Consider the following 71114-nt stretch of genomic DNA (forward strand, 5'->3'; position numbering starts at 1 on the left):
CTCTTCCTCTGTAAAAAGTGGATGATAGGAGTGCTAGCCTCAGAAGGTTGTGGGTTGGACAAGCAGAGTTGGAGTAAGGGCAGTAATAAGCCTGGAGAATAGAAGAAAGGAGACCAGTTAGGAGGCTATGGCCTCCTCCTCGAAGTCAGTAAAGTAGAGAGAAGCGAAGCCCTTTTGAGAGTGAAGCAAATTTAAACCGTTTTTGAAGATTAAAACAAAACAGTCTGGAGAGTCCAAATATAATATAAGGAAGGAAAACTGGTAAGATAAAGGAATATTACTCTCATTTTCTTTCTCCTCACAGGTCAACCAAAAGAAAAAGCAAAAAAAAGGGAAAAGATATAAAAAAAGCAAGAAAGTTTTAAAAGTTAAAAAATCTCAACATCCTCGTCAAAAGAGGACCACATAAACAACCACTTTACCAGCAAGTGTTTTGTGTGAAAATGTTCTTTTTAGTTATACTGAAATAATTCTAAAAGGGGATGGCAACTTAATACATAAGCTTTTTTTTTTTCTAGAGAAGTTTAAGCATTGTTGTGAAATTGTAATTAAAGCTAGAAAGTTGCTTTTAAAATCCAAATGTAAAGAGTTGTTACAGGCTATAGTTGGACTTTGTTCTTCTACCACCAACCAACTGACTTTCATCATGCTGAAGATCACAGTCTTAACACCCACATCTGGACAAACGCACACACAATCACATCCTGTACACGGTCCCATCCCACACGCAGCAGCTTCCTGGAAGAGCAGCCCTGTGCTTCCCAGGCCACAGATTCCAGCCTCCAGAGGATATTCTGAGGCTCATGTCCGCAAGCCCCAGCCTGTCCACATGTTAGGAAGCCAAGGAGTTTGGAACCGAGCTGGACCTCACCAAGCTGCCAGGCCATTTAGCATCTGTACTTGAACCCGCCTACAGGTCTCACCATGTTTCTGAGAGACCCATGCTGGTTGTTTCTGGGGACCACCACCGAAGAACACTAGCACTGGGCTTTCAGAAGCTTATGTCCAGCTTCTGAGGACATGGGACCCCATCTTAGCTGCCCAAGCTCACACTGTATGTCTTACCGTTTATCTTTGCTTCCATCAAGCCTGTTCTCACTGTCTCAGCTACACAGGTCATTCACCTGGCTCGACTCCTCATCGAGCTCTTTCCCCAGCACTCCACAAGAACGCTGCCTTCTCCCTACTGATCCTACTTGGACCAGTCTTTGGCTCGGTTTAATCCTGCCTCTTAAACAAAACCTTCTGGACATTTGAATTCTCTTAAAGCTCTCCTTTCACTTGTGTTCAGTACCATACAGTTGAGCACTTGACTGTTCTCTAATTAATTTTTGCATGTTTATTCTATTTCTCCAGCCAGATTGCCAGCTCCTTGAGGGCAGCAAACCATAGTTTATTTCCTTGAATCTGTCGCCATGCCTAGTAGACTGTGAACTAGGTTTTGAATAATTTGTCAGTTGCGGTTTTGACAGGTAGGAGGGCAACCAGGCCATCTCAGAGCAGGAACGGTCTATACTGGCTACTCCGTATTGTCTAACCTTGGTAACCTCTTTTATTCCTTATCTTCGAGCCATTGTCACTGCGGGAATGGGGGTGATACAGCAGTCTTGCCTTAGGACAGGATCTTAACGTGGCCTCTTCAGCAAATAGGAAGACAATGTTTAATCACCGGATATTCTGAACTGTTTTCATGAAATAGTACAGGATACTTAGAATCATAGAATTTACAGTAGGAAGGAGCTTTGTGCAACCTTTCCCCACCCAGTACAAAAATTCCTCCAGTACCGTTCCTGACCTGCCTGTTTTCTATGTCTGACAAGAAGGCCACCAAGTGCCTTTTGAAAACTCATTTTAGGTAGCTATAAATGTCATTGTCCGTTTCAGAGTTTGTAGAGGATTGTGATTACCAATTACCATACCAGGTCTCAGAGGAAGGGTGAGAATTAAGACACCAAGAGCTAGAGGGAGCAGGAGATCCTGTTGGCGGAGGCATGGCTGGTGCTCATTTAGCTCCAACAGGTCTTAGAAACCCTCTTGAAGAGCAGGTTCAGTGAATTGTGTAGGAGAGAACATCTCTGGCCAGAATTTAAACTTACACCTACTCTGCCAGACTCTGTCACTTGGAACACTGCAGGAGATTCCTAGTGCTGCCTAGAGGTGATCCCATCCAAACAGCATCATATCTAATCGTGAAACTCTTCAGCTCCTTCAATATGTAACCCCCGAAAACTCTGAACATTCCATAGTTTGAGAGTTTGGACCCAGGTACCATGTGTCTCACAGGTAAAGTGGGTAGTGCAGGGTGCATGGGTGGCTTGGTTGGGTAAGTCACTGCCTTCAGCTCAGGTCATGATCCTGGAGTCCCAGGATCGAGCCCCACATCAGGCTCCCTGCTCATCCGGGAGTCTGCTTCTCCCTCTGACCCTCCTCCATCTCATGCTCTCTCTCTCTCTCATTCTCCCTCAAATAAATAAAATCTTTTAAAAAATGGATCGTGCATAACAAATAACCAGAGACCACATCTTTAACTAAGTACCTATGACATGTATGACATGATATTCATTACTTATATATACACGTATACTCTCTAAGCAATAATTAAGTTCAAATCAGTTTTGACATATATAACTTGTACTTTCAAATACATTCTTTGTTAAAAGACAATAGCATCAATAAAAAGACCATTGATCAGAAAATAAATACAGATTTTATTTTTTTTAGTGTCTTGAACATGTACCTCAACTGTTAACACGTTTAACGGTAATTCTCATGTGTCCTTATTCATTTTCTTCCACATCAGATAGGGTATAATTGAGATAAAGACATGGACTTCTTTGGGGACAGAAAAAACTTCAACTGAGAATATGACGACAATGCCTTAAAGCAGCATTGACTTTGAAGAGTTATGTAGAAGGCAGTTTATTTCCTAATCCTGAAAGATAAAGCTATTTCAGTGAGATATACACCTAGGAAACAAAAGATGCCCTCTTTTCCATATCCTGAAAGTATATATATTTAAATACCATAAAGCCTCATTTAGTTTTAGTGGAGATCTAAACATTGGAGAAGTTCTTTAAGGGTCCAGGAAACGAAGTTGGAGATGTTACGCAGTGTGGACTAAGAAAGTTGAGAATGTACAAAGACTGTCAGCCTTGTCCATTTGATGTCCTTGTGAGAGGCGGCCAGAAGGTGTGATGTTTGGACAGGAAGCAGCCGCTGACAATGGACATGACTCCACACAAGGGCTTTAAGCTGAGAGACTGCAGGAGGCTGTGGAAGGAGCTATGATTCTGGATTCTGAGATACCTAGGTTAAGATCAGAAGCCCACCACTTACTATCTACATGAGCTTGTTCAAGTATACTATTTAACCTGCCTGTGCACCAGTTTGCTCATTCAGGATTGTTGTGAGGAATGGGCCTGGCATAGATCTGATGCATAGTCCCAACCTTCAGTAACCTCTCACCTCTGGTGTACCTCCCTTGCAACAGAGGGTTCCACATCTCATACACAGAGAGATGTTCCCAGGACTGAAAAAAAATACATTGGAAAAGGCCAAAAGCTCATCTGACAAGTTCTCTGTATCTACATTTTTATACTCATAGTCCAGGCCACTATTGTCCCTTTCCTAGACTGTAATAGCCTCCTATTTTCTCACCTGTCTCTCTCTCTCTCTCTTTTTTTTAAGATTTTATTTATTTATTTTACACACAGAGAGAGATCACAAGTAGGCAGAGAGGCAGGCAAGGGGGGCGGGAGGCAGGCTCCCTGCTGAGCAGAGAGCCTGATGCGGGACTCGATCCCACGACCCTGAGATCACAACCCGAGCCGAAGGCAGAGGTTTCACCCACTGAGCCACCCAGGCACCCTCTCCTGTCTCTTTTGATCAAATTTTCTCTTCCTTACCATTCTGACGGCCAGAATAATCCTTTCAAAGTACAACTCATAGGATATCACCGCTTTGCTTAAAATACTATAATTTATAATTAAATCGAACATACCAGGACCTACCAAACACTTTGAGTTTAGGCTCTGCCGGCTTTTCTGACCATGCTCCCTCCATCCTCCCCTTCACTAACTGGGCCTCAGCCTCATCTTTCTGTCTCTCAATCACACTGAGTTCATTTCCTTCTCATGGCCTTGGCACATGCTGTTCCCTGTCGTGCTGGGTTGTGCTATACCAACTTGGTTAACCTGGGAACTCTGTTTCCCAGAATCTCCTTCCCTGTGTGGTTCTAAGTCAGAATTAACCCAAGAGGCACTTCTGTGAGATTTGGAAGCCAGGAGGGAGGGAGTGGCTATTACTCTTGATTAGATAAAATGACAGACTTGTCATTGTGATTAACAACCGGCCAACAGCCTCCACTGGATACTTGGAAGTGCACCCACAGAGGCCGTAGTCACACGGAAGCAACCGCTCCCCATAGGCCACTAGCCGTCACTGTGGCACTGGATGGGTTAAGGCCTCTTGGATTTTCGTACAAGATCGGATTTGTCCAGCTGTCCTAGTGCTTCTGAAGGGTTGATCGGTGAACCTTTCTCCAATTCCCTGAATATGCTCCCAGACTTTTACTTCCAAAGGTCCTTCCTCATTGCATAAGATCTGATTCCTACAGTAAACCCTTTATTCCCATAATACTCAGATAGCCTCTGCTTCCCTGATACGCCTGTGCCTTCTTCTTTGAATGATTGTTCCTGCCTCATCATTTGAGTATCAGCTCAAATATCACGTCCCAGAGTCTCTGTCCCTTCTCAAGCTTAATGAAATAGCCATCATGTCCCCAAACCCTCTCTACTGTCGTGCTTTCCAAAGTCAGGCATGTGCACCCTCTAGAACAGATGAAATGAGAATATTTATAACATTTTTCCTTAAAAATTTTTTTATAAAGAAAAAGCTGAGGATTTTCTCTAAATCTGATCACAGCTTCACTCAATGCATTTGTCAGGTGGTCATATCTTGTCGAGCTTTCCTGAGCAAAAAGTGAGACACCCACAACTGGAAGACATTGACACACGCCCCCATCCGGTCACTTCCAGACATTGCAACGATGGATTGCCACTTACATGGGCATAGCCTTCTCTGGCTACCTCTAAACGAGAACTGGGATTACAAGGATTATAAAATAGAGTGCTAACAGAGCCATCCTTCACAAAACGGGCCAGCAGCTTTAAAAGATTCCTACTAAGAAATTCATATGGGAGATAATATTAAGAATGCCAACATAAACTAACCATAGAATAAGACACACATGCAGAGGATGCCTATTATAATTTTATCTAGAAGGACACACAATTTTGAAGATCTGGAAACTATAATGTTTCATTCTCCTTTATCACAATCTGATAAATCAATCAAACTTCATCACAATCTGAAATTTTAAATACATTTATATATTTTATATATTTTAAATATTTTAAGAATACTTTTGTGATAATTGCCAGTCTCCCACCCCACCACAAACGCTAATTTAAGTTTCCTGATGCAGAAAACGTCATCCTCTTCATCCCTGCATCCACAGTGCCTAGACCAGAGCCTGGCAATTTGGAAGGACTTAATATGTATTTTTTTACTTAAATGACGTATGCTTCACCACAAATTTTCTTCTAGGCCTTTCCCAAATCACTCGCAACTACTCTCACCGCTATTATTTAAACTTTCCACGCTCACTTCTGCCTTCAGCTTTGCTAATTCTCTTTTATTCATTTGTTCCCCTCACCCCTCATCCCAATCTGACGACCACCCAATTCATGATTCAAATCTGGCTTTCCCATCTCACCCAGGACTCCATCCCAGAATGCTCCTGGAAACACTGAAATCCTCCCCCTATGACTACCCTGTCATAAACTTTAAGAATCGTTCCCTGATTTAAAATTTAAATTATTTTGCTCTACCAGAAAGCAGTTTGTATCTGAACAAAGTTTTTGTATTAGAACAGCTGGTAAAGAAATCAGTAAAATATTTAGTCAGTAAACTGTGCTTGTGACTTTAAACGTCAGTGATCTCTAGGTCAGTTCATTGGGAAAGCTATTTGAGATATCTTTATCCGTCCTGGGAAAACAGAAAGTTGCTTTCTCCAAATAAAGGAGGATACAGGGGGAGGTTGCAATTACAGATGCTTTCTTTTTTGGCCTGTATAGAGAGAAGATGAAATTAAGTGATGGGGGGGGGAAAGCAACCTTCCCTGCTGATAAGGAGTTAATGAGGTTCTTGGTAGTCACTAAGCCAAGATCACTTGAGGCATTTTGATACGAAGTTATTTAAAAGTTCCTAGGAGGATTTTTGACTCTACATTTTAAGGAAGTAATTAAATTACAAAGAGCCTTAAATCTAAGTCTGTGAATAACATTATGAACTGGACCAAACTGATACAAGATTAGAGGGAAAGATGTCAAATTCTCCATAACTATTTGCTCTCTTTAAAAGCTTGCTATATGAGGGGCGCCTGGGTGGCCCAGTGAGTTAAGCCTCAGGCTCTTGATTTTAGTTCAGGATGGTGGGATTGTGGGATCGAGCCCTGTGTCAGGCTCCGCACTCAGAGGGGAGTGTGGAGAGCAGGGAGTGCTTCTCTCTCTCTCCCTCTCTCTCTCTCTCTCTCTCTCTCTCTCCTTCTCCCTCTGCTCCTCCCCCTACTCATGCTCTCTCTCTCTCTCTAAAATAAATAAATCTTTTTTAAAAAGCTTGCTATATGAATAAAGAAATTTCATTCTTTAAATATAGTATTTTATTATACTGTTTCAAGTTGACTGTTTTCATAAAGAATTCACTTTGCTTTAGAAAGGATGGGGGTTGCTGGTATTTCCATCTAGAGGGGACAAAGCCTGGCCTCTGCCTTCTGTGTAGAGCTCAGGACAGATTGGGCTCAGCCTTTCTTAACCATCACACACACTGAAATTCCTCCAGAGGAGGAACTGAACACCAAAATCTGTAATTATGAGAGAAATGTCAAAAATAAACCATATAACAGGAAATAAGTTTTGTTACTTAAAATTGTGATCAATCATTTCTATAAATTACTAGCAGCAGAATTGACCTCAAGGCAGATCGATATCTCTGGCCTGGAGCCTTAGATTAGGACCAGATTGCCAGAGGAGTTTTGGGGAATGGAAATTAAAGCAAGAGTGAGCTCAATTTCTCTGAAAAATAAAGAAACAGGAATTCTCTCTGGCAGCTGGGGAGGGTTTTGGGGATCCTGGAACAGCTAAAAGAGAGGCAGGAGGGGGAGATGGGAAGGGCACAGCAAGCTGGAGTAAAGGTAGAGAGGGGCGGCGGGAGATTCCCTGGGTCGCGATGACCTGCTCTAAAACATCGCTGTGCAACGTTCCATTTTGAATGTGAGCCTTCCTGGGACTCTGGAAATACCGGGAAAGCTTTTGGATTTCCCATTGGTGGATAGAGGCTTTCATCACCCTACGTGGATGCTGAAGGTGACTCCAGAAGGCTAGAGCACTTTGGGGCCACTTGGGTTATGTGGCGGCCACGGAGGCGTGCCGCTCAGAGCAACAAAGACCCTGCCATTCAGCGGCCCGCAGGCGCGTTAGCCGCAGCCTGGCTCCCGACCGGTTTCGGGCCGTGTTCTCACTGGGCAGCTTCCAGCCAACGACTGAGTACAGAAAGAGCACTAGGGCCTGGCCGTGTTTGCCAAATGCAGGATTCCCCTTCTGGGCCGTCTTTACCGGGGAGCTCCCCACCGGGTCAACTAAGACTGTGTTAGATCGGCCTCACAGTCTGAGGCTATCTCTGCCCAGTTCTGCTGCCTCCCTGTTTCATTTTTGTGAGGGTTACCTCCCGTAAACCTCTGGTACGTCCGATTCTATCTCCATGCCTGCTTCCCAGAGAACCCAAATGACACAGGTTACACACACTTTTCATTTTGATCACTAAGTGTTAGCTGCATTATCTTTATTATTCTCTCCTACATCCCCAAACACAGACTTTTAACACTGGGAAGAAGCTTACAGATGAAAGTACAATGAAGATTCTGGAAATGAAGTGATATTACCTGTCTGCCACACACCGGCCAAGCAGTTCTGGCAAGTCTCCTGGCCTCTCTGAGTAGCAGTTTAATCATCTGTGAACTAAAGCATGAGGGACTAGGACCTCTAAAGTGTCTTGCAAAGCATTCAGTGTTCACTCTTCTTTCCAGTACACCATGGTTTTGACTTAATGGCTACCTGATGGCTTCAGCTGGCCACATTTTACAATGATGCTCCCAGTGCTCTTTAACTATGTTTATATTCAAAAATAAACTGCTGTAGGGAACTAATCTAGGACTGCCAAAATGCGAGAAGACTACTTCTCTGGTCTTAGGTTATTTTAGGTTATTTTGACAGCAATGAGATAGAAATTAGAAAAGAATTTCTAAGAATTTCATTATTTCTTAATTTCCTATCAAATACAATGCTAAGTAATGTCCAGGTTCTTTCTACATTGTTCCATTCCTCTGCCTGAAAGTGAGAGTTTCCAACCGTCCAGTGACTTTCTGTGGGTCTCTTGGGTCGAGGAGGGGGTCAGACAACAGAGGGGATGCTATTCCTTTTGTAACTAAGAAGAACATTCTGCGGAAGGTATAGGTTCACAGCTCTCCCTAGAGCATCCTTGGTGTAATCTGAGACCAGCCCCCTGAGACCAGCCCCCTTCACGCAGAAGTCAGGGAGAGACCAATGCATGAGGCAGGCTACTGCAGGTTGGTAGGTAGCAGTTTCAGTAAATAAAGGGAACTTACACACTAGGTTTGTCTTGGGCAGCAGCAGGATGAATGGATCCCCACTAGCCCACCAAATCCTAAAAGTTTATAAAGAGGCCTTGACTGAGTTCAGTCCCATATACTGTGCCGGTGTTCTCAACATCACACCATTATCTCAAGGCTACGTCCTTGGAGCAGCCTCTGGGAGCTGGAAAAGCAAGCGAAACCCACATCGGAATGTGGAGAGGGGGTGAGGAGCCTCCGATCTCCCAGGTCCAGCTCCCAGGTCCACTGGCAGTCTCATCTTACAATGACCTTCCTCAATAGGAAAGGAGAAAAGTGTTCTCATCACTTTGATTTATTTCCTAAAATAAATGTGATCCTTGAGGTTGCAGATCCTTGAGAATATCTCACCACAACCTTCATATCATTTGGGCCACAGAGAGATTTGTTTTTTCCTAATATTGAGAGAAAGAAAAAAAAAAAAAAAAGCAAGGATAATTTATCAGCAAAGGAAGAGAATTTATACGTAGGACATCTTCTCTCCCCTTCTAGCAACTTGTCTTCTTGAATGGGACCCCAAAATGTTTGTATACTTTGCTAAAACAAAACAAACAAAAAATTAGCCATAGTCTATTTTATTTCTCATGTTGCACTCACTTGGGCAGCACATATATTTTATTTCTCATGCGATAGAAGAATTATATAGTGGTATTAGAATATCTTGGGTCCAAGATGGGAATTTTCCTAATGGGTTCCTCTGACAGTGAAAAGACTCAACCACATTAATAGTATTTACATTTTCCAAATTAATCCAGCAGTAACAGCAGATCTTACAGAATAAGGCAATGAACCGCACTGGTTTTATCTGGCACACCCAAGATATCTGGCCAAAGGATAAGAGCCAGCTTCTGCTTCTGTACCCTTTATGAGATTAAATATTGATATAATGCGCTGCAGTTTTATCTTCAAAGGAGCTATTCCCCACTATCACAAAATCACTATCTTCCAAATCCAACTAAAATGTTATCACCCTTTGAAGTCTGAAGTATAAAGACATAAAAAGGAAAGTCACTAGACCGATCTTGAGGAATATTTTGACATGAGAACTTGGCTGTGGTTGTTTCAGAGAAAAAAAATTATATTAACCTTGAAAAGAAATTTGCCGTCACCACATTTGCCTGTGGTCATTTGGCAAATGATAAAATTTTCCTGTTTAAAAAAAAGCATGAGCTCCCTCCAGTGGCTAATCTAATAGTTCTTAAAAACAAGATATTTTCATTAGAAAAGGACTAAATACATGCCTGGCTTTTCTAAACATGATCGCTATTACTGGTTTCTAAAAGAGAGACAATAATTAGAATTCACGGTTTAGGGACGCCTGGGTGGCTCAGTTGGTTAAGCAGCTGCCTTCGGCTCAGGTCATGATCCCAGCGTCCTGGGATCGAGTCCCACATCGGGCTCCTTGCTCGGCAGGGAGCCTGCTTCTCCCTCTCCCTCTGCCTGCCACTCTGTCTGCCTGTGCTCGCTCTCTCTCCCTCTCTCTCTCTGACAAATAAATAAATAAATAAATAAATCTAAAAAAAAAAAAAAAAAGAAGAATTCACGGTTTAGTCACTTACTGATCTTGAAGTAAATTTTGCCTGCGGATGTCTAAGATATTTTAAGTTGTTACTTTAGTAAATCAAATCACTCAACTAAAGAGGCGGAAGACACAAGAGACCATGTATTTTTTCATTCAACAAATATTAAGTGATGACCTACTACGTGCCACATATTGCCCTGAGTGTGGAGGATCGAACAGTGAACAAAACAAAGTCACCGTCATCATAGTCTAGTGGCAGACAGTGAGACAACAACGGAGCTAGTGAATACACACTAGGCCAGGGGCTTACAAGAGCGATGGAGAACAACAGAGCAGAAGAAGGAAGTGTGGAGTGGCAGGCAGGGTAGAAAATCAGGGAAGGCCTTGCCAACAAGGTGTCTCTTGAGCAGACATGAGAGGAAACCGAGGGAGCAAGGGTTGGGGTGCTTATGTCAGAGGAGGCACTTGTGATGAGCACTGGGTGTGAGACTAAGTGAGGAATCACTGAATTCTATACCTGAGACCAGTATTACACTATATATTACCTAACTAGAATTTAAATAAAAACTTGAAATTATAAATTAATTAATTAATTAAATAAAGCAAATGTATTTCTAACAGAATTTTTTAAAAATCTCTTTAAAAATAAATTTAAAGAATCTTTTTAAAAAGCTGGGGGGTGCGCCTGGATGGCTCAGTTGGTTGAACATCTGACTCTTGATTTCTTGGTTTCAGCTCAGGTCATGATCTCAGGGTCATTAAGCCCTGTGTTGGGCTCCACGCTCAGCAGGGAGTCTGCTTGAAATTCTCTCTCTCTCTCCCTACCTATGCCCCACCCATCATGTGCTCACTCTCTCTCTCTCTCTCTCAAAATAAATAAATCTTCAAGAAAAAAAAAAAAAGGAAACAGCAAGTAGAAAGGCCCTGAGGCTTGACGCATTGAAGACAGGAAGCTATTATGTCTGGACAGAGTGGGCAAAGGGGAGTGTGATGGGAGAGAAGAGAGGAAGTGTGGGGTCAGATTATGTATGCCTTTCTATGCCACTCAGGACATTAGCTTTAAATCTGAGTGAGGGGGCACCTGGGTGGCTCAGTGGGTTAAGCCTCTGCCTTCAGCTCAGGTCATGATCTCAGGGTCTTAGGATCGAGCCCTGCATCGGGCTCTCTGCTCAGCAGGGAGCCTGCTTCCCCCTCTCTCTGCCTGCCTCTCTGCCTACTTGTGATCTCTCTCTCTCAAATAAACAAATAAAATCTTAAAAAAAAAAAAATCTGAGTGAGAACAGAAGTTGGAGGGGTAAAAGGGTCCCTCCGACCACCGCTATAAGGACACATATAATGGGGGGCAAAGGAAGAAGCAGAGAGACCAGTTAAAGGCCAGTTACCAAACATGTTTCCAGGAGGGAGAGACCAACTGTATCCAATGCTGCAGATAAGATAAAAGGATGAAAATTGACCATTGAATTTAGCAACATCAGGGTGACTGGTGATCTTGATGAAAACAGTTTTAGTGGAATGGTGGAAGCAAAGGACTGGTTCGCAGTTTCTTAAAAAGTTAAATAAAACCTATCATATGATCCAACCATCCACTCCTAGGCATTCACCAAGAGAAATGCAAATGTACGCCTGCATAAAGACTTTAACACAAGTATTGATTGCCAGAATCTGGGAATAATTCAGTCAACAGGTAAATGGGCAAACAAATTGCATTATACACATATGATAGAATATTACTAAAGAATTAAAGGAATGACTATTGATATACATACACAGCACAGATGCATTTCAAAATTATTATGCTAGGCTCACCTGAGTGGCTCAGTCGGTTAAGGGTCTGCCTTCAGCTCTGGTCATGATCCCAGGGTCTTGAGATTGAGCACCATGTCCAACTCCCTGCTCAGCAGGGAGTCTGCTTCTCAGTCTCCCTCTGTCTGCCACTCCCCCTACTTGTGCTCATTGTCTCTCTCAAGTAAATAAATAAAATCTAAAAAAAAACCCCCAAAAACCTCTCATTAAAAAAAATTATCATACTAAATGAAAGAAGTCCAACACACAAGAATAATGTATGGGGAGCCTTGGTGGCTCAGTCAGTTAAGCATCTGCCTTTGGCTTAGGTCGTGATCCCAGAGAGCCCCGTGTAGGGCTCCCTGCTCAGTGGGGAGTCCACTTCTCACTCTGCTCCTCTCCCCCGCTCCTTTTCGCTCTCTCTTTCTCTCCCTGTCTCAAATAAATAAATAAAATCTTAAAAAAAAGAGAGAGAAATGTATGATTCCATTCATATAACATTTCTACAAATGCAATCTTTTTTTTTTTTTTTTTTTTTTTTTTTAAAGATTTCATTTATTCATTTGTCAGAGAGAGAGAGGGAGAGAGAGCAAGCACAGGCAGACAGAATGGCAGGCACAGGCAGAGGAAGAAGCAGGCTCCCTGATGAGCAAGGAGCCCAATGTGGGACTCGATCCCAGGACGCCGGGATCATGACCTGAGCCGAAGGCAGCTGCTTAACCAACTGAGCCACCCAGGCGTCCCTACAAATGCAATCTTATCTGTGGTGACAGAAAGCAAATTGCATGTTTGGGGACAATGGAGCACAAGGAAACTTGGGGATAATGGATATATTCATTATCTTGATGGTGATAATGATTTTTTTAAAAGATTTTATTTATTTATTTGAAGGAGAGAGAGATCACAAGTAGGCAGAGAGGCAGACAGAGAGAGAGGGGGAAGCAGGCTCCCCGCTGAGCAGGGAGCCTGATGCGGGGGCGATCCCAGGACCCTGAGATCATGACCTGAGCTGAAGGCAGAGGCTTTAACCCACTGAACCACCCAGGCACCCTGGTGATAATGATTTTGTGGGTGCATACACATATCAAAACTCATCAAGTTGTACACTTTATGGCCAATATCTCACGCACTAATTACCTCTTAATAAATCTGTAAAACAAATACATGTTCATAAAAAAACAAAGGGTAGGATCCCCTGTGGAAGCAGAGGTGTTGGCCTTAGATGGGCTCAAAAAATACCACATCAAAACAATAGCACATCAAACCCATCATTCCCAGGTATTATTGTTTTATGTAAGGTTGAATAAGTAAAGAGAATATATTTAGCATCAGTTTAATGGAAAATTTCCATGGATCATCATATAGATCGTACCTCCAGTTATGAAGTTGGCATGAGAACTGGGTTTGTTCAACATTCTCCTTTTACAAAGAAGGAAATATTCCCTAAGGAGCCTCATGAAGTTCTCTTACACAGATGATGCTAATAAACTCTCGGGAGGTTACTGCCTGTCTCAATCAAGTTATTATTTGTCATCTATGTATCCCTCCCCCATAACAAAACTACACGCTTTCAAGACCCAACTGTATACCCATCTTCATGAAACCTTTCCTTATCCTTCAAAACAAACACAATCTCTCCTTCCTTTAGCCAAAGCTTCATTGTACCGGGCCAAAACACCCCTTGGTAGGACTATCCGTCTCGCAAAGTTCTGACCAAGGAGATAAATGCATTAGTGTTGCATTGTTCGGAACTCTTTTATAAGGCTAGTTCAGCTGGGAGCTGCACCCTTTCGCCTTCCCACATCTTCCTTCTTCCTACTGCTTGTAAGAAAGATTTAATGGCTCAAGGCTGGCATTCAAGGTGCTGTCTGGAATATATTCCTGCAAAAGGCACCCCAAATAAAGATATGAGAAGAGGGTACTTCTTATGCAATCAAAATTTAAACTAGCCCCTAGGCTGGGCACCTGTAATACTGAGATTTTTACTCCAGTTGAACCCAGATGATTGGATCCATATTATAATTATTATAGGGTCTCTTTTGCAAAGGTAGAAAGGGGATTTTCTTTCCTAGAATAACTCATTTCAGGTCAAAGTTATTTAGGGATCAGGAAAAGATGGAAAGTTCCTTTGCCAATTCAATATATATATTTCTATAGGTATTTCTAAATATAGAAATGAATATGGAGTTCTCTTGGTGTTGATCTGGCTCATATACTTAAACATGGGGGCGCCTGGGTGGCTCAGTCAAGCAGCTGCTCGGCTCTTGATCCGGGGTCCTGGGATGGAGCCCCTCATCGGGCTCCCTGCTGAGTGGGAAGCCTGCTTTTCCCTCTCCTGCTCCCCCTGCTTGTGCACACTCTCTCTTTCTCTCTCTTTTTCTCTCTGTCAAATAAATTTTTTTAAAAATATGTATTCAGTTAGTCACTCTCAGCCTTCGTTTTCTCTTGAGCAGACTTATACGCCCTCCTTTTTTTTTTTTTTTTTAAGATTTTTATTTATTTATTTGACAGAGAGAGATCACAAGTAGACAGTGAGGCAGGCAGAGAGAGAGAGAGGGAAGCAGGTTCCCCGCTGAACAGAGAGCCCGATGTGGGACTCGATCCCAGGACCCTGAGATCATGACCTGAGCCGAAGGCAGCGGCTTAACCCACTGAGCCACCCAGGCGCCCCTTATATGCCCTCCTTAGATGAGCACAAAAACCCTCCCATCAGTAAGACTCCATAACCTCCCCTGACTCATTTTTCTCAGCTCCTTCCAGACTGCACATCCCCCTCCCAACATTTAGTCACACCAAACCTCTGGCCATCCCTTAAATCCACCAGACTTTTTCAAGCCTTTGTACCTCTATACAGGCTTTTTTCTTTGTGTGGAAAGCCTTTCTTCCCCTCCTCCAGAAAAGCTCCTCTTCTTTCAGGATTTCAATCAAGTAGTACCATAACTACCGGACATTCTGGTTCCTCTAGGCTGCGTTGTTCTTTCCATGGCTTCCACTGCTCTACTGTAAGAACATTTTTATTCATTTTAAAAGTGCTTTTCTGTTTGTCTCCCTTTTCAGTCTGTGAGTTCCCCAAGGGCAAATGCCCATGCCTCATTTATTTTTAGATTCCTAGCACCTACCCTAGTTCCTGACATACAGGTGGCAAATAAAAGTTTGTGATATGGCCTGAGTGTTTTATTCATGTCATAGTTTTGCGATGGAAGAGTCATAGTACATAAGCTTGTGATTTTGACAGGAATTCTATTAAATAATTTCAAAAAGTTTTTTAATATATTTCATTTTGAGGATACTTTTTTCCTAATACAACCTATAAACTTATTTTTAATTTAAATCTATGAGTTGGGTTTTTTTTATTTTTTTAAAAATTTATTTACTCATGTAAATAATATCTACACCTAGCTTGGGCCTTGAACTCATGACCCGGAGACCAAGAATCGCAGGCTCTACAGACTGAGCCAGCGAGATGCCCTTCTGAATAGGCTTTAAAAAATATATATATTTACTGCCTACATTTACTTCTTAATAACATCACAAGAACCTGACTCAACAATTAATAAACAGAACAGCCATTTTCCAAACCTAGTTGAGAAATTAATGGTGGTTTGCACACAGTCTTGATTTTGTCTGTGCTCAGGTGTGATTACAGTTATCTTGTTTTGGGCTCATTCTATCCAGTTCTGTGATGACCTGAAGTGAAATGAAGTTGCTGTTTTGTGAAATTGATGTTGTTGTTGTTGTTTTAATTTATTTATTTTAGTAATCTCTACCGAAAACGTGGGGCTTGAACTGACAACCCTGAGATCAAGTGTGGCATGCTCTGGCCTACTAAGGCAGCCGGGTGCACCTGAAATTGTTTCCTTAAGCAAGAGGATACCACTGTCCCTCTACTAACGCCGGATCGGTTACTAGGTGACGGCTGTGAGGCTCCTTTTTTCTTTCTCATCTAGTTCCAGCCGAAACTGGACTGAAATCTTCAGCTCCCACACCAGTATGTATGACTTTGGGCAGTCAGTTTGACCGAGCCTGCTTCCTCCTCTGTGCAGCGCAGATAATTACAGAACCTAATTTAGAGGGCTTTTCCGAGGATTAAATGAGTAATGCAAGCGAAGTGCCTGAACGTTGCCTGGCACAGAGTGAGCGATCACGCGTATTTTTGCATGAACAATACCCTAAGTCGTTAATGGATTCATTCATCACACTTGTTTTTGCACACCGTGAAACTGCAGAAACGTATTCTCTCCGAATTACCAGCAACCTATGCCCGAAGAGTCCCTATAAAGCTTATAACAAAGGCGGTCCTTTACATACAAATTAATTTGCATTTTTAAAATCAATCAGCACGACTACATTTTATCCAGGCCACACCCCTTTTCCCTTGGGTGACCTCCGGTGGGTTGAAACAACCAAAAACTAAACAAAAACGATTTAAAGTTACAGCAAAAGAGCATCACGCAACTCATCGCTCTTCCCGCCTCCCCCCCAAAATGGGATAGATAGTGCTCTCTACTCCCAGAGGAAAAAGCTTCTGTCCTTAGGCTGTGGGATTTAAAAAACGATTAATTCTTATCTATTTGTTTCATAGGAGTGTCAGAATGGCGATATAAACTAATGTTTCTGGGGGGGGGAATCAAAACCTCGTGTAAACCCCTAATAAGCAGTTCGGCCGTGGGAGTAAATTTGACACTCCGAGGCTCCCGTAGGCTCTCCGGTTTCTGCCTTTTTTTTTGTTTTTTTTTTTCGGAGAGTATTAAGAGCCAATATGGCGCCGCCTACCGGGCGTCCCTTGTGCTGTTTCCGGTCATTCTCGGAAGCAGGAGTCCCCCACGCGGCAGACACTGTTAGCGGTTGCCGGCGTTGTGGAGTTTCTTGAAACTATTCGTTTCGGAGCCGGTCAGCAGCCGACATGTCTAGCAGAAACAATAACAAGCTGCCCAGCAACCTGCCGCAGCTGCAGAATCTGATAAAGCGGGATCCGCCAGCCTACGTGGAGGAGGTGGGGGTGCGGCGCAGCGCCTGGGCCTGGGCAGGGGGGAAGGCGTGGAAGGGAGCTGGGTCCTGGCTCGCCCCAACTTCTTCGGTTAGGTCCAGGGATCCCCCGGGAGAAGACAGGAGGTTGAGGAGGGGACATGTCTCTGGTTTCATTCCCCACGTCGTGGAAATTGCTGCCCGTCACTATTCTGTAGTCCCTGCTGCCAAGGGAACACCCTTAGAGATGATGATGATGATGATGATGATGATGATTATTTTGCTTTAAGGTTTCTCTCCCGATCTCATAGAGATGGAGGAACAAATGCCCCCTCCCCATCTCCAACTTCCACGTAGGTTTTCAGCCTTTTGCTTTCAGAGACCCCTAAGTTGAGTATGTCGGTGCCCCGGGATGAGCCGTGTGTCGCAAAGCCTGCCAGCGGACGTCTGTGCACCTCCAGACGCAAGATTCAAAGCTGGCCGTGGGGACAGTTAAGGAGCAGGAAGGGGTCCCAGTCTGGAGGGATGTCACTGCTCTAGAAGCAGCACCGACGAACAAAGAGGACACTTGCTGAGCGGAAGAAAACGGGGCCGCAGTGTGTCCCCCGGAGAGAAGCAGTTTTCCATGGAGCGCGGGAATGGCTGGGATGCTTTAAAAAGTATTATGTCCCGGCCGCTCCCAAGAGTCCTTAACTCCTCTGGTCTGGGGATTAGAGAGAGGGGAATAAGGGATGGCCTGGGAGTCCTGGACCTTTGTGGTGACCGATGAACGTTAAGGGGCGTGATGATACCAGTTCTTAACAATCTCAAGGCAGAGAGTGGCGGCTGGACTATGGCTACGAGGGGGGAAAAGTGAGATAAGGATCTTGCCGGGAGCACATGGACTTCTGGGGCCCTCTCCTCACTCCTGTCAGTGGTGATGCGGAGTCAGGAGAGCACAGTCCTATCTGAAGCATGTAGGGGCTGTAGGTCTTTTTCTTGACTCCTGGTCTTGGAGAAAGCGGAGGCCTAAGAGTTTTGTTGGGGGAAATCAGGAGTTTTGTTTTTTGACCATGCTAGTTTAAGATGGCTATTAACACAGATGCCAGCCAATTGGAGATAATGAATACGGAGTGCACGGGGGCCCCTTGGGGCTGCTAATACAAGTAGTCATTCTCAGGGTACCTGGGTGTCTTAGTTAGCACCTGACTCTTGATTTGGGCTCAGGTCATGATCTCGGTGTCCTGGGATAGAGCTCTGTCATGGGCTCCCGTCTCAGTAGGGAGTCGGCCACTCCCCCCACTCATGCTCTCTGTCTTTTTTTTTTTTTTTTTTAATAAGATTTTATTTATTTGACAGAGTGAGATCACAAGCAGAGAGGCAGGCAGAGAAGGGGGTGAGGGAGCAGACTCCCTGCTGAGCAGAGAGCCCAGATGCGGGGCTAGATCCCAGGACTCTGAGATCATGACCTGAGCCGGAGGCAGAGGCTTTAACCCACTAAGCCACCCAGGCGCCCCATCTCTGTCTCTTTCTAAAAATAAATAAATAAATAAATCTTTAAAAAAAATACTCATTCTCACAGTGTCTCTCATACACTCACACAATTTAAAACTGTGCTCTGGGGCTGGAGAGTAGATATAGGGCATGAAACTGAGGCCTGGTGAGTTCCAACATTAGATTGCTGGGTTGTTAGAATTAAATATAATTAAATGAGATAATGTACATAATGACTTGGCATATAGCAAGTGTTGAATAAGTGGAAGCTGTTATTATTTTTGTGTATTGCTTTTGCTGTTGACACATCCTATCTAGAACTCCAGGATAAAATCTTAATCATTATTTGAAGGAAGATGGGGATTTTGACTGGAGAATTTTATATAATTGCGATAAAATTTACTTTTTCTGACCTATATTTTTCTGCTGCTGTGAGTGTTCTACATATTGAATATGAGTTTTTGATTCTTGCTTTAATGTGCTTTACACCACATCACCTACGTTTCTAATGATAAAGGAAAGGGTCTTTAGATTACCTATGATGTGCTCACATTTTTCAAAACTTATTTTGAAGAATGCGGGTAAGGAAAAGATGTTCCTGCACACTTTTGCCATACCTTTTTCTCCATGCCACTGTCAGAGATGTCTACTAAGTAATTTCTCATTCTTTTCTGAGAAAGCCATATAATAGAAGGTGACCAACTTAAATTTTATTTTCCTACAGTTTCTACAGCAGTATAATCACTACAAATCCAATGTGGAGATTTTCAAATTACAACCAAATAAACCTAGCAAAGAACTGGCAGAGCTGGTGATGTTTATGGCACAGGTAAGATAATTTCTGAGTAAAACAGAGACCAGTTGTTTTATACAGTTTGCAGAACATTTTTCCAGTAATACCCAACCTTATTCCAGTCAAGAATGGAAATTTAATTAAAAATTTTTTTTTTTAAGTTTCCCTTTTTGCAAATTTTATTTTCTCCCTAAGCTGAATTAGAAGATTTTGCTGGAGCGTTTCGCAGAACCAACCAAAGCAAAACTTTGAGGCTGTTTGGTTTTTTTTTTTGTCAAATTCATCATAAGAGCAGATTCTAATTCGTGTCACACATGTTTTACTAAGATTAGAAGAAATATGAAAGAAGTCAGGAAATTGGCATGTAGAATAGAAAAATGATTTGAAACCATCTACTTCTGTGAAACAGCCTTTTACTCTCCTTTTGCAGAGCATCATGTGTATGTGCATATGAATTATAGGAGAGAAAGAAACTTCAGAAGAACCTTTGCTTTGTTACAGATTGGTCACTGCTATCCAGAACATTTAAGTAATTTTCCTCAAGAGCTGAAAGATCTTCTCTCCTACAATCACACTGTCTTGGACCCAGATCTTCGAATGGTAGGTCCAGTATTTGGATTGATCTATTGTGCTGTGTTTACGTGTGCAAATAATATGTGTTTAAATGAGGACAGCCTCAGCTAAACATCTTCTTAAAATGTAAATCAGAATGTGTCCCCTGTTCCTTAAAATCTTTCTGTGGCTTCTCATCTATACTCAGAGTAAAACTCAAAATTACTAACATTGCCTGTAAGTCCCTATATGATCTGCTTCTTGCCAATGTTTTGGTTTTGTTTGTTTGTTTGTTTTTTGGTTTTTTTTTTTTCTTTTAAGATTTTATTTATGTATTTGACAGAGATCACAAGTAGGCAGAGAGGCAGGCAGAGAGAGAGGGGGAAGCAGGCTCCCCGCTGAGCAGAGAGTCCGATGTGGGGCTCGATCCCAGGACCCTGGGATCATGACGTGGGCAGAAGGCAGAGGCTTTAACCCACTGAGCCACCCAGGTGCCCTTTGGGGTTTTTTTAAAAAAGATTTTATTTTTCATCTTTAAAGATTTTATTTATTATCAGAGAGAGAGAGCACGCGCGCACAAGCAGGCAGAGGCGGAGAGAGAAGCAGGCTCCGTGCTGAGCAAGGAGCCTGATGCGGGACTCAATCCCAGGACCGTGGGATCATGACCTGAGCCCAAAGGCAGCAAGCAGCTTAACCGACTGAGTCACCCAGGCGTCCCAAGATTTTATTTTTAAGTAATCTCTGTACCCGGTGTGGGGTCCAAACTCACAGCCCTGAGATCAAGAGTTGGATGCTCTACTGACTGAGCCAGCCAGGGGCGCCTACTGGTATTTTTGAGCTCATCTCCTTTTTTGCTACACTCCTCTCTGTCTGATCTTTCTGTTCTTCCAGCATGCTAACCCTGCCAGGATGTTCCTTTGAATACGTGATTCCTTCTAGTCACTCAAATCTCTTGTGCGTTAAGAACCCTAATTATAATTTACAGTGCTTTATGTATTCATTTATTTTTAAATTTTAAGAGTTTGGGGGTGCCTGGGTGGCTCAGTGGGTTAAAGCCTCTGCCTTTGGCTCAGGTCGTGTTCCCAGGGTCCTGGGATCGAGCCCTGCATCGGGCTCTCTGCTCTGCAAGGAGGCTGCTTCCTCCTCTCTCTCTGCCTGCCTCTCTGCCTACTTGTGATCTCTGTGTGTCAAATAAATATAGAAATAAATCTTTAAAATATAAATAAATAAATAAATTTTAAGAGTTTGAATAAAATTCAGTTCAAATTGGGCAGTGCCAAACGAGAATTGATTAGGAGTACTCCTATAATGCTTGATTTTGTAAATTTCTTCATTAACTGGCCAGTTTGAGCATTTAAATATTGTCGCTTTAGTGGTTGATATTTAGTCCTGGCTGAGATCCCCTTTACCAGCCTCGTGCTCCTGTCTCCCTCACCTGTGGTGAATGTTGGCTGTTACTGGCCCCCAGCTATCCTTTCTCCTGTGCCTTGTCTCTGGCTAAGTGACAGCTCTAGCATCTGAGAGATTGCCCTCTCAGCCTGTCGCTGGTACCTGGCTATCCCAGAGGTACAAAAGCCCAGCCTCTTCTCTCAGTGTGGGTCCAACTTTGTGTTACAGTTTGTGCTCCAAGGCTTCTGTGTGACTGGACTAAAGCTGGTCTCCAGCCGAGGACGTATCCTTGCTCGGCTTTTCTTTGGTCTGCCCTACCCTGCTTCCTTTACTTCTCTTCTAGAAGAGACCACCCCTCCACAAATCACTGTAATGAATCGGCCTCTGCTTCTTGGGAACGCAGCCTAAGGCATTTTCAGATTTCATACATCTGCTTTTCAGACACCCTTACAGCAGGTAGAACGGACACAAATACTATGATCACAAACATGTTAATATCTTCTGCCAAAACTTATACTACCTATGTAGATTCAGTTTTGTTTCTTTCTCTTACATTTTCCCAGACTTTTTATAATTCTACTGTTTTTATACTTCTTTAGGATTTTATTAATTTGATTAGGCCCTAAAGAAGAGATATCATCAGACAAGCCAGAGTTTGAAGGTCTGGGTTGTAAACTGAATGACTTTCAGTTGGGATGTGGGACCTGGCAGCACAGCCAAAGAGACTTTAGACTGTTAGTCAAAGGACGTCTACTTACGTCATAAAACTTCAAGTCCCTATAGGTCATACAGATTGGGATTTTGAGTATGAGACTTACTGTCTTCCCAAGGAATTAGGTTTCCTTTAAGTTTTGTGTGTCTCATAGTACCCAACCAAACCGGTCTGCAGGCATTGTTAAATAAGTAAATGTGTGTGTTTCTTTATAGTTTTTTATCATGATTAATAGGTCTTTAAAAAATAATTAATGGAGATTTCCTTTCCTCGGAAACAAGGGATTGAGTCTGTGTAATTAACATTCCTCTTTAAAGGATTCTTTTTTTTTTTTTTTAAAGATTTTATTTATTTATTTGACAGACAGAGATCACAAGGAGGCAGAGAGGCAGGCGGAGAGAGAGGGGGAAGCAGGCTCTCCACTGAGCAGAGAGCCCGATGTGGGGCTCGATCCCAGGACCCTGAGATCATGACCCGAGCCGAAGGCAGAGGCTTAACCCACTGAGCCACCCAGGCGCCCCTAAAGGATTCATTTTAAAAAGCTGGTGGATCCTCCTTTTTTTTTTTTTTTTCCCCTTTTAAGATTTTATTTATTTATTTATTTATTTATTTGACACACAGAGCGAGCACAAGCAGGGGGAACAGCAGGCAGGGGGAGAGGGAGAAGCAGGCTCCCCGCTGAGCAGGGAACCTGATGCGGTGCCCCATCCCAGGACCCGGGGATCCAGACCTGAGCAGACACGATACTGACTGAGCCACCTGGGCATCCCTAAAACAAACCTGTGGCTCCTCTTTCTAATAGCTGATTGTGATGACCGCCGGTCCTTAGCAGCTGCTGGACTTTCTGCCTAGTGTTTTGTTATTTTCCCAGGACTTTTGAATTATTCCCAAGTTTTTGTTCACTTTTCCTACTTAATACAGATCGAACAGACTTTGTTTCTTAATGGAAGGAAGAAAATACCCATGTAGTTTGTGGTGCTGAGGAGAGTACAGAGGGGAGAGACATAGGGAAAGGGAAGGAGAGACTCTAAGCAGACTCGATGCTGAGCTTGGAGCCCACCACAGGGCGATCTCCTGACCCTGAGATCATGACCTGACCTGAAACCAAGAGTCAGACACTTAACCAGCATTAACCAAAGATGCCCCTTGTATTCATTTCTTTTTTTAAGCGTTATTTATTTTTTTGTTCAAATTATTATCACCTGGCCAGTGGGAGCTTCTCAGTCCTTTTGACTAAGCTCCTTTTTTTTTTTTTTGTATTTTATTTATTTACTTGACACAGAGAGAGAGGGGGAAGCAGACTTCCCACTGAGCAGAGAGCCCGATGCGGGGGCTCAATCCTAGGACCCCGGGATCATGACCTGAGCCGAAGGCAGAGGCTTAACCCACTGAGCCACCCAGGCGCCCCTAAGCCCTTGTTATTTTTGAAAGCATCCTTACATTCTGGCAGAAATAATTCTAAAACCTTTTTTACTGCTTTTTCTGCTACAAGACTCGGAATCAACTACTCTCCAAGGATTACTTGTTCCATTAATGCAGAACGATAGTAGAAGCCAAACCTTGGGCGATAAGGGTACTTGTGAAAGTTGGTGGTAAGCGGGAGGCTGTAAGTGCTGTTGGCTGATTCTTCGTGCTAACAGTACGTCCAAGGACTGTCTTGGAAGGTCACAAATTCAGATTGATGATTCCAGTTTGTTCTGTTCTTGTTACCCCACCTTTCTTATCTTTGTGCATTCATGGGTCACTAGGGGGTGTCATTTTTTTTTTAAGATTTTATTTATTTGAGACAGAGTACAAGCAGGGAAGAGTCAGAGGGAGAGGGAGAAGCAGATTTCCCCACTGAACAGGGAGCCCAATGTGGCACTTGATCCCAGGACCCTGAGATCATGACTTGAGCCGAAGGCAGACACCTAAACAACTGAGCCACCCAGGCACCCCGGGTTTGTCCTATCTTGACATTTCCTTGACCTCCATGTGTAAAGCAGCCCCCCCACAGTCACTGTATCAGTGATATTACCGTTCTTCATGGCACATGTCACTGTCTGAGATACACCTGTTTATGTGCTTCCTTGCTCCTCTGTCTGCTCTTCTGCCCACTCCCAGTGGAAGGTCCGTGAGGGCAGAGACTGTTCTGTTCTAATGCCCAGAATAGTTTCTAATTAGTAGAAGGTAGCATGTTCTTTTGGGACATACATGCTCCCTTTTCTCATCTTTATTTCATCATTATCACATGGTATGTTTTCCTTCCTTAGACGTTTTGCAAAGCTTTGATCTTGCTGAGAAATAAGAATCTCATCAACCCATCGAGTTTACTGGAACTCTTCTTTGAACTTCTGCGTTGCCATGATAAGCTTCTGCGAAAGGTGAGCAGCAAAAGTGCTTTATTCCCCCCTTATATTTTCAGTTTTCCTTGCAGTGACGTTAAAACTTACAGATTGAATTCTTTTTTTCTTTTTTTAAAGATTTATTTATATATTTATTTGATACACAGAGATACAAGTAGGCAGAGAGGCAGGCAGACAGAGAGAGGAGGAAGCAGGCTCCCTGCTGAGCAGAGAGCCCGATGCGGGGCTCGATCCCAGGAACTGAGCATGACCCAAGTCGAAGGAAGAGGCTTTAACCCACTGAGCCACCCAGGCGCCCCTAAAACTTACAGATTAAATTCTTAATACTTCATGTTGTTGGATGCAGTTAAGAATAATTTTAATAGGAAAAAAATCAGTGCTTCTGTGCATACAACGTGGTGCTAATAGCTAACATTTATTGAGTGCTTGGTTTTTCCCGGCTACCATTCAGAGCTTTTTAAATGTTTGTTTACTCACAACATGAGATCCAGTTTATTATTACTGTTATTTTACAAATGAAAAGGCGGAGGCACGAGGAGGTAGAGTAAGATGCCCAGAGTCACGGGCCATGTTAGTGGGGAGGCAGGAATATAAACCTGGGCAGTATGGCCCTGGAACCCGTGCCTTTTTCAACTGTACTTCACCAGCGAGCTAAATCAGAGCATGGACTGGACACCGCTAACTCTAACAGCCCCCACCTTATCTCCCAAACACTTCTTTTGTTATTAAGATTTCCCTGTGACTTCGTATTTGCTTGTGTAAGTAATACTAGGGCTGAAGGTTTGTAAAAGAAATTGAAAAAGAAAAATTTAAGTTTGCATTTATTAAAAAACTTTTTTTCCGAGTATTAGAGACTGCCACCATTTGATTTTAGCAATTGTATTTCTGGGCCTAACTGTGACATAAAAGTTGTCTATGGGAGCATATTTTGGGTACCTGTGGTATTGGTATACTGGTTAGGGGCTAAGTAAATGGAGCAATTTTCCTTTATAAAAATAACTTTATTGTGATATAATTCACATATGATTCATCTATTGGAAATGTACAGTTCAGTGGTTTTTAGTATATTCACAGAGTTTGCAACCATCACTACAGTCGATTTTGGAGAATTTTTATCCCCCTCAGAAACCCCATTCCCATTAGCATTCACTCCCCATTTCCCCATCTTTCTCAGGCCTGAGTAACCACTAATCAACTTTTGGTCTCTATAGATTTGTCTGTCCCGGGTATCTCATACAAATGGAATCACCCAACACGTAGTATTTGTGTCTGGCTTCTTTCACTTAGCATCTTGCTTTAAGAGTTCCTCTGTGTTGTTGAATGTGTCAGTACGCCCTTCCTTTTTGTTGCCAGGTAATACTCCGTCGTATAGGTGTACCACATTTTGTTTGTCTTTTCATCAGTTAGTGGACAGTTGGGTTGTTTCCACTTTTTGGCTATTATGGATAATGCTGCTGTGAATGTTTGTGTAAAAATATATTTCATTTTTCTTGGATTTGTTGGGTTATATGGTAACTCCTTGTTCAACCTTTTTAGGGCAACTTCCCTTTTGCATTTTTGCTGCTGCTTTGTGTTTTATTTATGGTGCTTATATAATGAAAAGTAGGTAAAATTAAATTCTCCCATGCATTTGTACTTTTCTCCAAACTGAGCAACATTAGAAATATTAGTTAAATGTGTATGTTTTTGTTTCCTTTCCTTAGACTTTATACACACATATTGTCACCGATATCAAGAATATCAATGCAAAACACAAGAACAATAAAGTGAACATAGTAAGTACCTTTTGTTTCCCATGTTCACAGTATGTACCAGCAGTGTACAGGTTATACATATTATACATTGTACATGTTATACATATAATACAGTGTTATATTAAGTCTTCTTTCTCCTCTTTTTCTTAAGGTGTTGCAGAATTTCATGTACACCATGCTAAGAGACAGCAATGCAACTGCAGCTAAGATATCTTTGGATGTGATGATTGAGCTCTACAGAAGAAACATCTGGTAACGTATATGTGTTTCTTGAGAAGGAGACTCTCATTCATTTATAATTACTACAAAGCATATAGACAAATATTTTTCTTGATCTCTGTTACAGATTAAATTGGAAATTTTTTAAAAACAGCAATCCAAATAACTAATAACATCAGCAACCATTTCTTGAGCCGCCTACGCCTCATATGATCTCTTTCAACCTCTAGAACAACATAATGCAGCTTATCTGGCATTATCCCCATTTTATAGGTGACAAAACTAAAGTTCATGGAGTGTAAGCTTAGTAGTTAGGCAAGGGCAGAGCTGAACTTCAAACCCAGATGTCAGACTGTGAAATCTGTGCTCTTTCTACTCTGCCACTCTGAGGATTTTCAAGTTTGTTAATCCCATGTATGTGAAGTATCAGGCTCTGTAAACTTTGGTTTATTGGTACATTGCTCCCAATTCATGTCTTTTTTACTATAAAAGTAATATTCATTGCAACAAAAAATTAGGAGAAGCTAGAAAGGTTTTTCAATTTTTTTTTTTGATAGTTTTACCACCCAGAGGTGATCACTGATAATAGTTTATGATATTTTCTCCTATTTTTTTCTTTAATGTGATCTTTCTTTAATGTAATTTTTTTTTTAAGATTTATTTATTTATGGGGCTCCTTGGTGGCTCAGTCGTTAAATGGCAGCTCCGGTCATGATCCCAAGGTCGTTGGATCGAGCCCAGCATCGGGCTCCCTACTAGGCAGAAAGTCTGCTTCTCCCTCTCCTACTCCCCTTGTTTGTGTTTCCTCTCTCGCTTTGTCTCTCTCTGTCAAATAAATAAATAAAATCTTCAAAAAATAAAAGATTTATTTATTGTATAAAATAAAAGATTTATTTATTGTATCACAGGGTGTGCACACACAAGCAGGGGGAGGTGCAGAGGAGAGGGAGAGAAATCCTCAAGCAGACTCCTGTTGAATGTAGAGCCCCACGTGGGGCTAGATTCCAGACCGTAAGGTCACGACCTGCTGAAATCAAGAGCCGGCCTCTTAGCCAGTTGAGCCACCCAGACGCCCCCTTTAACATACGAATTTTTAGGTATGGTTGGATTTTGCAGTACTATTAAGTTTTTATTCATTTTTTTTTGTTTTCTCTTATCTTGACTATGTTCCTGTGTCATTAAAAATTCTTCAAAACAACCCATACTAAATGGCTGCAAAGTTTTCTGACATAAGACTGGGCTAAAGTTTAATTAAATGTTTACCTATGGTTGACAATTTAGCAATCCATCACTTTTTTTTTCCTATTACTATTTATTTTTTGCAACCCACAACTTTATTTTTTAATTTTTATTTTATTTTATTTTATCTTTTTAAAGATTTTATTTATTTATTTGACAGACAGAGATCACAGGTAGGCAGAGAAGCAGGCAGAGAGAGAGGAGGAAACAGGCTCCCACTAAGCAGAGAGCCCGATGCAGGGCTCGATCCCAGAACCCTGGGATCATGACCTGAGCTGAAGGCAGAGACTCTAACCCACTGAGCCACCCAGGCGCCCCAACCCACAACTTTTTAAACTGTGGAGTCTAACATGCAGAAATATATATTGTCTGTTTTGTGCCATTGTCAATGCTTTGAAATGCAAGAGAATGAAAATTTACTTGGAAAACACTCATCTGTCCTACCCCAGGAATGATGCCAAAACGGTCAATGTGATCACAACTGCGTGTTTCTCCAAGGTCACCAAGGTGAGCGTCTGCAGGGCTGTGTGGAGGCCGCGAGTAGCAAGGAGACAGGCATGGGAGGCAGAGGTGCCCGTATGGGCTCGCAGTTCACGTTTGGTCGTGCTGCTCCCTTTGTGTTTAGGCTGGGTCCCTGGTCATCTGTGCTTTAGAGGAGGCAAACGAAGTTAGGAGTTTTTTAAATGCTTTGTAGTCAACGATAGCCTTAGTGTTTGTTTTCTCCTGTGATTCTTGACTGTTCCTTTGGGCCCCGGGCACAGCTGAAAGAAATTTAAGAATATGTTTGACTTTTTGTTAGAAAGGCTACAATGTCACTTTTTGGGGTAGGGGCAGGGATGTAGAAATTCCTGGTAGTCTACTTAAAGGGTAACTGCGTAGAGCCTGGCTGTTCTTATCTAAATATATCTTTTTTTTTTTTTTTTTAATTTTGTTTATTTATTTGACAGACAGAGATCACAAGTAGGCAGAGAGGCAGGCAGAGAGAGAGAGGAGGAAGCAGGCTCCCCACTGAGCAGGGAGCCCAATGCGGGGCTCGATCCCAGGACCCTGGGATCATGACCTGAGCTGAAGGCAGAGGCTTTAACCCACTGAGCCACCCAGGGGCCCCTAAATATATCTTTTTAAAATTATATATACTTTTGGGACAAATAATGTTACAACATTATGTTTTAATTGAGAAAAATGGGCCCAAATCCCATCAGTCTGATTTTGTTCCTTCAGATCCTAGTTCTGTGCGAGAATAATGCATAAACAGAAGTATTTATTCTTTGTTGTAAGCTGGGGTGAGTAATTGACTTCGTTCTGATTGGTCTTTAGATATTGGTTGCTGCTTTGACATTTTTCCTTGGGAAAGATGAAGAGGAGAAACAGGACAGCGACTCAGAATCTGAGGTTATACGTTCAACCATAGATGCTTCTGAACTTGACCGTAGTCTATCAGATTTCATTGTTGCTCCCAGTACAGATTGTAAAATCCATGACTGCTCAAGTTAGAAAGACACTTACATATTACCTTTATCTTCGATTGTGTTCTGCCATGCTGAGATTTTATTCTATTTAGAATTTGTCACTTACATTCACTAAAATTGGGTAAAGAACTAATTGGATTCATTTAGCCTTGTTCTTAGTTCGAAAGCTGTACCCTCTAACTCATTATACACACTTAGAATGAAGATTGCTGCCCGTGTAATTTCTGAGATGGTATCCGTATCACAGGGTGTGCAGAGAAGGAGAGGAGTAATATCGTGGCATCTTTTTAAAAGGCAAAATGAAGATATATGTCATGAAATTTTCTTTATTAAAAATTATTTTTTAGTAAAATCAAAAAATTCTAAGAAAAAATATCCCTTCTCATATTAGCATTGTGGTAACAGTACGAGACAATGTAATAAGCTCTTTTAATTCATTTTGTCATTAAATAATGTGTGAATAATATATTCTTATTGTAAAAAAATTACAGATACTATAGGTAAAAGTTTTCTTGATCCTGTCTTATTCCCACTTCCCTGTTTCATCTTCACAGATAACCATTTTATTTCCCATGCATTTATGTGTATGTGTTCTATGTATATTAGATCTTTGAAATATATATAAATAATATGTGCCTTAGTCTGCAACCTGCTTTCTTTGTGTTGTATGTATAGATATACCAATGCATTTAGTACATACAGATCTACCTCCTTTTAACCTCCATATATTCCAGAATATGAATGTTTTATAGCTTAAGCATTTTCCTAATGATAGTGTTTCCAGTTTCTTTTTTCAAATAAAAACGAAGTTGTATTTTATACTTGCATAAGAATTAAAAGCAGAATATAAAAACAAAAATCAGTGCTGCAGTGACAGTCTTTATATGTACCTGTTTGTACACATAGGCAAATCTTTTTTATTGAATTTTAAGTCGTGCTCATTTTTGATAGCAGTTGCAGAGTATAAATGCAAAGAAGTCTCTGAAAGCCTTACCATTTGCTTCTATGCAGATTTTCCTTGTTTACAAAGTAGTTTCTTCTTCAGGATGAAGGACCAACAGCAAGAGACCTGCTAGTGCAATATGCCACAGGGAAGAAAAGCTCCAAACACAAGAAAAGGTTGGAAAAGGCTATGAAAGTACTCAAGGTGAGACTTGTACCTGGCAAATGAGGTAGGAATCATTAGACTGTGGAATATGGGGTTTTTAGCAAAAGCTTTTAAGAATTTGAAATAAATAGAATTTTTGAAAAACTTAGAAATGTGTGATGAATTTTTAAGTACTGGTTTTTTAGATGATGAAATGTTTTCAGCTCTAGCAAAGTCTGTGACTTGAATAAATTTGATTAAACTCACTTTTCACTTGTGATCAAGATGGCCTATAATAGGGTGTTTTTGCTGGATTCATCTTCTCAGAAGAGTATACCAATGAAATACATTTTGTATTTTGTAATGGTTAGTCTGAAACCTCATTAATTTAGCCCTTCTTTGTCTTTAAATGTCTATATTTCTAAATTCTTTTAAGTCTCACGGGTGCTATTTGCTGGAACATTTCCGAGGTTTAATGTAAAAAGACAAAAACCACCTTTAGTTCTAGTTGAAAGAAAGTTTTTGAAAGAAATTTGTTGTAGGTTCCCCTCCTGCAATAGTGTGGTATAATGTGAATGTTTTTCTTCTCATTTTATTTCAGAAACAAAAAAAGAAGAAAAAACCAGAGGTGTTTAACTTTTCAGCTATTCATTTGATTCATGATCCCCAAGGTATTATAATTATGACTTGCCAAGTTCCTTTCTGGCTTTTTCTCTGGCTGTTACCAAGGAATATAAGCTCCTTGGCATTTAATAAACAGTAATTGTTGTTACTAGTTGGTTGTAGCTTGGGGAATTGTATTCTAAAGTTGTAATTCCCAGTCCACAGCAAAATAAGAATGTGGAAGAAGAGTTCTTTATGTCTTTAATGAACAGTCGTGGTAGGACATTGTGCTTGACTAAATGAAAACTTGATAATCTCTTAATCGGGGCAGATTCTGATTTAGTAGGTCTAGGGTGGGGCCTGAGATACTGTATCTCTAACAAGCTACCAGGTAGACCAGCTGCCGATGGTCTGTGGACCCCACTTTGGGAAGCAAGGCTCTGAGAACTGTTAAGTGGGGCTCTTATCAAACAGTCAAGATGTGGATGCTCAAAACTTTAGGGATCCTTCAGACTTAACTTTGGGCACCAGTGAAAGTCCATTCCCCTGTGTGTGAATCTTTTCACCTTCTGTGTTGCTGCTGTTCGTAACTGTCCTGGTTCAGCAGAGTGATTCAGGCACAGTCAGTGATCTAACGACTGTCTCTCTCTACACCTGTCAGATAATGCTGTACAGACCGTGGACTCACAGTATACTTCTCTGATCTTCTGCTTTCCAGATTTTGCAGAAAAACTGCTAAAGCAGCTAGAGAGCTCTACGGAGAGGTTTGAGGTGAAAATGATGCTCATGAACCTCGTCTCCAGATTGGTGGGAATTCACGAGGTTCGAATTACATTATGTTTCTCATTTTGGTGAGAATATTAGAAATAGAATTATTCCTGGTGAAAGGAAAGCCACTAAGGTAGAACAGTGGCTTAATTTTATCCCTCAAAACCATTTAAACCCATACAATTTAGAGAAGAATAAAATCTTCCACTCCGAAAATAGCAATTTTTATCACTTTGTTTTCTTATCAGTAAATATGGATCTTAAATTCTACACGTATTTTTATGGACAGACTATTTTGTGTTCTGATTTTCTACTTTATTTGATCGACATGTACATTTTTCTGAGCCATCATAACCCATGTATTTTTATCAACTATTACTCCATCCTGCAGTTTCTTTATCCCTTTATAGCTTTACTGACTTTCAGACCACTCTGGTGGGAGATTTTCAGTGTTTGCAAACCTGAATTCTCTGGTCATTTATTTCATGTTGAATTAAATTGTAGGAGCTCCTTGGTGGTATTTTGTATACATACATACGCGTATCTGTATAGTGCATACATATGGAAACTTCACACATACTCACAGACCAACTGCTATTGTAGAAAATGAGATTTCTAGAAAGTTAGGCCGTGAAGAAATGGCATTGAGGTTGTTCCCTATCATTTCACGCTTGAGATTTGCTGCTGTGTACATACATCATTGAATGTGTTCCCTTCTTCGGAAAGTTTAAAAAAAAAAAAAAAAGTTTATTTTTTAAAGCTCTTAAAATTTACGTATGTATTATGTATGTATGTATGTATGTATGTATTTATTTTTATGTAATCACACCCAACATGGGGCTTGAACTCGTGACCCTGAGATCAGGAGTTGCATACTCTTGCAAATGAGACAGCCAGGCACCCCCTTCAAAAAGTTTATTCAAAGAAGAAAAGTAAAACAGCCTTATTTATTAAAAATCTAGCAGTGTCAACATGTATCCAGTTAAAATTTAAAGTACATGTGAGTGAAAGCACTTGTTCCCTTTTTCTAAGAAAAACTTAACATCTTAATGAATAAAATGCCTTTTCTCCATGGGCTCTAGTCCTACAGCAGGATTACCAGATGAATTTATGTTATATTTGTGCAGAAATTTCATGTCAGGCCTGAATTTGAGCTTCATAGGAAAGCAGAAGTGATGTGTAATTTAAGCATGGTTTGATGGAAGTGATACTAGAGTTTCACAACTGACTACAGTTGAGCATCCATCTTTATACTGAATCTACATCTTCCTTATTACTGGTATGGTCCTGGTTTTGCTTTGGGGCTAACTAGAAAAAACTAATTTATTCTGACACGGTGAACTTTGCGTAAGACAAGTCCATGTGCAAAGTTTCTCTCCTTGTAGTTAAAGATTACAGCTGCTTTGGTGAACATTTTGTAATGTATGGTAATGTCAAATCACGATGCTGGGCTCCTGAAACTAATACGATACTGTATGTCAACTACCGTTTTTAAACTACGGTTGCTTTAGTAACTAGACTCTGTCACCTTTATTTAGGTAGACTCCAGACTGCTAGTGTGTTCTCTGTAAAATACAGAGCTCAGAGTAGTGTTGAGCTAAATAGTGAGCTTCCTGCAGTGTGATTAGACTGGTATCCAGTAATAAAGTGAGAACTGTGGGGGTTTGGGTGATTAAATTATACCAGGTACTATTCAGGCTGGAGTTAACTATTTTATCCCTTGCTTTGGAGCCTTAATATCATTGCTGTTCCTTCCTATAATCCTCTTTATCTTTGAAGACTTAAAAAAGTTAGTTCTGCAGCCACACCGATTTTAAAAGTAGAAGAATGTTACATTTTGGTTGCCTTTTTCCCTCCTAGTTTATTGTGCATATACTTCTTCCTTGACATAATGAGGATGGCAGCAGCATGCCCTCCCTTTCCTTGGGTAACACAGTACATTGGATCATGAATACTTGTTGAGAAAAAACAAAAATAAAAAATGATCCCTAGTTAGTTGAGCATGGTGAGAAAATTGCGTTAGGGAAAAATAAAACTCTAGAGCATCAGTTACGTAAGTATTAAAGATTATGCTTCTTTCCACAGCTTTTTCTCTTCAATTTCTACCCCTTTCTGCAAAGATTTCTGCAGCCCCACCAAAGAGGTAAGCTTCCCACTTGCCACGTTCCTTTGCTGACCTTGGGTTGGAATAACTACCCATGCCTTTTGTTTTGGAATTATTAAAGGCAAGAGTAAAGAGTAAAGTGTGCTCTGTTTAAGAAGAGGGGAGGGAAACCCTTTTGTTTTCTTTACCCCAGTCTGTCATGGGTTAATTATTCCGCTTATCAACTTTAAGAAACAGTTATTTTTAGAAGACAAAAGACTGGATTCTCAAAGCAAGTCTTTTTGTAACATTTTAAACAGGTAGAAAGTTCTAAACAAGAAATCTGACCTACTGTAACTGAGAGATACCAGAATTTTATGTTACGTTATCATTGTCCTCACATGTGTTCTCAGTTAAAAACAACATAAGGGCAGGAAAGAAGAGATGGTCGCTTTTGCCTTTGACCTTGAACCAAGATAGGAAGGAAGCCAGCATTTATTGAACTTCTAACACGAGCCAGGTGCTGTGCTAAGTGCTTTACATAATCATCTCATCAGATCCTCGCTTCAGTCCTGTGAGGTGTAGAAATAAAAAGACCAGGGTCCCTCGGCAAATAAATGGCAAATTGGGATTCACCTCACTTCTTCCTTTGGCCGGAGGTCTTGTTCCTAATATACGCTGCCCCTTTGAAGGGAGAGCATGCGTATATATTTATGTTTTTAGTTATTTATTTAGTGATTTCTAGGCTGGACACTGAGTTAGTCGCTAAGAATTCCACAGAGAACATAAAGGATGTCCTCACCTTCGTGAAGCTTACAGTCTGGAGGGAGGTCCGGAGAGTGCTGTGTATAAAATGTCTATGTGAAGATAAGTATTTTGAGGAAAAGGGAAGAATAAAGACAATACAGAGTGCTGGGGCAGGTTCTAGGTTAGAATATATCAGGAAAGGCATTTTGAAAAGGCAGCGACTGAGCAGGGACCTGAGGGAAGTGAGACGTGAGCCATGCAGGGCTCTGGGGCTGGGGGTTCCAGGTGGAGTTAAGCAGCAGTAGCGTCTAAGGCGAGAACGTGCTTGCCGTGTTTAATAGTAGTCCTGAGAGGCAGAGCAGTGAACCGACTGTGATCTTTCTGCTCTCTTACATTTTTAGAAGTAACAAAGATCCTTCTGTATGCTGCCCAAGCATCTCATCACTTAGTACCCCCCGAGGTGAGAACTCTTACCCCTTACTTCTGTCTCCTAGCAGTGCCACTACAAACTATATCATGGTGGCTTTTCCTGCAGGGCCGGTTTTTCTTCAAAATGAGAAGAGACACTAACTCTTAAAGAGATGGACATACAAGTTTAGTTATAGAAACTGAAAAAAAATTTTTTTCTATAGAAAAGTAAAGTTCATTTTAGAAAAGTTGTTGAGAATTCTGACTTTAATTGCTAAATCTTTTGTCAGAGAAGTCAAGAATATCAGTAAATTTAAAAAGAGTACCAGTAAACTTATTTATAGTAATTATTTTTCAACGCTGATAATTCCTTTCTTTGATTAAAATAGCATTAGAGGGGCACCTAGGTGGCTCAGTTGGTTAAACATCCAACTCTTGATCTCAGGAGGCTCAGGTCTTGATCTCAGGGTCATGAGTTCAAACCCTGTTTTGGGCTCCATGCTGGGTGTAGGGCCTACTTAAAAATAAATAAAATAGAATAAAATAAAGCAAAATCATCGGGTTGTCCTTAGTCAAAGCAATTGTTTAAATCCAACTTGAAAAATAATACTAAAAGAGAGCAGAATTTAAGCTAAGGATAACCAGGAAGACTGCTACCCGCAGTATTTTTATCTGTCTTTCTCAGTCTTGAGTCCTTCCAACTCCCAGACTGAGGATGGAAGAGTTTTACGTGAACGGTCTGTTGTCCCTTCGTCCTCACATGTTTGAGTAGATAGAGGCATTTTATCAGCACTCACCTCTTTTCTTTTATTCCCAATTCAGATCATTCAGTCAGTGCTCATGACTGTGGCCAACAATTTTGTCACCGACAAGAACTCTGGGGAGGTCATGACAGTAGGGTATGTAGAATGTACCTGGAGGCAGAGGATATGTTTTTAATGGACTGCTGACCCTGGAAGTCCCCAATTTATATACCTTTTGATTTAGTCTTTTTAGGAAGCCTTAGATTAAACCATCTGAGATTGATGTTTGGGCTTTTTAAATTCATTTTCCTTTTCTAGAATCAATGCTATAAAAGAGATAACAGCTCGATGTCCTCTAGCCATGACTGAAGAACTTCTCCAAGACCTGGCTCAGTATAAAACACACAGAGATAAGAGTAAGATGCCTGTTTTTCTCCGTAGATCAAAGAATATCAAGTGACTCTTTTTTATCAATAGACTCTTTGCTCTGGAGTTCCTAATTAAAGGTGTTATTTTACAGATGTGATGATGTCTGCTAGAACTTTGATTCAGCTCTTCCGAACACTGAATCCTAAGATGTTGCAGAAGAAATTCCGGGTGAGTGAGACATGCATATGTTGATCAAAGGTTACACTCTCAGAAGGTGAGACTAGCTTCCTATAGTGTGAGTTTCAGTGTTTTTGAAGCTTCCACTATGAGTACTGGTAATTTTATTCTCAGAACACAATTGAATTAAATCTCGTCGCTTTAACTGTTCTGTAGTCGGCACACTCTCTTTAATGCTGACTGAGTCTTACAGACCCATCAAGCTATTTCTTCTTGAAAGCTTGTGACATCATTAACAGATGAGAATTCCAGAGATCAGTCAGTCACTGATGCCAGTATTGAACAGGCTGTTCCCCAGCCAGCTAGGACCTCTTGGGAAGCGGGAAGGAAGAGAAATGTGTGTGTGGAACAGAAAGAGAGCTGGCGGTCTCAAGACTTGAGAATTGGAGTAGTTGTTCTCTACTCACTGCCAGTTTCCGGATCATATCAGAGGAGAGCAAGGAAGTAGGAGGCAGAGTCCTGGCTGAGGGATTTACTTTTCCCCAAGGCATAAGTCGACAGTTCTGTCGTTTGATTACTTCCATTGTTCATGATTCTCCGTTCTACATTCATCATCTTAGAGAGTCCTTTCTTTTGGAGGCTTAAACTCCCGACCCTAAGTTTTATACCTGAGCTGGGATCAAGAGTGTATGCCTCACTGACGGAGCTACCCAGGTGCCTTAAGAATCCTTTTCGTGAATAATGCCGTCTAAGAAGCTTATTAAAAACCTTATTTAAAAAACAAACAAACAAACAAACCCTTAATTTAGGGGGTGGAGGAGGTGACTGAGGGCTCAGTCAGTTAAGCATCCAACTCTTGATGCTCATGCTTGGGCTCCGTGCCCCTCAGGGAATCTGCTTGACGTTGTCTCCCTCTGCCTCTACCCCCACGAGCACGAGCACCCGTGCGTACTCTGTCTCTCTCTCAAATAAATAAATCTTCAAATCAATGTTCTTTCCTTTAGGGGAAGCCTACAGAGGCCTCCCTAGAAGCAAGAGTGCAAGAATATGGAGAATTGGATGCTAAAGATTACATTCCAGGAGCAGAAGTTCTAGAAGTTGAAAAAGAAGAGGATGCTGAAAACGATGAAGGTTCGTTTTCATTTCACCATTATTGGAGATAAAATCACTCCTATACTGTATTGACCTTGAAATCTTTATGCTGACTGAACATTCATTGAACAGATACTTACTGAGCAAGGACTGTGTGCCAAGCACTGTTAACAGGCACTGGGGATCAAAATGAGCATGGTTCCTGCTCTTAGGAAACTTGCACTGTAGTGTAGAGGTCATGTCCTCAGGACGGCTGCCCCTTATATAGAGCATGCAGGGCATTCGGGAAAAATAATTGTTTTTTTGGTGCCTAGAAAAAATGATGAGGATTAGTCCTGAGCATTCCCCCAACAAGCAGTCCCCTTGTTGAAGGAGAACACTTGTTGAACGTTATTGAATGCTTGAGAAGACTCCGTTCTGATTTCCAGGATTAGCCTTTATTTCTTGATTACTAGAGTCCTGTCTTCTTCATATTAATTCATTAATTGTATCAGCAAAACTTTGTAAAGCATTACCTGTGAGCTAGCCACTGTTCAGTGTAAAGATGAATGGTGTCCTGTTCTTGAAGACCTTTCTTTTTTTCTTTTTTTAAAGATTTATTTATTTACTTATTCATTCATTTAACAGACAGAGATCACAAGTAGGCAGAGAGGCAGGCAGAGAGAGAGGAGGAAGCAGGCTCCCTGCAGAGCAGAGAGTCCGATGCGGGGCTCGATCCCAGGACCCCGAGATCATGACCTGAGCTGAAGGCAGAGGCTCCAACCGCTGAGCCACCCAGGCACCCCTTGAAGACCTTTCTTAAATAGCTCAACAATAAAGTGTTACCAGGATTTATGATTGAAATGGGGCCTAAGGGCAAGAGAGAAGTCAGGTCTACCTCAGAAGTTCAAAAAATGTCTCAAAGAGGGGCATCTGGGTGTCTCAATGAGTTAAGCATCTGACTCTTGGTTTTAGCTAAGGTCATGATCTCAGGGTCCTGGCATTGAGCCCTGTGTCAGGCTTCCCAGTCAGCAGAGAGTCTCCTTGAATCCCTGTCTGCCTCTACACCTGCTCGAGTGGCCTGTGTGCTATCTCAAATAAATACATCTTAAAAAAAAAAAAACCTCAAAGATGCTGACCCATGAGCTATATCTTGACTAATAAGCGTGGAATGGTAGAATAGTGGAGATTTTCCAGGCAAACTGAGCAAAGCCCTGAAGGATATAAGAAACTGTTACAGTGGGGGCACCTGGGTGGCTCAGTGGGTTAAGCCTCTGCCTTCAGCTCAGGTCATGATCTCAGGGTCCTGGGATCGAGCCCCACATCGGGCTCCCTCCTCAGCGGGGAGCCTGCTTCCCTCTCTCTCTGCCTGCCTCTCTGCCTCCTTGTGATCTCTCTCTCTGTGTCAAATAAATAAATAAAATCTTCTAAAAAAAAAAAAAAAGAAAAAAGAAACCATTACAGTGTAGGACACAGGATGGAACGTAGCAAGTGACCAGACTAGCGCTAGAGCTGAGGTCTCCGCAGGGGTGGTTGTGTATATGCCATACCAGAAAGATGAACCACTTCCTTGTGGGGAACAACTGAAAAATTGCAAGTATCTGTGATTTCGAAAGCTTACTGTGCCGTGACTCCAGTAAGAACTAATTCTTCCTCATTGAGGTATCTACAAGGTCCTTCCACATCCAGAATCTTCCTCTTCCGTTCTCTGAATGTTTCTAACGAGTTTCTAAAAACATGTATAAATGCGCTTAGACAAGTTGTCAGACCCTAGCTGTGTGGCCAAGAGAAATGTCCGGTTGCTGTTTTGGTGGAAAGAACATTGGCTCTGGATTCAGACATGATTTTTATGATTTCACCGTACAGCCACATTTTCTAGCAACGTGGCTTGGGGTAGGTATCTTAACTTACAGGGTCTCTTCCTCTTCTTTTGAGTCATGAGAGTTAATTTAAAAAAAAGTGATTATAAGGTTTTAGCATATGGTAGATACATGGTCAGTGCTTATTTCCCGTTCTATAAATTAGTTAAATTGATGTGGTTTATTTAACAATAAACATTGTCCAATTCTTGGTCAGTAGAGTTCCATTGACTTTTACCTTACTTTTGCTGAATTTATTTAAACTTATCGTGAGTACAACATAAAGTGACAGCACTAACAATGTCTTGTGTGTCACACAGACGGATGGGAAAGTACCAGTCTCAGTGAGGAGGCAGATGCCGACGGGGAGTGGGTTGATGTGCTCCACTCTTCTGACGAAGAACAGCAAGAAATAGTAAGTCCTGGAATGTCCTCGTACAGGGCCTCACTCCGATGTTTCTTAAGACCTAATTCGTGCTGGGTGGGGACGTGGGGATGACTTCGCTCTCCCTTGAGCTAGTGGCTCTTTAAACCTCTCTCGTGTGCTTTTAAGTCACAGAAACTCAACAGCATGCCCGTGGAGGAGCGCAAAGCCAAAGCTGCAGCCGTTAGCACGAGCCGCGTGTTAACTCAGGAAGACTTCCAGAAAATCCGCATGGCCCAAATGAGGAAGGAACTCGATGCTGCCCCGGGGAAAGCCCAAAAGAGGAAATACGTTGAAATTGATAGTGATGAGGAGTCCAGGTAAAACGACCCATCCCCGGCGCTGCTCCCGCCCGCTCCTGTGGTGGAGCCTATCGGGAGAAGGGCCTCCGCCCTGGTTTCAGACGATACTTGTCCTTCACCGCAGGGGCGAGCTGCTTTCTCTTCGGGACATTGAACGCCTTCATAAGAAACCAAAGTCTGACAAGGAGACACGGCTAGCAACGGCCATGGTAAGTGAAGTACCATTTCAGTCCCTGGTTCTTCAAACAAAAAGCAAATAAGGTGAAAAATGAACTAAAATGAAGAGCAGTATTTTATTCTGATGTTCTAAATAAAGGTATAAATAGCGTAGAAGAAAATGCACAGGCGTTAGTTCTGTTAGAGGAGTTTTAACAAATGGCCAGGAAACCACCAACCCAAAACCAGATGTGGAACACAGAAAGGGCCTCCACCTGTGCTGGTATCTGGGCGGCTCAGTGCATTTATCCAAGCTATTAGGAAAGCAGGGGGATGTTTATAGTCATTAAAGAAAAGCCTCTGGCAGGTGCTGTGGCCGTATCTGGTTGCACATCTCCAGCCTCTCCAGCCTCCTGTCTTGCCAGCTCCGGCGTCTACACCCTATTTGTTTTGCGCACCATCCCATACTGGTTCCACATCACCCTCTGTATTCCATTGGTACTGGAACCTGTTCAGACGAGTTTAAAAATCCATGTTCTCCTTCTCCACCTTCTCATTCTCTGTCCGTACTTCCTGAAAGTCTCTACCCTCCCCCTCCTTTCTCCCACCGTGCATGCCTTCATCCTGCCAAAAACACTCATTCCTTTCTAGGAAGCTCCTCTGATCTGACTGGCTGAATTATGCCCTTTTCTTCCACTGAGCTCCCTTGCCCCATTTCAATGTACCATGGTCATTTCTCCCCTCGAGTGAGTTACTGGGGAACAAGGACTGAGTTCCATCCTCCTTTTGTCCTTGGCTTCCAGTAGAGTGCCCGGCAGAGCGGAGATGCATCTGTGGGGGAGGTAACCCTTGAAATGTTCTTGTGTGTGTGCTAATAGGCCGGAAAGACAGACCGAAAAGAATTTGTGAGGAAGAAAACCAAAATGAACCCATTTTCCAGTTCCACAAATAAAGAGAAGAAAAAACAGAAGAATTTTATGATGATGCGATACAGCCATAACGTCCGGTCAAAAAACAAGCGTTCCTTCCGAGAAAAGCAGGTGAGTTCAGTGAAGCTTGATTGGTTAGAGCGCTGTTTTCGTTTTAAGACTTCTTTACTCTTGAGGCAGTTGTGCCTTTAGGACCCTGTGTTACGTGTGTCTTAGGATTAATGGGGAGCATTATTGGAGAGCATGGACAGGGGAAAGTGGTCAGGACATGTAAAACCTACACCTGACTGGGCTGAGTTCACCTGTGTGACCAAAGGGGAGTCCATTTTCTTCCTCTCTAATCAAAGGAGGGGAGGCTAGAAGGTCTGTAAGGTCAGCCCTATGCTAACGGTCTCGACACTGCATCTGTGAAATACAATACGATCCTTCCTTATGTGCCCTTTTGCAAAGCTTTTATGTTTACAGGTTTTAGGGATTTCATTTTATCCATGTACAGGCTTTGCTGTGTAGTCCTGTGCTGCCCAGCTGGCTGGCTTATTTAGTAATTCATTATAATAATAAAACAGATTCATGTTTTCTTACCTTTCTCCACGGGGAATGTACCAGAGCATTCTAAATGTATTCTGAAGGATCGCCAGGAAACCAAGTCAAGAGCAAACCAGTGTTCTTAGATTGCTAGCCCAGGATGAGCCTGCCAGGCCCGAAAGTTAATGGCCCGATTTCCAGGGCAGTGTTCCATCTGTGGGGGCACCAAGGGAGTCTTAACTAAATTAAGGTGCCATTTAAAATGTACCTGAGGCTTCTGGGTGGCTCAGCCGGTTAAGTGTCTGCCTTTGGCCCAGGTCATGATCCCAGTATCCTAGGATCAAGCCCTGTGTCTGGCTCCCTGCTCAGTGGGGAGCCTGCTTGTCCCTCTCCTTCTGCTGCTCCTCCTGCTTAGGCTCTATCTGTCAAATAAATAAAATACTTAAAAAATAAAATCTATCTGCTTACTTCATTTTTCTGGTTCTAAACTATCCTGGTTCTAAACATCATGTAAATAATACAGTGACAGCATTTTGAAGAGAGGTTGGTAAAATTGAGATGTAAAGAAAGGTACCCTTTCAGATTTTAAATACCTGAGTTGTGGGGTGCGGGGGGGCTCAGTCAGTTAGGCCTCTGACTCTGGATCTCAAGGTCATGAGATTGAGCTCACATGCTCAGCAGGAAGTCTGCTTGGATTCTCTTCTCTCTGCCCCTTCCTCTTGCTCTCACTGTCCCTCTAAGTAAACAAATCTTAATAAATAAATATCTGGACTTTGCCAATTCAATTTAAGTTCATAGTTGAATTGATTCAGTCTGTTAACTTGTCCTGCAGCAGACCTTTGTAGGATGGTAGGGTTGAAGAACAGTAACCACTGAGTTTTAGCATGGTTTGTTCCTTCCTTTATTATGAAGTTTTTGTGACGGAGGATGTTCCCCGACTCCCTGCTTCTCTGTTGTTTCAGCAAGATTTTTTCTGGCATGATATGGAAGCCTAGCTTCGTTCCTGGCCAGCACCTCTTGAGTCGTGAGGTGAAAGGATTTTTTATTTAAAAGTAAGAGTTCGTGGGACATCGGACTTGTTGGTTCAAGAATGTCTTTCCTTTGTTCTCCAGTTTCTTTGTCATTTAGAACCTTAAGAGTAGAATTTCTGTTTATGGATCCTTGCCCCATATTTTCTTCAAGGTCTCTTCATTACAAAATTTGACTCTGGGTTCCTGATTTTCTCTTACTCTCTTCTTCACTCTAGACCAGCCCTTCCCAATAGAAATTCTATACAAATTGCATGAATAATTTTAAAATAAATAAAAAGAAAGAGGTAAAATTAATTTTAGTATATAAATATATCTTATTTAACCCAATATGTCCAAAATAGTATCATTTCAATATGTGATCAGTATAAAAGTTTTAGATACTGTACCTTCTTGTTTTTGAAGTAACTGAAAGCCAGTGTGTTTTACCCTTGTGGCACATCTCAGCTTGGACTAACCATTTTTCCAATGTCTAATTGCCGCATGTAACTGGTGGCTACTGGATCGGCCATGCAACTTCAGAGTATCCCCCAAACGGACGCGTGATCTAAAATAGAAGAACCCATTTCAGTCTACCTTTTGTGTATATCTTTTGCTCCTCACACATTACACGTCTGACATTTATGGTCACCCAGCGTGTGAATGTTTTGTCCCTACGCGAGCAATTTTCTATAATACTGGCAAGGTGTCCTACAATTCAGTGCTGACATTGTTTTCCTGGAGGTAGTGTTAGATCCCACAGATTCATTGATCCCACAAGCTCAGTGTCATGAGACTGCACCTGCCACCTTCCCCAGCTCCCCTCCCTGAAAACACACACACACACACACACACACACACACACACACACACACTTCAGAAAGCAGTCACAAGCCCAGGTGATAACCTGTGTTTCTGACCAGTTACCCACTCTTTCGGTTTGATTAATTTGCTGCAGTTGCTTACGGGACTCAGGGCAATGGTTACTTAAGTTTACCAGTTTATTAAAGGGTACAGATGAACAGCCAGGTGAAGAGAAACATATGGCAAGGTCTGGGAGGGTCCTGAATGCAGAACCTTCTGTCCCTGTGGACAGACGTGGGATACATCACCCTCCCAGTGCAGATGTGTTCACTAACCTAGAAGCTCTCAGAGCCTCACACTAAAGGGATTTTTTTTTTTTTTTTTTTAAATTTATTTGACACAGAGACAGACACAGCGAGAGAGGGAACACAAGCAGGGGGAATGGGACAGGGAGAAACAGGTTTCCCGCAGCACAGAGAGCCTGATGTGGGGCCCTATCCCAGGACGCTAGGATCATGACCCAAGCCGAAGGCAGACGCTTAACAACCGAGCCACCCAGACACCCCTAGAGGGATTTTTTGAAGGCTTTATCACATAGGCATAATCAATTATTAATTCCATTTCCAGCCTCTTTCCCCTCTCTGGAAAATCATGTGTGTTCAGGGTGGAGGGTGCCAAAAATTCAAAAGTCTTTCTTAGACCAGCCCATTTCCAGGAATCCATCTGGTTGCCTCAGTACAAAAGATGCTCCTAGTGCTCTTATCACAGGGAATTTACAAGGCTTTGGGGAGCCTTGTGTCAGGGACAGGGTCAAAGACAAATATTAACAGGAGATGCCCTTATCACTTAGGAAATTACCAGTTTTAGGAGCTCTGTGCCAGGATCCAGGGCTAGAGACCAGTGTATATTTTCTATTATTTCACACACCCAAAGCACCCTCTGGAAAAATCACATTTCATACCCCTTCTACTCCTCCATGATATTTTGTTGTTTTAAATAAAAGGGTCTTCCATGGCTTGACAAGTGTACATGAGGTCTTTTTTTTTTTTTTAAGATTTTTTTATTTATTTATTTGGCAGACCGAGATCACAAGTAGGCAGAGAGGCAGGCAGAGAGAGAGAAAGGGGGAAGCAGGCTCCCTGCCAAGTGGTGAGCCTGATGTGGGGCTTGATCCCAGGACCCTGGGGTTATGACCTGAGCCGAAAGCAGAGGCTTTAACCCACTGAGCCACCCAGACACCCGGCATGAGGTCTTCTTATACATTTTTGGAGTATACTCACAGAATATGTGAAAAGGTGGGGCATCTAGGTGGCTCAGTCAGTTAAGTGTCTGCCTTTGGCTCAGGTCATGATCCCAGGGTCCTGGGATTGAGCCTAACATTGGGCTCCCTGCTCCTGGGGGAGCCTGCTTCTCCCTCTCCCTCTGCCTGCCCTTCCCCCTGCTTGTGTGTGTGTGCTCTCTCTCTCTTTCTCTTTCTCTTTCTCTCTCTGTTAAATAAATAAATAAATAATCTTAATTTTAAAAAGAAGAATACGTAAAAAGGTGAGACTAGGAAAGGAAGGTAAAGCTTATGGCAGAGAGAGGAGGATCTTGCAGTGCAGCCTTAAGAAAGGTAAAGGAAGAGGAAGGAGAATATACAGGTTCCTTGTGTTCAAATGGTGGCGGTTGAAGGGGGAAGGGAACTGAGATGTTTATTACAAAGTTTAATGAGCAGAATTAAACCTATGTAACCTTGGGTTATAACATCATTCTCTAACATACAGTTCTTACCCTGTGCCTTGACTTTTCTAAAGCTTTCCATTTTTTAACTAACTCAATCAGTATCCAACAATATGAGTAGGTACTGTGATTCTATATTTTACAGATGAGAAATTAAGACATGGATGAGTCGGAGAAATGCCTCCTCAGCCATACAAATTAGGTTAAAATGAACTTAATTTTTCTACCTTAAGTGTCTACCCTTAGCTATTCTGCCTGTCTACAAAGACATACCAAGACCCGGATATGAATAAAGGCAAGGAATCAATAACTTAAAAATCATAAAATCCAAAAAATTTGAACATTTAGATAGAAAGTCAGGCCAATTCCACCCCCCAAAATTCTTCAAAGTAAACAAATAAAACCACGTATCTATATTGTTAAAATTCAAAAGCTAGGGGTCTTAAAAAATTTCTAGGAATCAAAGAACAGTGCTTGGGAATTCGTGGAATAGCATCCGTCACACAGCTAAGACACACACACACCTCAGGATGATGTGTTGATTTAGTGATTCCGTTCTGCTACACTGCTGTATAACCAAATTAGTATAACGGGGTACCTAAGACTCCCACGTTTAAATAATTTTTCTTATGTTCCAGCTGGCACTACGAGATGCACTTTTGAAAAAGAGAAAAAGAATGAAGTAACTTCCAAGCAAATTTTCCATCCCAAGAAGAATGCTACATTTGTATCATTATTTTGAAAATTAATCAAGGTTGTCTGTTTACATTAAAGAATCCTAAAGTTCTTTATTGTGAAAAACACAGTAAACTTGGTAGCAGTTTAGTGTTTCTGTTTTGGAGATGGGTAGTAGTGGGAATGCGTGAAATGTCACTGGTAGTGGTGGTGTAAAATCATTTTCACTTCGCATTCATGCAAAGAAGAAAAATGTTGGGTGCCTGCTGATTGGCACTGTGGATACAAGAACGAGTGAGCCATGACGCTCCCAGAAGGCATTCGCAGCCTGTTTGGGAAATGCGAGGGGGCAGAGGTGTGTCGGATGTGTATCTGGAGTGCAGTGTAAATAGTTCTTTAGTAGAGGTAGGTCTGTGCTTCGCTGGGGTCATAGAGGCCTCTGCAGGGCATGGGAGTTCAAGATTTTCTCTTTAAACGGGACAATGTTACAAGAGTAAGAGGTTCTTACTTGTATATAGGCTTACCTGCTCAGAACAGGTCCCTGCTGTACAGGTTTCTCATAGCCAATTAAGCTCTTTTAGTCCATCCAAAAACTGTTAAGTATTTTTTTGAATGCCAGGTATAGGCTTTTTGGTTACGACCTTGCTTTTTTAATTGCCTTAAGTATAAATAGTAATCGTGGAGTGTCTTTAGTTCATCATTTGGACCACCATAGAGGAAAAAGAAGTCGGATTGGTCTCCCCAGCCTGCCTTCATGCTGTGGTATTTTCAGCCCACTGTGTGCTTTGTCTCAATAAAAGGTTCCTAATCTCAGATAGGTCCTGTTGTGTGTCTTGACTGCTGTGCTGGTCTCCCTTCCCTTGGCGTGGCTGAGTAGACTTCAGGGGACACAGGGCCATGGTCAGCCTCTGTTTGCAAGTCATTGATTTGGAAATAGCGGGTGCCTTTGCCTCCGATTTCCTGGGTCATATTGTGGTAGATGAGAAAAGTGTTCTCTGTTACTTTAGAGTAAAAGGCAGTTTTCTGCCCACCAGAATTAGAAAGTAGCTTCTAAAACTTCTCTTGTTCACTCTCTGTGTTCACTTTTGGTTTTACGTGAAACTTTGGGACCTTCCGCAAAGATGCCTCAGATCACTGGACCTTCGTTGTGAAAACCTTGAAGTTCAGGGATTGAGTCGCCCTGGCCCGGTGAGAGGAGTTCTCAGAGTCAACTTCAGCGGCTTCAGGGTTAAACAGGAAGTGTCCGATGCAAATTTGATATTTCAGACCTGAAACTTCTCTCTCTCTCTCTCTCTCTTTTTTTGTTTGTACTCTTGAACTGGGTGTCTCCTTGAGAGAGGTAAATAAAATTAGAAATGGCATAGCCCCTAGGGTTCACAGCTTTGCCGCATGACTTCTGATGGTTCCTGGAAGTCTCCCCCTTCCTTCCTCAGGACATTCGGACCCCACTTAGAGGCCTGGAGGCCAAAGACCGTACTGTGCTCGGACTCCTGTTCTACTGTGACTTCACCCTGCTCTTAACTGAGGTTTATATGCAAGATAGAAAAATAGCTAGTTGAAAGGTGAAAGTCTTAACTCTTATTTCTTTAATCACATAGTATCTTAATTCTGCCAGATGCCTTTTATTGTATAAATCTTCCCTTGAGAATATATTCTGTAAACCTGAAGATCAGATTCTCACAAAGTTGGATGCTGTCAGCAAAGGCAGAGTGATCTTTCACGGTCAAAGAAGGTAAAAATACCTAGAAGAGGTCATCAGGGTCTGAGCTTCAACTTTTCAGTCTCTGCTTTTCTGTCAGTCCGGAGTATGGATCCATTTCAGGGACGAACACCCATTTCCAAGCTCAGAATGATTACAAAGTGATGTATGAACCTGGAATTCTGGCCCATTTTGTATGTGACCCCAGCAGGTTCCACAGAAGGCAGAGTCTGTTCCCTGCCGTATCACTAGTGCTGGTTCAGTGCCCAGGAAGTTAAGGGCTTAGCAAGTATTTGAATACATGATTTATTCCGTTCTCTCTCTGTAAATATAATACCACCTACCTCGTTGATTGTTTTGAAAATTTTGAGAATGTTCTAAGCACTTACCATGGTATTTGCCACAAAGTGAGCATTCAGTAAATTTCTCATCAACGATTAGATACCTGCTTTTATTTTATTTTTGTTTCATCTTTGTGAAATGAAACAATGATTATAGTTGTAACAATTATTTGTTTTACCCCTCCTCCATTTGGGGGGGATTAGTTTGAAATACAAAAATGTATATGGAATGCTTAGCGTGTCACAGTGTTTGTGCCATATGACACAATGAAGGAGGTAGACTTACAGAATGACTGTACAACACAAGGCTGCTTATGGAGCTATCAGAAAAGGCATAACATAGGGCTGAGAGCATCCTAAAAAGGGGGAAGTTCAGCCGGCCAGAGAGTAAAACGGCTGTTTGCTAACAAACTGATGCTTTCGATAAGCAGGAACGCAGTAGGAAATATTCCTGAATCATAAAAGTTATGGTTTAAAAGTGGTAGAATTTCTTAAAAGTTAGGTATAAATTGTGTTTTTAATGAAAACATTAAATAAATGTTTATAACCTCATATTCTAATTCTTTGAAAATTTATAATCCGTTGTGTCACATGACAACTCAGCATTAAATCAGAATGTTTAATTAGAATATTCTATTCTTCAAACTATCGTAGATAAATACATTTTAAACTGTGTTACCAAGAATAGTACAGTTCTACCAAATGACAGCCTTTTACTGTATAAAAATTAAAACTAAAAATTAACTTTATTTTTTAATGTATTTTATGAAATTTTAAAAAGATCTGGAAAATTAATAGAAAAGCAAAGCACTGACATGGTGCTTTTTCTCTTTTATAAGGAAATAAGCTTTTCTCTCCTGGTATAGTCTTTAGTTGGTACTTACTTAAAAATGCAGGTAAGAACAGAGCACAGCTAATTCCGTACTGCTTAAACACCGGGTTTGTATGCCTTCATTGTTCCGTCGATCCAACTGTCCATCCAACCTCACTGTGGAAATGGTTAAGTTATGATTTATCCACATGATGGAAGATTTTGAAGCCATAAAAATGTTTACAATAGGAAATGTTTATTATAAATGAAAAGAACAAACTAAAGTATTTATAGCATAATCAAACTGTATGTTTAAAAAATGAATAATAAAGGCCCAAGAGGAAATACTCTGTCGTTTATTAAAGATACTGTTTTAACTTGAATTTCAGTGATTACTAGAGAGATGGAGGTCATTTCACATAGATTTTTGCCATTTCGTTCTTTTTTTATAGCTTTTTTTTAAAGTGTTGATTTGTAGGAGATTTTTATATATTCTGGATACCAATTCTTAGTCAGTAACTTATGTTACACATATCTCCACAGATCAGCAGTGCCATCTTTGACAAGTTCCCATATATACTTTTGTCCGGGAATTTTCAAAACCAGTCCTGGATCCTTTTTTAAAAATGAACTTTTTTTTTTTTTAATTTTTAAGATTTATTTCTTATTTTAGAGAGAAAGAGCGGGGGTGGGGTGGGCAGAGGGGGAGCGAATCCTGAAGCAGGCTCCCCCTGAGTGCAGTGCCCAATGCACGGTTCTATCCCAGGACCATGGGATCATGACCTGAGCCAAAACCAAGCGTGGACTGCTCAACCGACTGAGCCACCCTGGTGCCTCTGAATAGACTATTTTTTTTTTTTTTTTAAGAGCAGTTTTAGGATCACAGCAAAGCTAAATGCACCAGAGGGATCCATTTGTTGCAGTTAATGAACCTACATCAGTATCACGACAAGTCATAGTTTACATGAGAGTTCACTCTTAGTTTTGTATATTCTATAGGTTTAGACGAGTGTATAATGATGATTATCCACAATTACAGTATACAGGGTAGTTCCACTACCCCTAAAATCCTCCATGCTCTGCCTGTTCACCCCTTTTTACCCCCAACCCCTGGCAACCACTGATCTTTTAGTAGAGTTTTGCCTATTGCCAAATGTCACAGAGTTGGAGTCATGACACTATCTACCATTTTCCTACCATTTTTTTTTCACTTAGTAGTATGTATTTATGTTTCCTCCATGTTTTTTCATGGTTTGGATAGTTCATTTCTTTTTAGTGCTATTTAAATAACTTTCCATTCTTTGGATATGCCATGGTGTGTTTATCCCCTACTGAAGGACATCTCGGTTGCTTCTAGGTTTTGGCAATTATGAATAAAGCTGTTATAAGCATCTATGTGCAGGTATGGACATACATTTTCACCTCTTTGGATTAATACAAAGGAGAGCAGTTGCCGCTCTCTATGAGGAGTATTCTAGTTTTGTAAGAAACTGCCAAACTCTGTTCCAAAGTGGCTGTACCCCACTTTGCAGGAGGCTTTACGGCTGTCCTCAGTTTCTCTCACATTTTACTATAAGCAGCAAAAAGAATGTGGTAACAATTCAACATTTTGACTGGAAATCTAGCTCGGTCATTCAGTTCTTTCATTACATTTTCTACCTTCCCCATTCCTGTGGGTGACAATGTTGTTAAATGTCCTGCCACTAAGTAACAACCGATTCACTCCAGTCGCCAATAACTTGTTCCTTGCTTCCCCTGAAGTCACTACTGGCGGTCTCCTTAGGGGCCGTCAGACTTCTCGTGGTCTAGTCCAGGAACTGGAGGCTTTCACTAATACTGCTCGAAGCCCTTCCAGCTTCCACCCACTGCTCAGTTCCAAAGCCGTGCCTATAGCTCGAGGTGTTAGGACGGTAACACTCATGGTACCATGTCTTTATTAGTTATCTACTGCTGCACAACAATTTACCAAAGTTTAGAGGCTAAAACGATGAATGCTGTTCTGTAGTTTCTGGGGATCAGTAATTTGGGGGTGGCCTAGCTGGGCTTAAAGGAGCCACTTCCAAGACAGTTCATTCCTCTGGCTATTAGCAAGAAGACTCTGTTCCTCTTTCCCTCTTGCTAAAAGGTCTCCGTTCCTTAAGACAGGAACTTTTTCACACGGCGTTTTTAGTGTCCTTAGGGCCTGACAGCTGGCTTCCTGCAGAGTGAGCAATCCAAGAGCGCCAGGAGGAGGCTGCAACGTGTTTTGTGATCTTGTCTTGCAAGTCAGATGCCATCACTAAAGCAGTATTCTGTTCACTAGAAGCAAGTCATCGAGTACGGCTCACAGTCTCGGAGGGGAAATGGGCTCCACCATTGCATGGATGGAGTGTTGGAGGATATGTGGCATTTTTTTTGAAACTACCACACTGCTTTGAAACTGAGCAAAATGAGAGAGGAGAGTCCAACATGGCAGAGGAGTAGGAGACCTGAATTTCGTCGGGTCGCAGGAACTCCTCTAGACCGCTACCAGATCTTTCTGAACACCCGCACTCAACAGGAGATCGAAGGAAAGAACAGCTGCAACTCTACGAATAGAAAGGTCACGGCTTTGTGCAAGGCGGGGTGTACAGAGAAGTGAATCCAAGGCGACATATGGGTTAGAGCATGGGGGAGGGGCCCTCCGTCAGCCAGCTCCGGGCAAGTAACAGAGCCAGGCGGCACGAAACCAGCACTGTCAGAAGTCAGCTCTGGTGAGGGACATCCCCCGGGTGGCTAAGTGGGCGGTGGTCAGGACCCTCGGGGTCACATAAAGCCCCGGGATGTCTGAGTGCAGCAGAGCTCCCCGGTGCTGGAGCAGGAAAGCTGCTGCAAAGAGTGAGCTGAGGAGTGGGCTCTCGGCCTGGCCTTGCCATAGACCTTGATCCGGGCCAGTCGGGCCACCGCTCTTCCTCCCCAGGAGGAGCGGCTCAGGAGTGCACCACAGGAGTCTGCAGGGTTTGGAGACTCCAAACGGGGTCCTGCGTCAGACATAGAAGCGTTGGTGAGCAGAGTGCAGCAGGAGACGGGTGACTGACTGCTTTTCCCCGAGGGCTCACCGAGGAGTGGGGCCAGGGATTGGAGGCCGCCATTGTCATTCTCATCCTCTAAAGCTGCACAGAAATCCTTCAGGGAACGAAAGCCGCACAGAGCAAACCCGAGCAGATTACTTAGCCTGGCCCCTCGCCAGGGCAGTGCAAGTCCACCTGGGGCAGAGACATTTGAGAATCACTGTGACAGGTCCCCACCCCCTGCAGAAGATCGGCAAGAACATCCGGCCAAGACCAAGTTTACCAGTCCACGAGGACTGCAAAATGCCCACCCTAGGGGAATACAGCACACAGAACTCGTGGCTTTTTTCTCATGATTCTTTAATCTTTCAAAGATAATTTTTAAAATTTTCATTATTTTTAAAAATTTTTTCTTGTTTTTCAATTTCTTATCAACTCCTTTTAAATTTTTTTAATTTTCATTTTTATAGTTGCATTCTATCCCTTCATTGTATTTAACCATATATATATAAAAGTTTTTCTTTCTTTAAAATACTGGGATGCGGTTTCTTCTAACAGACCAAAGTATACCCAAAATCTAGTGTGTGGCTCTGTTCTATCCACCTGTCTGATCATATTCTCTCTTTTTTTCCCCTTCCTCTTCTTCCTTTTTTGTTTTTTTGTTTTGTTAAACTTTCAAAATTACAGTTATATTCTATCCCTTCAATGTATTTAATTTTATTTTTGACCACATAAGTTTTTCTTTCTTTACAATTTTGAGATGTAGTTTCCTCTAGCAAACTGACCAAAATGCACTCAGGAGGTTGTGTATTACTCTGTTCTGCTCACCTGTCTGTTTATATCCCTTCCCTTTTTGTTGTTCTTGTTGTTGTTGTTTTCTTTCTCTTTTGTTTTTTTCTTGTCTTTTAAATTCCATTTTTACAAACACATTCTACCCTTTCATTGTGTTCAATTTTATTTTTATTCATTTATAAGTTTTTTTCCTTTATAATTTTAGAATCTAGTTTTCTAAAAAAAAAAAAACAGACCAAAATGCACACAGAATTCAGTGTATTGCCCTATTCTGCTCACTTGTCTGATTATATCCTCCTTCACCACCCACCCCAGGTTTTAGATCTCTTCTGATTTGTTTAGTGTATGTTTCTCTGGCATCGCTGTTGCCATTTTAGTATTTTGTTCTGTTTTGTTCTCTTATTTATCTGTTCTTCTCTGGACAGAATGACAAAATGGAAAAACTCACCTCAAAAAAGAGAACAAGATGCAGTACTGATTGCCAGGGACCTAATCGTTATGGGTATAAGTAAGATGTCAGAGCTAGAGTTCAGGGTAACAATTATAAAGATACTTGCTGGGCTTGAAAAAAGCATAGTAGACACTAGAGAATCCTTTTATGGAGGAAATAAAAGAATTAGAATCTAACCAAGTTGAGATTTAAAAAGGCTATTAATGAGATGCAATAAAAAATGGAGGCTCTAGCTGCTAGGATAAATGAGGCAGAAGAGAGAATTAGTGATATAGAAGATCAAATGATGGAGAATAAAGAAGATAAGAAAAAGAGATAAACAACTACTGGATCACAAGGGGAGAATTTAAGAGATAAGTGATACCATAAAGCAGAACAGTATTAGAATAATTGGGATTTTTAGAAGAAAAGGAAAGAGAGAGGGGGCAGAAGGTATACTGGAGCAAATCATAGTGGAGAACGTCCCTAATCTGGGAAAGGAAACAGGCATCAAAAAGATGGAGGCACAGAGAACCCTCCTCAAAATCAATAAAAACAGGTCAATATCCCAACATAATACTGAAACTTACAAATCTCACAGACAAAGAGAAAATCCTGAAAGACTGTTGGGACAAGAGGTAACCTACAAGGGTAGAATCATTAAACTGGCAGCAGACCTATTCATGGAGACCTGGCAGGCCAGAACGAATTGGCATGATATATTCAGGGTGCTAAATGAGAAAAAATATGCAGCCAAGAATACTTTATCCAGCTAGGATGTCATTCAAATTAGAAGGAGTAATAAAAATCTACCAGGACAAGCAGAAACTACAAGAATTTTTGATTACCAAACCAGCCTTATAAGAAATATTAAAAGGCATCCTTTAAGCAAAGAGAGAGCCCAAAAGTAACATAAACCAGAAAGAAACAGACAATATACAGTAACACTCACTTTACAGACAATACAGTGGTACTAAATTCATATTTTTCAATAGTTACTCTGAATATAAATGGGCTAAATGCCCCTATCAAAAGACACAGTGTATCAGATTGGATAAAAAAGCAAGGCTCATTGATATGCTGTCTGCAAGAGACACATTTTCCCTGCATATTTTCAGACCACAATGCTTTGAAACTGGAACTCAATCACAAGAGAAAAGTTGGAAAGAACTCAAATACACAGAGGCTAAAGAGAATCTTACTAAAGAATGAACATGTCTACCAGGAAATTAAAGAAGAATAAAACAAATTCATGGAAACAAATGAAAATGAAAGCACAACTATTCAAAACCTTTGGGATTCAGCAAAAGAGGTCCTAAGAGGGAAGTATATAGCAGTACAGGCTTTCTCAAGAAATAAGAAAGGTCTCAAATACACAACCTAATCTTACACCAAAAGAAGCTGGAGAGAGAACAGCAAAGAAAGCCTAAACCCAGCAGGAGAAGAGAAATAATAAAGATCAGAGCAGAAATCAATGAAATAGAAACAACAACAACAACAACAAACAGTAGAACAAATCAACGAAACTAGGAGCTGGTTCTTTGGAAGAATTAATAAGATTTATAACCCTCTGGCCAGACTTACCAAAAGAAAAGAAAAAGGACCCAAATAAATAAAACCATGAATGAAAAAGGAGAGATCACAATCAGCACTAAAAAAATAAAATTATAAGAACATATTATATGTTCTTATATGTTGACAAATTTGACAATCTGGAAGAAATGGATGCATTCCTAGAGTGTATAAACTACAAAAACTGAACCAGGAAGAAATAGAAAACCTGAACAGACCCATAGCCAGCAAGGAGATTGAAGCAGTCATCAAAAATCTCCCAATAAATAAGAGTCCAGAGCTAGATGGCCTCCCAGGGGAATTCTCCCAACATTTAAGGAAGAATTAATACCTATTCTTCTTTTAAAAATTTTTTTTCCTAAAGACATTATTTATTTTCATGAGAAAGAGTGAGCGTGATTGGAGGGGGAGGGGCAGAGCAAGAAACGACTCCCCACAGAGTGGGGAGCCTGATGCAGGACTTGATCCCAGGACCTAAGACCATGACTTGAGCCAAAGGCAGACACCTACCTAATGGACTGAGCCACCCAGGCACCCAACACCTATTCTCAAGCTGTTTCAAAATCAAAATGGAAGGAAAACTCGCAAACTGTTTCTATGAGACCAGCATTACCTTGATCTCCAAACCAGACAAAGACCCCACCAAAAAGGAGCATTACAGACCAATATCCATGATGAACATGGATGCAAAAATTCTCACCAAAATACCAGCCAACAGGATCCAACAGTACATTAAAAGGATTATTCACCATGACCAAGTGGGATTTATTCCTGGTCTACAAGGTTGGTTCAACACCTGCAAATCAACGTGATACAATACATTAATAAAAGAAAGAACAAAAACCATATGATACTCTCAACAGGTGCAGAAAAAGCATTTGACAAAGTACAGCATCGTTTCTTGATCAAAACTCTTCATAGTGTAGGGATAGAAGGCACATATCTCAATATCATCAAAACCATCTATGAAAACCCCACAGCAAATATCATTTTCAATGGGGAAAAACTGAGCGCTTTTCCCCTAAGGTCAGGAACATGACAGGGCTGTCCACTATCACCACTGCTGCTCAATATAGTGCTAGAAGTCCTAGCCTCAGCAGTCAGACAACAACAACAACAAAAAGTCATCTGAATTGGCAAAGAAGAAGTCAAACTCACTCCTTGCAGATGACATGATACTCTATGTGGAAAACAAAAGACTCTACCCCCAGACTGATAGAACTCATACAGCAATTCAGCAAAGTGGCAGGATAAAAAACCAATGCACAGAAATCAGTGGCATTTCTATACACCAACAGTATAGACAGAAGAAAAAGAAATTAAGGAGTCAATCCTATTTATTTATTTATCTATTTATTTATTTTAAAGATTTTATTTATCTGCCAGAGTGAGAGAGAGAGAGAGAGAGAGAGCAAGAGCAAATAAGCAGGGGGAGAGGCAGGCAGAAGGAGAGGGAGAAGCAGGCTCCCCACTAAGCAAGGAGTGCAGTGCGGGACTCAGTTACCAGGACCACAGGATCATGACCTGAGCTGAAGGCAGACGCTGAACTGACTGAGCCTCCCAGGCATCCCAGGAGTCAATCCCATTTACAATTGCTCCCAAACCATAAGATACCTGGGAATAAACCTAACCAAAGAGGCAAAGAATCTGTAATCAGATAATTATAGAACCCTCATGAAAGAAATTGAGGAAGACACAAAGAAATGGAAAAACATTCCATGCCATGGATTGGAAGAAAAAATACTGTTAAAATGTCTATGCTACCCAGAGCAATATTTATATTCAATGCAATCCCTTCCTATCAAAATGCCATTGACATTTTTCACAGAACTAGAACAAATAATCCTAAAATTTGGATGGAACCAGAAAAGACCCTGAATAGCCAAAGGAATGTTGAAAAAGAAAAACAAAGTAGGTGGCATCAAAACACCAGACTTCAAGCTCTATTACAAAGCTGAAGTCATCAAGACACTATGGTACTGGCACAAAAAAAGACACATAGGTCAATGCAACAGAATAGAGAGCCCAGAAATGAACCTTCAACTCTACAGTCAACTAATCTTCGACAAAGCAGGAAGGAATATGCAATGGAAAAAAGACAGCCTCTTCAACAAATGGTGTTGGGAAAATTGGACAGCCACATGCAAAAAAATGAAACTGAACCATTTTCTTACACCACACCTAAATGTGAGACAGGAATCCATCAAAATCCTAGAGAAGAACACGGCAGCAACCTCTTCAGCCTCGGCAGCAGCAACTTCTTTCTAGACACATCTCCAAGGGCAAGAGAAACAAAGGCTAAAATGAACTATTGGGACTTCATCAAGATCAAAGCTTTTGCACAAAGGAAACAGTTGACAAAACCAAAAGACAACCAACAGAATGGGAGAAGATATTTGCAAATGACATAGCAGATAAAGGGCTGGTATCCAAAATTTATAAAGAACTTATCAAACTCAACACCCAAAGAACAAACAATCCAGTCAAGAAATGTGCAGAGGACATGAACAGACATTTCTGCAAAGAAGACATCCAGATGGCCAACAGACACATGAAAAAGTGCTTAACATTACTTGACATCAGGGAAATATAAATCAAAATCACAGTGAGATACCACCTCACACCAGTCAGAATGGCTAAAATTAACCAGTCAGTAAACAACAGGTGTTGGCGAGGATGTGGAGAAAGGGGAACCCTCCTACACTGTTGGTGGGAATGCAAGCTGGTGCAGCCACTCTGGAAAACAGTAGGAGGTTCCTCAAAAAGTTGAAAATAGAGCTACACTACGACCCAGCAATTGTACTACTGGGTATTTACCCCAAAGCTACAAATGTAGTGATCCAAAAGGGCACCTGCATCTCTATGTTCATAGCAGCAATGTCAAACAAGAGCCAAACAATGGAAAGAGCCCAAATGTCCACTGACAGATGAATGGTTAAAGAAGATGTGGTATGTATATACAATGGAATATTACGCAGCGATCACAAAATTGAAATCTTTCCATTTGCAATGATGTGGGTGGAACTAGAGGGTATTATGCTAAGGGAAATAAGTCAATCAGAGAAAGACAATTATCATACGAAGAAACAAGGCAGAGGCTCGTAGGAGAAGAGAGGAAAAAAATGAAACAAGATGAAACCAGAGGAAAACAAATCATAAAAGACTCTAAATCATAGGAAACAAATTGACAAATTGAGGGTTGCCATAGGGACAGGGGATGGGAGGGATGGGGCCGCTGGGTGATGGACACTGGGGAATGTATGTATTGTGGTGAGCACTAGGCATTATATAAGACTGATGAATCATAGACCTGTACCCCTGAAACAAATAACATATTATATGTTAACTGAATTTAAATTTAGAAAGTTTAAGTGTTACCAAAACAAGAAAAAAAAATGAAAAAATAAACAACAAAATGAGATACAAGCTATAAAAACATTATATCTCGTGTTTCTGACACAGTATTTACCTTCATGCATTCTCCACCAAAGTGTTTCTTAAACTCTAGGTTCTGATCTGTAGATGAACCATGGAATCAAAATACACAATCTCTGACACCTGCCCAGCATGGAGAGGGTTAATAGTTTCTGTAATTTCAGATCTCCCTTTTAATGTTTGTTTTAAACTGTCCTATAACGTGTATAACCTCTTAATACTAGAATAACATAATAGAGAAAATTATGTGATCAGCTTAATTGTGAACCTTGACTGTTTAGCCACAATATTGATTTGTTCATCCAATACATTTTATCATGGTTGTCTTACAGATCTTTTTTAATCTTTTTAATATCAACCTTAAAGTGACAGAAAGTCGCTTTATTTATTTAAATGCAAATGCACCTCTTTTTAAAGGTATTTTTTAAAAGATTTTGTCAGAGAGAGACAGCGAGAGAGGGAATACAAGCAGGGGTAGTGGGAGAGGGAGAGGGAGAGGCAGGCTTTCCGCCCAGAGCAGAGAGCAGATGCGGGGCGAGATCCTAGGACCCTGGGATCATGACCTGAGCGGAAGGCACACGCTTAACCTACTGAGCCACCCAGGCGCCCCCAAATGCACCTCTTTAAACTCAAGTCATCTGTTTACTCTTTGATTCTCATGATGCACCTGTGGCTTAAGCACACAGGTGCGGTTGCAAATGAGCAAATTAAAACCAGGGTCTTTATTTAGATTTTATGCCAAACCAGGAAAGAGTGGAAGCAGAGGCTTGAAGCTGTAGCCCAGCGACATACAGTCCATAAAAATGGGGGCGGGGGGGATCAGAGGTACCAGGGGTGTATTCTGTTTGATGGGGGGAGAGCGCAAATTAGAAATAAACCTGGAAAAAGTGAACTTTCTAAATGTCCTCTACACATTTACTCTACTTACCCAAGCCCCCGTTAACCATTAACAACCCCCAGCCTCGCTGAGTCCGGTGACTTTCCTTAGACAAGTTTTCTGTCTCCCAGCGGGGAACGGAGAGGGGAAGTTCATGGTTATGAGGGTGGTGTTTGGGCTGTGACAGCCTGGCGTGGGGGCCAGCGCGCAGGCCACCAGCGGTGCGACATCCAGCGAATTATTTAGCCCCTCCAAGCCTCACGTCCCTCGTCAGGAAAACGGGCATGAGTTAGCAGAACCTACCTTTGTCTTGGTTTGACGGTTAAACGAGAGCGTCCGCAAAAACACCTGCACATAAATGTTAACTGACTCTTACGCTTTTTTTTTTTTCTTTTTAACTGAAAAGACGTGGGAGTGTTAAAATAATTCTCCTTGTAAAACCCAGATAAACTTTTGAAGGACTTAAATACAAGGAACGAGGCGGAGAGGGAGGGACGGACCCTTCCGACGACAGTAGGTTTCCCGCCACCTCTTCGCTACTGAAAATCGTCTTCACGCCCGTCCGGGCCGCGGCTTACAGCGTCTGGACCCGGGGCGGGGATGGGCGGGGAGCAGCGCGGGAGCTCGCAGCGTCCCCCGCAGCGTCCAGCGCCCCCGGGACTCGGGCCCACGGCCCCCGCGGGAGGGACGCGCCCGGAAGCGCCGGTGCGGGGCGGCGCTCGCCGCGGTCCTGCGGTTTGCGGTGGGAGAGACCGGGCGGGTCCGGCCGCGCCGCGGGCCCCGCCCCCAGCGCCTGGGGCTCCGCCTCCGCCAGCCCTGCCGGGAGCTCCGGGCCGCGCGGTGCCAGTCGCGGCCGCGGGAGTCCGAGCCATGCGCGCCGCGGGGCCGGGGGCGCGCGCGGGGCCGGCGCTGCTGCTGCTTTGGGCCGCGGCCGGTCTCTCCGCCGCGGCCTCGCCCCCAGCCCCGCCGCTCTTCAACGTGAGCCTGGACGCGGCGCCCGCGCTGCGCTGGCTGCCGGTGCTGCAGCGCTTCGACCTGGACTTCTTGCGCTCGGCGATGGCGCACATCCTCGGGTGAGCGCGGGCGCGCGGGCGCGGGGCCGAGCCCCGGGGCACCGCGGGCGGCCCGAGTCCGCGTGCGGGCGGCCCAGATGGTGCTGCCCGCCGGCTGTCCACGAGCCGCTTCTCCCGCCCCCGGGACCGTCCCGCCCTCCTCGACCCCAGCGTCCTGACCCGCGGCCTCGGGGGCGTGCGGGCTCGGCTTGTGCCGCCGCTCTGGGAAGCGCCGGGCTTGAGGCTGATCCAGCGGCTAGTTTGACTCCGGAGCTCCGTGTCCCCGGAGGCGCGCCCTTCCCGCAGACATTCTGGGTCAGGGCGGCGTGCAGGTTGTCACCCGCCCGCTCGGCGCGGAGTCGGGGACGCACCCCACACCCTCGTGGCAGGTCCGGCGAGTCTCGCGAGTCCGCCCCTTGGGGACCACAGTCGCTCGCCCCGCCTCCCTTTCCGAGTGTCCTTCTCTCCGGTCCGGGATGCTGCGGGTCGCGTGATGCGGGGCCTGGGCTGTCGGCCCTCTGGGAAGGGAGGAGCCCGGTACCCCCGAGGATACGAGCTCTAGGAGCCCCCCCCGCCACCCAGACACGCGGTCGCACCCCTTCAGCCCCCGCGCAGATCAGACACCCTCGCGGTTCTTTGTTTCTAGGAATAAGGTCCCCAAGTGGGTCCACGCGTGGGTCGGGAAGGTGGTGGAGGAGCTGGAGCCCTTCCTGCCGCAGCCCTTCGCCGACGAGATCCGCGGCCTGTGCGAGGTCCTCGACTACAGCCTGGCCGACTGTCTGCTGCTCAACCTGGTGTACGAGTCCACCGCGTGAGTGCCCCGCGCTGGCCGGCGTTAGTGCGTCGCCCGGGTTCACCCGGGCCTCCTGCCGCATCTGGCTCGGAGGGGACATACTTCCAGGGTGATTAAAACGGGGTGGAGACCGGGCTGCCCGGAAACCTCCCGCGCTTCCTCTTTGCCTCTCGGGGTAAATTTGAGCAGCAGATCATGAGCTTTGACAAGGAAAGCAGCTTCTCTGACCTCGGCCTTGAACTTTCCTCTACCCGAAGCCCTTCTTCCTCCCTCCACCTATTCCGGTAGTGTCCCACTTTCCAAACGCTAAACTCGACGCGTACTTGAACAGAAGTTTTTAGATCTCAGCCCACTTGTATGGACCGTCTAGGTATTCCGGGGACCCTGCACCCTTATAATGCAGGGGGTCATCCCCGGACTCATCTGTCCCCCTGCATTTATACCTCTGTGTCTGCATGGCCGGAGAGCCCGTCTTCCCTTTCAGAGCCTGTACCCTCTCGGGTTGGGGTCACAGGGAACGTGGTCCTGGCTGAGGCAGAGCCAGCATTTGGTAGGCAGGTGGGCAGGATAAAATGGCACACGGAAGTGAAAGCGGGAAACAGCGTGTAGTTGATCCCATGGAAAGTGCAGGGGAATCTTGTCTTATTGGCTCAGTAGTAGGTCCTGGAGGTAAGAGAGGTTTGACCTGGTTTCTACCTTCAGAACTTACTGTTTTGCCACCAGACCAGCCTTTTCTAATGACATACTTAATAGCTTTTGGCTGCCAGGACATTTTGGGGGGGAAAGGGGTTCTTGGGATAAGGCAGCTTTACTGCCCCCTGGTGTCTTGCCTGAACCCCTGGGCAGTTTAAGAAGCACAGAGTAGGGGCACCTGGGTGGCTCAGTGGGTTAAAGCCTCTGCCTTCAGCTCAGGTCATGATGCCAGGGTCCTGGGATCGAGCCCCACATCAGGCTCTCTGCTCAGCAGGGAGCCTGCTTCCTCCTCTCTCTCTGCCAGCCTCTGCCTACTTGTGATCTCTGTCTGTCAAATAAATAAATAATCTTTAAAAAAAAAAAAGCACTTTTCTCTTTAGGGAAATGTTTAAAGACACAGATAAGACACAAACTTGTTAAATGAACCAAGTTAGTTTTGCCATTCCTCTTCTCCTACCTCCATCTTCTTCATATTCTGACACGTGGCTTTCTCAAGTGACTTCTTCACTTGAGACTTCACAAGTGACTTTTTCACGTGACTTCCACTTTTGTTGTTGTTGTTAGAGTCTATGTATTCAAGCAGATTTAAGCAAAAGTTCTAGAAAAAACATTCTAGCTTTTGGATTTCATGCTAAAGTATGTGCTGAATTGCCTGACAACCAAAAGCTCCATCAGACACCGTTAAAATTCACAAAGGGGGTTGCCTGGGGGGCTCAGTCGGTTAAGCAGAGTGAAGCTTCTGCCTTTGGCCTGGGTCATGGTCCTGGGGTCCCGCGATCCCTGCATGGGCAGGGTCCCTGCTCCGCGGGGAGCCTGCTTGTCCCTCTCCTCTGCCGCTGGCACCTCTCTCGCTATCTCTGTCGCTATCTCTGTCTCTCAAATAAATAAAATCTTAAATAAAAAAGAATTAACAAAGGACATGTGTTCACATTTCCGATGTGAGGCTTTTTGAATCGGAATAATACCAGCTACCCTTACTGAGCCTGCTGGGCACAGGCACTGGAGACGGTTATGACCATTTGCGTGGAAAGCAGGCGTCAGAAGGGAAAACTCACTGAACGTCCGGGGCCTGGTGAGCGGTCAGAGCCGCTGCATTCAAAGCTCCCGTGTCTCCCCTGAAGGCCGCAGCTCCCCGCTTGTTCCTGTGCTTGTGGGTGCCTCACGCTAAAATGTTTGGCTTAAGGGGTACCTGGGGGGGCTCAGTCGGTCGGGTGTCTGACTCTTGATCACAGCTCCGGTCCTAATCTCAGGGTCGTGAGTTCAGGACCAGCATTGGGCTCCACGCTGGGCGTGCAGCCTACTTAAAACAAACAAACAAACGAACGAACAAACAAAAACTTGGCTTGACATGGAAATATTGTTGTCGTGCCGGTTTTGAAAAATTCTCTGGGAGAGATTTCCACACCCTTTACTTTAACCATTTCCAGGTTTTATCAGCCCCCTTTTGGACATCAACTCTTTGAGGATCCGAAATCTGGGAAAAAATTAAGAACTAACCAGACTTCCTTTTTTGAACAAACACAAAAATTAAATAACATTCATTTTCTCCTATGATAAAAGTAATACGTAGTCATTATAGGAAATTAGCAAATACAGAAAAGTAGAGAAAAATCAACCGCAATTCTTTGCTGGGAAACAACCAGCAGCCCTTCAGGATACTGCCTCTCCATTTGGCTTGCGCGACGGACATCTCTTTCCCCAGAACTGGGCATGCTGTGCATAGGTATTTTTCCACAGAACGTTACATATTCTCAGAAGAAACACTTAGATATCTTAACAAACCTCTTCCTCTTTTCCTCAAAATACTTCTCTCCAGCTGGGAGTTCTTTTTTTTTTTTTTTTTTGAGATTTTATTGATATATTTGAAAAATAGAGAGAGACAGAGCACGAGCAAGAGGGGAGAAGCAGGAGAGGGAGAAGCAGACTCCTTGCTGAGGACAGACCTGGATGGAACAGGACGGACCTGGGTGGAACGGGACAGACCCAGAAGCCCCTGGGGCTCGATTCAAGGACCCTGAGATCATGGCTTGAGCTGAAGGCAGATGCTTAACCCACTGAGCCACCCAGGTGCCCCAGCTGGGAGTTTTAAAAGATCTGTTTCTCTCATGAGCTCTATGTAGGGAGCCCTGATGGCGACAGGGAAAGTGCCAAGCCCCTAAGAGTTTACTGTTTTTCCTCAGAGGACCAACTGAAACATTTGGGGGACAGAATGATTTAGTGCCATTATATATGCTCTGAGAAATTCATAAAAGAGAAGTGAATTTGAACTAGCTTTGAATGGTATGTTCTATAGACTACATCCCGCCAAACAGAGGAATAAGCAAAGTTCTGAGGGCTAGCTGAGCTCAGAAGAGTCAGTTTCAGATTTATTTATTTATTTAAAGATTTAACTTATTTATTTGAGAGAGAGATAATAAGAGAAAGCATGAGAGGGGGCAGAGGGAGAGGGAGAAGCAGACTCCCCTCTGAGCAGAGAGCCCAATGCAGGGCTCGATCCCAGGACCCTGGGACCATGACCTGAGCCGAAGGCAGACGCTTAACTGACTGAGCCACCCAGGTGCCCCTCAGTTTTAGATTTAGGATGAAATTCTCTTTCCATACGTTTTCACCACCGTGTGTGCTGAGGGCAACATTCTGGTAACGCCAAATGAACCCTGATGAGGTGTGTCTGGTTGTGCTTTTCGCCTTGAATTGTGGCTCCATATGCTTGTGCAAGGATCACCTGTCATATGTATCCATTATAAGAATTGTTTTACTGTAAGGATTTATTTTTTAAATGAAACCTCATTTTCCTTTTTCTTATTTTTTCTCATTCATTCATATTGTACTTGTTTATTTTCTCAGATTCTGCACCAGTATTGTGGCTCAAGATTCCAGAGGTCACATTTACCACGGCCGGAATCTGGATTACCCTTTCGGAAATTTCTTACGCAAGTTGACCGTGGATGTGCAGTTCTTAAAAAACGGGCAGGTATGGTTCGCACGCTCTAAGCCTGAGCAGTCAGAGACTGGCCAAGCAAAGCTAGCAGTCGCTAGGACGGATGGTCTGCTGCCGAAGTGTGTTACTGGTTTAAGGTATAGAAAACATCAAAGTCCTGGAAAAGCAAAACCTTGGGTGGTTTATGTCCATTACACTCCTGGAAAGAAGGGTCATTTACAATTACGGAGCACCTACTCATTTCCTTATGGAAATCTCTCTCAGAATGTGACCAGTCATCCACGTCAGCTCTCCCTCTGCTTTCCTGTGCTGAGGAGGCTTCTGGAATAGGGAGGGGTGGCATGGTGTCCCGGCTGGAAACCGCCAACTTTGAGGTCCGACAGTCCTGGGTTTGAATTCTGCTTCTGTCGCTTGCTTCCTTTGAGAAGGTGGGAAATCCTTGAGACACGTTTTGCAGAATCCAGCTCAGAGAGGTTAATAATCGCCTTATGGAGGTAGTTGTAAAGGTTACGTGGAGTGATCTATGCAAAGCACGGAACCATGAACCACGATCAGTTGTGGCCACATAATGAACTGTCTTCACTCTGTAAAGTCTGATGGGCTCACAGCACTCTCTAAGTATGATCTTTAAAAAATCTTCCTTAGATCATTTTATTTTCATCATAGAAATATAACCTAATATGTACTGTTTTCACATTTCTGTGTAAACATCTGGAGATAGTCTTTTTTCTTTTAAAGATTTTATTTACTTATTTGACAGAGAGAGACACAGCGACAGAGGGAACACAAGTTCGGTGAGTGGGAGAGAGAGAAGCAGGCTGCCCGAGGAGCAGGGAGCCTGATGCGGGGCTTGATCTCAGGGCCCTGGGATCATGACCTGAGCCGAAGGCAGACGCTTAACAACTGTGCCACCCAGGCGCCCCAGGGACAGTCTTAATCAGTGTTCATTGAGTGCACAAAGCACGTTATTGCCAGGAAACAGTGTGCTAAAGCCAGATTTTGGTTTTGGTGGACACTGTTTAAGGACAAGGACTGTATTTCAACGTTCTTTGCATTTAGGAGTTGAGTCACAAATACTATAAACTCATTTATTAAAGACTCACTTGGTCATCCTGTTTTACAAACAAAAGTTTTTCTTATAAAAACTAAAATAATACATAAATACTTAAAGCAAACATTTCTCATTTTTCTGTTTCATTTCTTTACTTCACCACTGTTAACAATTTGGTTTATAGGGTGCCTGGGAGGCTCAGACAGTTGGGCGTCTGCCTTTGGCTCGGGTCGTGATCCCAGGGTCCTGGGATCAAGTCCCGCATTGGGCTCCCTGCTCCATCTGGACCCTGCTTCTCCCTCTGCCTCTCTCTCTCTCTCATGAATAAATAAATAAAATCATAAAATTTTTAAATTTAGTTTATAGTTGAAGAATTACTTCAAAAATGGTTTTAACTGGTAACAATGACAGAACATACATACCTACTAATTTCCGAAAGGAAATCTGCTAAAATGTTAGCAATTATTACTGGACAGTGGGACTATATAATTATTTTCACTGACTATGCTTTTCTGCATTCTCTACAATAAGCAAAAAATCTTCTAAGTGGACAGAGGAATAAATGCAGTAAAAATAAATTATTTCAACAGTTCTCTCTAGAACTCACCCTGTTTTGTTTTGTTTGTTTTGTTTTTTAAGGAATTTACTTATTAGAGAGAGAACAAGCAGTAGGGAGGGACAGAGGGAGAGAGAGAGAAGCAGACTTTCTGCTGAGCAGGAAGCCCGATACGGGGCTCGATCCCGGGACCTGGATATCATGACCTGAGCAGAAGGCAGGCGCTTAAGCCACTGAGCCACCCAGGCACCCCTACCCTCACCCAAACTGTTAATGCTTCATTTGTTCCTGTTGTCCTGGAGCACCCGTGAGAACTGGCCAGCAGGCACGGCTTGACTCCTAGTGCTCAGGTTATCATTAGGAAATCTAGCAGTGGACACCAGAGTATTGTCTTTCCGCTGAGGGCTCACAGCCAAGAAATTGTTGTGCTAAATTAAGAACAGGTGATCCACAAAATAATTCATCCCTTATTCTCGAATATTGTTCATAATTTTTAAAGGATTTTTGCATGTAATTCCTCCTTAGATGCTCACCGCAGCCACATTTGTGCCCTCTGAGTGGGCACAGATCGACAGTTTCATCCGCACTTTCCCCGTGAGAGGCAGAGACCTCACCCGGAGAACGTTGTCCCAGCTCCCGGGTAGGAGACCCACAGAGGCAGGACCAGAGCCAGGCCTCTGGCCTCCTAGTGGCTTTCTTCCCCCCAGACTCCGACCAGGCTGTGATTTAGAATCTCTTGCTGTAGCCGAGGGTCTGCTTGTGTTAACTGACTCAGCAGGGACAACAGAAACAGGACGTTTGGAAACAAAGACAGATTTTCAGGATAAAAGAGCTGGCAAATTATATCCCAGAATCATTTATAATTGGGTATGATCGAACCTCTTGGAAACTACAATATGATCCTGCCTTTGAAACCTTAATTTGCTCTTTCCTTCAGGAGTAACCCTGATATGAGTGTCAATGTGTCGTTCGAAGAAAGTGACGGTATAATTACTTTTTTCCTTCACATAATTACATTTTGTAAAGGCTTTAGCAGCGAGGTAGAATTATGCCTATTTTACTGCCATGAATGGAAGTGGGGAGAATTCAGAGAAAGCCCTCGAGGAGCTGGGTGAAGGTCACTCATAAAACTAGGGCCACTGCATTTTTTTCTTTGTAATTTAGCCACCTTAAATTATTTTTTACAACCAGATGAGGTAAAACTAAATGATCAAAAAGATTACAGACTTAAGATTCAGCTTTTTTTTTTCAAGACTTACTTATTTACTGGGGAGAGCATGAGTGGCAAGGAAGGGCAGAGAGAGAGAGAGAGAGAGAGAGAGAGACCACAAGCAACGGGGAGCAGCAGGCAGAGGGAGAAGCAGACTTCCTGCTGAGCGGGGAGCCCGGCGATGTGGGGCTCCATCCCAGGACTCTGGGACCATGACCCGAGCCAAAGGCTTAACCGACTAATCCAATCACCTGCCCCTGAAATTTAGCTTTTTCAAAGGAGAAATATTAACTCAGGCCCATTCGTTTCTCAAAATAAAAAGAACGGGCACATTCTCTCTTTAAATAATGAAATCTGGTATCTGCAGTAGCTGCTCCAATGTAATTTTTCTCCTCGTAGTCAGATGGTGGTCTCCTGCAATCATGGCGCTTGTTACCTTAGGTCACAGTGGAAGTGTTCCCTGTAACTCACGGGATAACCACGAGGATGACATTGGAGATACATGTAAAATATTTTTTTAATATTTAAAATTTAGGGGGGTCTGGGTGGCTCAGTTGGTTAAGTGCCTTCTGCTCAGGTCATGATCCCAGGGTCCTGGGATGGAGTCTCGCAATGGGCTCCCTGCTCAGTGGGGAGCCTGCTTCTCTCTCTGCCTGCAGCTTTCCCTGCTGTGCTCTCTCTTTCTGTGAAATAAATAAGTAAAATCTTTTTTAAAAATTTAAAATTTAAATATGATTATGACTGACAAACAGTCTCACTTATTTCCTCTTACCCCATAGAGCTTACAAGATACATGACTTAGGGGGCACCTGGGTGGCTCAGTGGGTTAAACCTCTGCCTTCGGCTCAGGTCATGATCCCAGGGTCCTGGGATCGAGCCCCACATCGGGCTCTCTGCTCAGCAGGGAGCCTGCTTCCTCCTCTCTCTCTGCGGGCCTCTCTGCCTACTTGTGATCTCCATCTGTCAAATAAATAAATAAAATCTTAAAAAAAAAGTTGCATGACTTATGATTAAGTCAACACAAGATTTTAGTCAGAGCCCATCTGCTATTTTGAGGATGGAGTTTCTTAATCTTTTGGGGTGCATGGTCCCCTTTGATGCAGCCGATGGTCCCATTTCAGAATGTTTTATAATACTTAAAATGCATGGATTACAAAGAAAATCAGTTATGTTGGAATACAGCCATTTCAATGTCATACTTTTTCTCAATACATTAAATAGTAAATTTTAGCTTTGCATCTAATAACTCCCATAATGACAATTATGAATGGTATTTCAGGACAAGTAATGATACGTTGTCAAGGTAGATATGATAGCATTATATATGTGAAACTATCTGCTACGTCTATGGCGGCAGAATCATGGGCACTGCTGTGACTACAGGATTTGTCAAGTGTGTCTGTAACGGAAGGAGTGACATTTCAGTTAGAAATGGGTGAAAATGATCCCATGCAAGATCAGAGACCTACTGATTTCTATCCATGGCACCCCCAGGTCAAACCTTTCAGAAGGCAATTTAGGAGTTTTTATTATGTTGGCACTTATAAGGAAAAAACTCAATGAGGGGGACGAAACAGACGACTTCAATGTGTGTTTGGCAGGAATGGCAAAGTGACGCCTGTCTCTTGGTTGCAGGTGGCATTCACAGGAACCACGTTCATTGGCTATGTAGGAGTGTGGACCGGTCAGAGTCCATACAAGTTTACAGTTTCTGGCGATGAACGAGGTAATCAGAGCAAACTCCTGAGCATTTTGGCTCCGTGCCTGGTCGGTTGCCCCCAGGTACTTCATCGGCTGCCCCCCTGAACATGCAGACGAATCCCAACTACACCACCAGCAGGGACTCCTGGCCTAGTGGGGGAGGTGGGTGGTGTGCTCCAAGCAGGGAAGATGATTTCAGGGGCGTGAGTGCTACAGAGAGTGCAAAACGGGGTGCCCGGGTGCTACAGTCGCTTGATTTCAGCTCAGATCACGGTCTCGGGGCAGTGAGATCAAGCCCTGCGCTGGGCTCCACACTCAGCGCGGAGCCCGCTTCAGACTCCCTCTCCCTCAGCCCCTCCATCGTGCTCTGTCTCTCCCTCTCAAAGAAACAAGTCTTTTAAAAAAGAGAGAGGGAGAGAAAGCAAAACAGGAAGATGTGATGGAGAATGAAGGAGGGGGTGGGGCAGGTACTGCAGGTCATGTGATCCAGGAGCCAGAAGCTGGGGGAATTCTAGAAACAGAGCATTCCTGGCCGATTCTAGAAACAAAAGATGGCGGTGTGGTTGTAGCACCGGGAACTGGTGTTAGAGGCGGAGAGGAAGGCCGAGGCTGTGGTGAGGGTCAGGATGGGGAGTTTGGATTTTCAGTGTGACGGTGGAATGGAAGCCCTAGGAGGGCTTTAGGCCTGGAAGCGAATCACGCGGTTCCCTAGAAATCGGTCGTGGGGGGTGACATGGAAGCAGAAGACGGTTAGGAAGCTGCTGCAGTCATGTAGAGGCTACATGATGGCATCCTCCAGGCAACAGCTATAAAGCCTTCCACAGCTTACTGGCACCTTCTGGTCATTTTTCTCAGGGGACCTTCATGACAGTCCTGTCAGACAGACTGGGCTGGTCGTATTGACCCTGCTGGGGAGGCAGAGGAGGAAGCGGAGGCTTGGCAGGGGGCGTGTGTGTGTGGCAGTTGGCCGGTGGAAAGGTGGTTCTCAAACTGGTCCCCCAGGTCTGGTGGTTATACAACTCCACCACCGGTCCCCAGGTCTCAGGGGACATCAGTCAGCTCCACAGAGCGTGGGAGACCCAGAGGTCCACAGACGCTGTCTCTGTCCTCAGGAACTGGCAGCTGAGCTAAGAAGAAAGTCATAAAGTTGAGTGTTGGTCATTGGATGAACACGACTGACGTCATGTGGCCTGTTCCTTTGGTTAAGTCTGCTCTTACCTTTCTACGCAAGGTTGACGGGAGGATGCTGGCTGAGGACGTGTCAGTGTCCGGTGCTCCGTTCTGCATCCTAATGGGTTCCTAAAGCATTTTCTCAAAGTCAGCAATGAGTGAGACTGATTTTCTCTTCTTTTTTGAAAAGATTTATTTCTTTTAGAGAGAGAGAGAGCAGAGGGCAGGGGCAGAGGGAGAGAGAGAATCCTCAAGCAGACTTCGTGCTGAGTAAGGAGCTGGACACAGGACTAGATCTCAAGACCCTGAGATCATGAGCTGAGCCGAAATCCAGAGTCGGCTGCGTCACCGACTGAGTCCCGTGGGTGCCCCATTGACTCTCAATCCATGGTGCTCAGACCACAGATGATACTTACTAAGGTTTCACACAGAATGTCTGTTAACAAGTGTGTGTTTCAGGCTGGGCTTTGTTTCCATCATTTTGTGACTCCAAGTGTTTAACAACGGATCAGTAGAACCTAAGGTACGAGCAGTCTAGAAATAACCGAGTTCTTCTGTGACGTGCACATTTAATGAAATACCGTCAGACCGCCTTTTTAATACTTATATTAGTGAAAACTAGTTCTATTTTAGTCTGCTGCGAGGGAGTTAAAATGCCTGAACCATAAGGTAGGATGTCTCTGCCAAGAGAGAGAAGATACTCAGCTGAGTTTCTGGATGTTATGGAGACGGCCAACAGCACCCCCCCCACCCCGGGAAGGGTAGGGCTGGGAGGAGGACCCACAAATGGCGTAGAGTCTGGGGAGGCGTAACCTACCACCTGGCAGGTAACATCTCAGCCTCGAGAGCCAGCCTGCCCGGGGTCTGCGTCGGGCTGTCACTCGTTGACTCAGCGACTGCCCCCAGGGTGCTTCAGTGTCCTCACCTGGAGAGCAAGGGAGGAGGTCGAGCTGCTTCATGGATGTGAAGGGGCCGTGGAGCACCCGCCTGTGTTGTCCGGCTCCAGCCTGGGAGCACCAGCTGCGGTCTCAGCCCCTCCACATCGATGGCTGCTGGTGGACGTGCCCCTGCGTGCTTCCACAGAGCTCTTGCCCTTCCCTTTTCCCCTCTTCTTCTTCTTCTTTTTCTTCTTCTTCTTTTGTAAATTTTATTTATTTTGCTCTTTCAGTGTTCCAAAATTCATTGTTTATGCACCACACCCAGTGCTCCATGCAATCCGTGCCCTCCTTAATACCCACCACCAGGCTCCCCCATCCCCCACCTCTTTCCCCTCTAAAACCCTCAGTTTGTTTCAGAGTCCACAGTCTCTCATGGTTCAACTCCCCCTCCGATTTCCCCCAACTTCCTTCTCCTCTCCATCTCCCTATGGCCTCCGTGTTATTGCTTATGCTCTACAAATAAGTGAAACCATATGATAATTGACTCTCTCTGCTTGACTTACTTCACTCAGCATAATCTCTTTCAGTCCGGTCCATGTTGATACAAAAGTTGGGGATTCATCCTTTCTGATGGAGGCATCATACTCCATAGTGTATATGGACCACATCT

At 43.0% G+C, this 71114-nt stretch overlaps 3 protein-coding genes across 5 annotated transcripts in view; all 3 read left to right on the top strand.

Moving 5' to 3' along the window:
• LOC111149152 (C-X-C motif chemokine ligand 9) overlaps positions 1-2337 on the top strand; it is a 6592-nt gene extending 4255 nt beyond the window's left edge. The window contains exon 4 of the mRNA XM_022506102.1: positions 305-2337. Coding sequence (XP_022361810.1) covers positions 305-409 — 105 coding nt within the window. The 3' untranslated portion in view covers positions 410-2337. The remainder of the gene's footprint in view (positions 1-304) is intronic.
• Positions 2338-16854: 14517 nt separating this feature from the next.
• LOC111149098 (SDA1 domain containing 1) lies at positions 16855-48008 on the top strand. Of its 2 annotated transcripts, XM_022506014.1 has the most exons (22): positions 16855-17043; positions 19213-19317; positions 19783-19881; positions 24187-24297; positions 25983-26054; positions 26185-26285; positions 27941-27998; positions 28809-28883; positions 30006-30107; positions 30649-30718; positions 31369-31472; positions 33504-33561; positions 34650-34708; positions 35479-35555; positions 35718-35815; positions 35920-35996; positions 36950-37076; positions 39196-39290; positions 39429-39619; positions 39726-39810; positions 40636-40797; positions 45380-48008. In XM_022506014.1, exons 1-22 carry the CDS (start codon positions 16954-16956, stop codon positions 45425-45427), a joined length of 2064 nt encoding a protein of 687 aa, XP_022361722.1. In that variant the 5' UTR covers positions 16855-16953; the 3' UTR covers positions 45428-48008. The 2 variants fall into 2 exon arrangements, with proteins under 2 accessions (XP_022361722.1, XP_022361724.1); XM_022506016.1 differs by lacking the exon at positions 24187-24297.
• An 11264-nt stretch (positions 48009-59272) lies between these two features.
• LOC111149067 (N-acylethanolamine acid amidase) overlaps positions 59273-71114 on the top strand; it is a 25768-nt gene continuing 13926 nt past the window's right edge. For both annotated transcript variants that reach the window (XM_022505972.1, XM_022505973.1), the window contains exons 1-4: positions 59273-59475; positions 60101-60265; positions 63785-63911; positions 68331-68421. In XM_022505972.1, the coding sequence (XP_022361680.1) occupies positions 59273-59475; positions 60101-60265; positions 63785-63911; positions 68331-68421 (586 nt within the window). The remainder of the gene's footprint in view (positions 59476-60100; positions 60266-63784; positions 63912-68330; positions 68422-71114) is intronic.

The sequence above is a fragment of the Enhydra lutris genome, unplaced genomic scaffold, assembly GCF_002288905.1.
Source record: "Enhydra lutris kenyoni isolate GAN:26980312 unplaced genomic scaffold, ASM228890v2 scaffoldscaffold21, whole genome shotgun sequence".
Lineage (NCBI taxonomy): Eukaryota > Metazoa > Chordata > Mammalia > Carnivora > Mustelidae > Enhydra > Enhydra lutris.

What these genes read in the sequence shown, in the direction of transcription:
- LOC111149098 (XM_022506014.1), top strand. Translation starts at nt 16,954, where the DNA reads ATGTCTAGCAGAAACAATAACAAGCTGCCCAGCAACCTGCCGCAGCTG. An exon ending in TGGTGATGTTTATGGCACAG is followed by an intron (nt 19,318 to 19,782) that starts GTAAGATAATTT and finishes GCTTTGTTACAG; the next exon opens with ATTGGTCACTGCTATCCAGA. An exon ending in TGTTGCAGAAGAAATTCCGG is followed by an intron (nt 35,997 to 36,949) that starts GTGAGTGAGACA and finishes TCTTTCCTTTAG; the next exon opens with GGGAAGCCTACAGAGGCCTC.